General features: G+C 43.1%; 1 protein-coding gene across 4 annotated transcripts; it reads left to right on the top strand.

The window, feature by feature from the left end:
* Positions 1-1,186: 1,186 nt before the first annotated feature.
* On the top strand, positions 1,187-52,151 carry shtn1 (shootin 1). 4 transcript variants are annotated; one of them, XM_042323539.1, is made up of 18 exons: positions 1,188-1,320; positions 1,975-2,012; positions 7,177-7,229; positions 8,033-8,093; positions 12,944-13,038; positions 19,468-19,639; positions 19,942-20,048; positions 20,435-20,516; positions 21,139-21,233; positions 40,240-40,386; positions 41,180-41,333; positions 41,869-41,986; positions 42,167-42,249; positions 45,964-46,070; positions 46,950-47,000; positions 47,224-47,344; positions 48,146-48,304; positions 51,876-52,151. In XM_042323539.1, the coding sequence occupies exons 1-17, from the start codon at positions 1,235-1,237 to the stop codon at positions 48,253-48,255; spliced, it is 1,680 nt and encodes a 559-aa protein (XP_042179473.1). In that variant the 5' UTR covers positions 1,188-1,234; the 3' UTR covers positions 48,256-48,304; positions 51,876-52,151. The 4 variants fall into 4 exon arrangements, with proteins under 4 accessions (XP_024280474.1, XP_024280476.1, XP_042179473.1 ...); XM_024424706.2 differs by lacking the exon at positions 1,975-2,012 and having other exon boundaries at positions 1,187-1,320; XM_042323540.1 differs by lacking the exon at positions 12,944-13,038 and having other exon boundaries at positions 1,268-1,320.
* Positions 52,152-54,347: the final 2,196 nt, after the last annotated feature.

Genomic DNA, 54,347 nt, shown 5'->3' with positions numbered 1-54,347 from the left:
TGAAGGTCCCCAAGAATACAGTGGCCTCCATCATTCTTAAATGGATGAAATTTGGGACCACCAAAACTCTTCCTAGAGCTGGCTGCCCGGCCAAACATTAATCGGGGAGAAGGGCCTTGGTCGGGGAGGTGACCAAGAACCCAATGCTCACTGGCAGAGCTCTGGAGTTCCTCTGTGGAGATGGGAGAATCTTCCAGAAGGACAACCATCTGCAGCACTCCACTAATCAGGCCTTTATGGCTGTGGCCAGATGGAAGCCACTCATCAGTAAAAGGAACATGACAGCCTGCTTGGAGTTTGCCAAAAAGCACCTAAAGGACTCCCAGACCATGATTAACAAGATTCTCTGGTCTGATGAAACCAAGATTGAAGTCTTTGGCATGAATGCCAAGCGTCACGTCTGGAGGAAATCTGGCAACATCCCTAAGGTGAAGCATGGTGGTGGCAGCGTCATGCTGTTGGGATGTTTTTAAGCGGCAGGGACTGGGAGACTAGTCAGGATCGAGGGAAAGCTGTCCGGAGCAAAGTACAAAGAGATCCTTGATAAAAACCTGCACCGGAGCGCCCAGGACCTCAGACTGGGGTGAAAGTTCACCTTTCAATAGGACAAAGCAGGAGTGGCTTCGGGACCAGCCTCAATGTCCTTGAGTGGCCCAGCCAGAGCCCGGACTTGAACATCTCTCTCTCTGTGGCCCAGCAAGATCCTGGACTCTCTCTCGGTCTCTCAGAGCAAGAGAGCGATCAATCGGGTCCGGGCTTTGGCTGGGCCACTCAAGGAGAGAGAGAGACCTAAAAATAGCTGTGCAGCGACGCTCCCCATCCAACCCAAGAGCTTGAGAGGATCTGCACAGAAGATTGGGAGAAACTCCCTTAATACAGGTGTGCCAAGCTTGTATGTAGCATCATACCCAAGAAGACTCCAATTTGTACACATTTCTAAAAACTAGTTTTTGCTTTGTCATTATGGGTATTGTGTGTAGATTGATGAGGGGAAAATACTATTTCATGCATTTTAGAACAAGGCTGTAGCATAACAAAATGTGGAAAAAGCCAAGGGGTCTGAATACTTCCCCAATGCACTGTAGTTCCAAGTCAACACAAACCCTTGATCAAGGGAAAAAACAAGCATTCGAAGCCTAGTTCAGATTTTAACGATGGCCAAAGGTGAGATTTGTGCACAGGTGTGTCGCGGTATCAAGGTATTTCCTGTTGCACGTAATGTGTAACCACCTCGATGTGTACTGTAAATGTACTTTCTCACAATGGCGGCCCAAGAGGAACTATTTCAAATGAAAATCATTACAGAGCTGTCCAATCAAGGTAAGTTATTCTTAGTTGCATGGCTAGGTTAGAGTGAAGGCTGTAGCTTTCTGTTCGAAATATTCATTATGTATTTGCAGTTCGATGACTCCAGCTCTTTCATAGCCTTAACCGTTGACATTAAACATGGATACGTAGCCAATTTTTTCGGTGTGGTTCGAGGCATGTAAATTACACGTCTTCAACTCGAATGTAACCTAACTTGAATTAAACGTATGACTTTTTCTGTATTCATTTGTGTCTGTACAGTTTAGTACTCATTAGTTAGAGCGCTGTTGTTGCGTTCAGTCCAAGGGGAAATTGTGTAAGGAATAATGTAGCCTAGCTTTATCTGAGGGGTCTTATCTATTGTTTTCAATGTTTTTTTGTTTATTTTGCACACATTTTTAATTTGCCCTTGCTGAAGAAAGACCTTGCCATATCTATTGAATAACAATAGTAGACTTCTGAGGAAGTCCTCAGGCGTAATTCTGGGTCTTTCTTTAGACATTATATATATATATATTAGAGAGAGAGAGAGAACTTCCTCAGAAGTTCTAGGCTTATTTCTCTCACCACAAAACACAAGACATGAATTCACAACGGATGGTCATCACACTTGATTTAAACTGTCTTTCTGTTCCTCATATTTCTTTATTCAATAAATGTTTCCAGACACATCGCAAGGGGGAATAACAAAAGGTGCATACGAGGTCAGTGTGGTCTGAATACACATTGAGTGTGCAACTGAAGCAAAAATGAATCACTACATTCAGAGAGAGGAGGCGTTGGGGGTAGGGTGCGGTAAGCCAGCATGATGTGGTGTTAGAGCAGCAGTGTTGAGTATTCACGTGACCTTGAATGTTGTACCCTAAAGGAAATAGTACTTGACCAGGTTTTTCAGTATCTACTAAGAAACCAATGCTGATTATGTTACATAAACACTGAACAGAAATAGAAAACGCAACATGTAAAGTGTTTCATGAGCTGAAAAAAAGATTCCAGAAATTTGTTACATCTATGTTAGTGAGCATTTCTCCTTTGCCATTATATTCCATCCACCTGACAGGTGTGGCATATTAAGAAGCTGATTAAAGAGCATGATCATTAAACTGGTGCACCTTATGCTGGGGACAAAATCAAATCAAATGTATTTATATAGCCCTTCGTACATCAGCTGATATCTCAAAGGGCTGTACAGAGACCCAGCCTAAAACCCCAAACAGCAAGCAATGCAGGTGTTGAAGCACGTTGGCTAGGAAAAACTCCCTAGAAAGGCCAAAACCTAGGAAGAAATCTAGAGAGGAACCAGGCTATGAGGGGTGGCCAGTCCTCTTCTGGCTGTGCCGTGTGGAGATTAGAACAGAACAGGACATGGCCAAGATGTTCAAAAGTTCATAAATGACCTGCATGGTCAAATAATAGGTCTGGGACAGGTAGCACGTCCGGGGAACAGGTCAGGATTCCATAGCCGCAGGCAGAACAGTTAACTGGAGCAGCAGCACTGCCTGGTGGACTGGGGACAGCAAGGAGTCATCATGCCAGGTAGTCCTGAGGCATGGTCCTAGGGCTCAGGTCATCTGAGAGAGCGAAAGAAAGAGAGAATTAGAGAGAGCATACTTAAATTCACACAGGACACCGGATAAGACAGGAGAAGTACTCCAGATATAACAAACTGACCCTAGCCCCCCGACACAAACTACTGCAGCATAAATACTGGAGACTGAGACAGGAGGGGTCAGGAGACACTGTGGCCCCATCCGATGATACCCCCGGACAAGGCCAAACAGGAAGGATATAACCCCACCCACTTTGCCAAAGCACAGCCTCCACACCACTAGAGGGATATTTTCAACCACCAACTTACCATCCTGAGATAAGGCCGAGTATAGCCCACAAAGATTTCCACCACGGCACAACCCAAGGGGGGCGCCAACCCAGACAGGAAGATCACATCAGTGACTCAACCCACTCCACCCCTCCTAGGGACGGCATGAAAGAGCACCAGTAAGCCAGTGACTCAGCCCCTGTAATAGGGTTAGAGGCAGAGAATCCCAGTGGAAAGAGGGGAACCGGCCAGGCAAATACAGCAAGGGATTTTCTTTGCTCCAGAGCCTTTCCGTTCACCTTCACACTCCTGGGCCAGACTACACTCAATCATATGACCCACTGAAGAGATGAGTCTTCAGTAAAGACTTAAAGGTTGAGACCTAGTTTGCGTCTCTCACATGGGTAGGCAGACCATTCCATAAAAGTTGAGCTCTATAGGAGAAAGCCCTGCCTCCAGCTGTTTGCTTAGAAATTCTAGGGACAATTAGAAGGCCTGCGTCTTGTGACCGTAGCATACGTGTAGATATGTACGGCAGGACCAAATCAGAGAGATACTGTAGGTAGGTGCAAGCCCATGTAATGCTTTGTAGGTTAGCAGTAAAACCTTGAAATCAGCCCTTGCCTTGACAGGAAGCCAGTGTAGGGAGGCTAGCACTGGAGTAATATGATCAAATCTTTTGGTTCTAGTCAGGATTCTAGCAGCCGTATTTAACACCAACTGAAGTTTATTTAATGCATTATCTGGGTAGCCGGAAAGTAGAGCATTGCCGTAGTCTAACCTAGAAGTAACAAAAGCATGGATGAATTTTTCTGCATCATTTTTGGACAGAAAGTTTCTGATTTTTGCAATGGATGATGGAAAGAAGCTGTCCTTGAAACAGTCTTGATATGTTCTTCAATAGAGAGATCAGGGTCCAGAGTAACGCCGAGGTCCTTCACAGTTTTATTTTAGACGACTGTACAACCATTAAGATTCATTGTCAGATTCAACAGAAGATCTCTTTTGTTTCTTGGGACCTAGAACAAGCATCTCTGTTTTGTCCGAGTTTAAAAGTAGAACGTTTGCAGCCATCCACTTCCTTATGTCTGAAACACAGGCTTCTAGCGAGGGCAATTTTGAGGCTTCACCATGTTTCATTGAAATGTACAGCTGTGTGTCATCCGCATAGCAGTGAAAGTTAACATTATGTTTTCGAATGACATCCCCAAGAGGTAAAATCTATAGTGAAAACAATAGTGATCCTAACACGGAACCTTGAGGAACACCGAAATTTACAGTTGATTTGTCAGAGGACACACCATTCACAGAGACAAACTAATATCTTTCCAACAGATAAGATCTAAACCAGGCCAGAACTTGTCCGTGTAGACCAATTTGGGTTTCCAATCTCTCCAAAAGAATGTGGTGATCGATGGTATCAAAAGCAGCACTAAGGTCTAAGAACACGAGGACAGATGCAGAGCCTCGGTCTGATGCCATTAAAAGGTCATTTACCACCTTCACAAGTGCAGTCTCAGTGCTATGATGGGGTCTAAAACCAGACTGAAGCATTTATACATTGTTTGTCTTCAGGAAGGCAGTGAGTTGCTGTGTAACAGCCTTTTCTAAAATTTGGAGAGGAATGGAAGATTCGATATTGGCCGATTAGTTTTTCATATTTTCTGGGTCAAGGTTTGGCTTTTTCAAGAGAGGCTTTATTACTGCCACTTTTAGTGAGTTTGGTACACATCCGGTGGATAGAGAGCCGTTTATTATGTTCAACATAGGAGGGCCAAGCACAGGAAGCAGCTCTTTCAGTAGTTTAGTTGTAATACTGAGTCTGAGCTTTGAAGGAATACGCAGATTTAAAGAGGAGTCCATAATTTGCTTTCTAACAATCATGATCTTTTCCTCAAAGAAATTCATGAATTTATTACTGCTGAAGTGAAAGCCATCCTCACTTGGGGAATGCTGCTTTTTAGTTAGCTTTTTCGACAGTATCAAAAAGAAATTTTGACTTGTTCCTATTTTCCTCAATTAAGTTGTAAAAATAGGATGATCGAGCAGCAGTAAGGGCTCTTCGATACAGCACGGTACTGTCTTTCCAAGCTAGTCGGAAGACTTCCAGTTTGGTGTTTCCGTTCCAATTTTCTGGAAGCTTGCTTCAGAGCTCGGGTATTTTCTGTATACCAGGGAGCTAGTTTCTTATGAGAAATGTTTTTAGTTTATAAAAGGCCAATCTAAAATGTGCAGTTTTATCACACAATGCCACAGATGTCTCAAGTTTTAAGGGAGCGTGCAATTGGCATGCTGACTGAATGTTCACCAGAGCTGTTGCCAGGGAATTGAGTGTGAATTTATCAACCTTAAACCGCCTCCAACGTCGTTTTAGAGAATTTGGCAGTACGACCAATCAGCCTCACAACCACACATGTAATCACGCCAGCCCAGGACCTCCACATCTGGCTTCTTCACCTGCAGGATTGTGTGAGATCAGCCACCCGGATAGCTTATGAAACTTTGGGTTTGCACAACCGAAAGATTTCTGCACAGACTGTCAGAAACCGTCTCAGGGAAGCTCATCTGCGTGCTCGTTGTCCTCAACCGAGGTCTTGACCTGACTGCAGTTCGGCGTCGTAACCGACTTCAGTGGGAAAATGCTCACCTTCGATGGCCACTGGCATGCTGGAGAAGTGTGCTCTTCACGGATGAATCACAGTTTCAACTGTACCGGGCAGAAGGCAATATGGCGTTATGTGGGTGAGCAGTTTGCTGATGTCAACGTGCCTTGTGATGTGGCTCGTGATGGTGGGGTTATGGTATGGGTAGGCGTAAGCTACGGACAACAAACACAATTGCATTTTATCGATGGAAATTTGAATGCACAGAGATACCGTGACGAGATCCTGAGGCCCATTGTCATGCCATTCAATCGCTGCCATCACCTCATGTTTCATTATGATAATGCACAGCCACATGTCGCAAGGATCTGTACACTGGAAGCTGAAAATGTCCCAGTTCTTCCGTGGCCTGCATAGTCACCAGACATGTCACCCATTGAGCATGTTTGGGATGCTATGGATCAACGTGTACGACATTGTGTTCCAATTCCTGCCGATATCCAGTAACTTCGCACAGCCATTAAACAGAAGTGGGGCATCATTCCACAGGCCACAATCAACAGCCTGATCATCTCTATACGAAGGAGATGTGCCTTGCTGCATAAGGCAAATTGTGGTCACACCAGATACTGACTGGTTTTCTGATCCACGTCCCTTATTTAAAGATATCTGTGACCAACAGATGCATATCTGTATTCCCAGTCATGTGATATCCATATATTAGGGCCTCATTTATTTGAATTGACTGATTTTCTCATGTGAACTGTAACTCAGGAAAATCTTAGAAATTGTTGCATGTTGCATTTATATTTTTGTTCAGTGTAAGTCAGTTATCCTCAACTGTAGTAGTTAATGTACAGTAGTAGACTTTTATCATACCACTGTGTAGGAATCTATTATTGTTATGCCTTCTGAGAATGAAACATAATGGACCAAGGGAGAGCTTCAACATTAAATGATGATTAAAATAATGCGTGTTTTGTTGATGTTTTCGATCTCCTTTCACAGTGGCTATACATTCCAACATCCAGTTCTTTGTAAAGATCCAGGCATTCATAGATGCAGCTTTATGGAGCGAACTATACATAAGCCTTCCCAGACCTTGTAAAAATGCTCGGTCATTAGGCACTGATGATCTTGGCAAACAGCTGGGTGTGGAACAACCTTTATTCCATGTCTTTCTATATTGATAAACATTATTTTGTGTGGTTTTAATCTAAACTAACTCAAGTATATGTAGCAGAGCATTGAGATAATTGTTAAGGTTTGTGTGAGTAATAGTCATGTTTCACTTAGCATGTGAGGCAGTCATTGGGTTGGAATTAATAGATATGTTTCCACATGGTTGTTCTGTTTTAAGAAACCCAATAAGAGTTCAAGTATGTTTCCTCTTATGGGATGATGAACAGTTGAAGATGACTGACTGGAATCCTTTGATCCCTACAGCTGTCCATGAGTATGAGGGTCTTCAGAGGGAGCATGAGAGAGCCACCATGGAGGTCAGTGTTGTATAAGGCTTGTTATAACTGTTCAGTTAATGTGTATATGTATCCATGCAACAGGTCTTGGGGAGGTGTGCGTAATTTCAACTGTGTTTGCACTTAGTGATTAATGATGAAAGAAAATAAAGGTTTGCTTATTTTTTTTAAATGATTGTACGTGTGAAAGAGAGACTGTGTGTGTGTGTGAGAGAGAGAGAGTGAGAGAGAGATGCTTTATTGTGGTGCTATAGCAGGGCTTAGAATCATGGCAGATATGGCGCTGGAAAACCTGGAGGCAAATTCAATCAGTGCCATTTCCCTACAATTCTCCAGATAGTGGTTATTTTAGCATGACAGACAAAACAAATGAACATTAACTGCCCTGTACATATTATAATACTCAGGACTCTTTAAACTAGCCAGTACTTTCACTGCAATGCTTTCAAGATAGAAAAGAGCTCATTAATTGTATTATATCAGATTTACATGCTGTTGTGATAAACGTTCAATCTCATATCATATGTATTGTATGCATTGTGCCTCGGAGATATCAATATAGTCTGAATTTTTTGCTTTCATCATTTCACTTTCAGCTATGTGGTGGTGGTTTATATAGCACTTGTTAAGGTTCACATAAGGTTCATATTGGGAAGCCTTTTTACAGAGTCCATCATCTTCATGACCTCAACTGTTCTCCCACAGAAATGTCGTTCTCAGATTGAGTTCAAGTGGAGTATGATCTTGCAAAGACTGGCTCAATGAAGGTAGGACACCAATGTAAATAAATAAAATTGATCTCTTTTGTGCTTTGGTCATATCAGTGTCAACGGATGGAGGCAGAGAGAGACGAGGCAATCAAAAGGCTTGAAGAGTTTCAAAAAGGTGAGAACATTCAAAAACAAATGTTTTAGTCAAATCCATCTTTCGTCAAAGATGATTGATCTGATATTGATCTGATATTCTTACATATAATGTTGCTATTGTTTTCCTCCTGGTAACATATGCATTATTGGAAACAAGTCAGGGATTGTACAGGAGGAACTATAAACACCTACAGTTCTGTTATGTAATGTTTACCATAGCATTCTTTTCATGCTATCAACCACACTATCTCTGCTGCAGTGACCTTTGAACCCTGGACTCACTATGAACAATGTGTGTTTGTCATTTACCTTGGGTAAAAAACACACCCTTTAGTCGGTAACACGGCTTTGTTTACTCTTTTGCTTGCCACTTCTGTCAATGCAAATTGATTAACCTTTAGTTATATCAGAGAAACGTACATGATTTTCTTTTGTAAATTCAGTATGCAAAATGACACTTAAAGTGTCTTCTCTGCTTCTTCTTCACTATTACTGTTTCCTTCCACACATAGAAATGCATTGTATTTCAAGCACATTTGTGTGTATTTTCGCGTTTGTGTATTTTTTTCTTAAAACCAAAATGCTTCACACAAACCACTCAAGCCAGTAATTTGATCTCTGGAATTTTAGAAGGTATAAATATGTCAGGGATGGTTGAAATAGTTGTTCTTTGTAATCACGTCAGTCGAGGGATTTTCATCTGAATAAATGTGGCTTCTGCTCATACATCTAGTATTTCTCCAGCCAAAAAACACATATTTTGTTTGACTTCCAATTTAATAGAGGCTGCCTTGCTATGCCAAGCAGCTGCATATTAGGACCTATTACGTGATTTCATAGCTCTGAGAAAATTGCTCCTATTCACAAAGAAACGACGGGACGAAGAGGGAGAGAAAAAAAGCCCCCAACACACAATCACGTCTTTTCAATTGACGATGGCAAGGTTGATGACAACATGACCATTGTGTTATAATGATAAGACCACAAAGGCATCTGCCCCCTCATCAAGGCTTCAGTACGGCTGCAGATACAATTTAATTCACTGCTCTGTCTGCTCGCTGATACCATTATACCGCACGTCAGCACAGGGGTAATCACTGTCTTCCCCGACAGGAGGGAAAAAGAGGAGAGAAAAAGATGGAACGATGATGGTGAGGCCGAAACGTACAATTAAGACTGCCAATTCTGACGTGTCAGAACCCCAGTTGCCCCGCACTTGTACACTTTCCACTTCCAGGCCTGTTTATTTACCATGCCTACCAGTAATTACAATTAACGTGTAATTTATTTCAAGGCGTCCTTTGCTGGTGTTGAGTGTGTTGGGCATTATGGAGTCTGTGAAAGAGCGGAGCCACAGAGATGCTGGGATGAAACTGTCAGCTAAGTGCTATTGAATGACTTCTGTGGAGAGGGTGCAGGAGGAACTTTGATATCGCAGGCACAGACGTTCATCAAGTTTCAATTAGGTGTCATTGGGAAGGGATAGGCCTGTGTTAACGGCATTAATTCCTATTTTTCCCCTTCGACCACAATGTTTAATTAGTTAAGTGGCAGTAAGCCTGTTCTCTTTTATTGGGGTTTGTGATTACGCCTGCAAATGAAGTCAACGTACAGAGCATCAAGTGTGTCTCTGAAAGTTTTTGGGGGGGCTAAAGGGAGCTTTTATACTTCACAGTTTAAAAAGTCTTACATCAGGGGCTAGAAAATGGTCACAACATTTTTATATTTTATCCTACAGTCAATCTCATGCCCTTTTGACTTTCCATCAGCAATTTCCATCAATAAACACTAACTAACCACTCTGGTGAAATGATCCATTATGGTTCTATAATCATTTGCCATGTCTGACCATGAACAACCAATGACATTAATTAAATTGTAATAAAATGCACCCATTGTTGCAGGGAGGTTGTTTTCTTTGACCTTCCTATAGTGGTTTTACATAGTCTCAAATGTGTTTTCATAGTTCCACTGATGTTGTGATTTTTCCGGAAAGCAGAATCAATAAGACCTCAGTGGCATTAGTAATATTACTTCTTTTTAAATTGAAAAGAGAATATATGTGGTTTATGGCAAATGTCTGACACAAAAGAAACCACAAACATACATACTTACACTACCGTTCAAAAGTTTGGGGTCACTTAGAAATGTCCTTGTTTTTGAAAGAAAAGCAATTTTTTTTGTCCATTAAAATAATATCAAATTGATCAGAAATACAGTGTAGACATTGTTCATGTTGTAAATGACTATTGTAGCTGGAAACGGCAGATTTTTTATGGAATATCTACATAGGTGTACCGAGGCCCATTATCAGCAACCATAACTCCTGTGTTCCAATGGCACGTTGTGTTAGCTAATCCAAAAGGGTTTTGTAATTGATCATTAGAAAACCCTTTTGCAATTATGTTAGCACAGCTGAAAACTGTTGTTCTGATTAAAGAAGCAATAAAATGGGTATTCTTTAGACTAGTTGAGTATCTGGAGCATCAGCATTTGTGGGTTCAATTACAGGCTCAAAATGTCCCGAAACAAATAACTTTCTTCTGAAACTCGTCAGTCTATTCTTGATCTGAGACATGAAGGCTATTCCATGCGAGAAATTGCCAAGAAACTGCAGATCCCGTACACCGCTGTGTAGTGCTCCCTTCACAGAACAGTGCAAACTGTCTAACCAGAATAGAAAGAGGAGTGTGAAGGCCTGGTGCACAACTGAGCAAGAGGACAAGTACATTAGAGTGTCTAGTTTGAGAAACAGACACCTCGCAAGTCCTCAAATGGCAGCTTCATTAAATAGTACCCGCAAAACACTAGTCTCAACGTCAACAGTGAAGAGGCGACTCCGGGATGCTGGACTTCTAGGCAGAGTTCCTCTGTCCAGTGTCTGTGTTCTTTTGCCCATCTTAATCTTTTCTTTTCATTGACCAGTCTGAGATATGTATTTTTCTTTGCAACTTCTGTCTAGAAGGCCAGCATCCCGGAGTCGCCTCTTCACTGTTGACGTTGAGACTGGTGTTTTGCGGGTACTATCAGCCATTTCCAGCAACAATAGTAATGTACAACAGTTACAAAATGTTAACAATGTCTACACTGTGTTTCTGATCCATTTTATGTTATTTTAATGGACAAAAAATGCGCTTTTCTTTCAAAAACAAGGACATTTCTAAGTGAACCCAAACTTTTGAACAGTAGTGTATATTTTCAAGTGTTGTGACCTTGTGTTGACATGAGTATATTTCTTAGTAAATGTAGAAAAAGTATCAGATTCCACAGTAAGTGTGTCAACAGAAATGCTCATTTTTATCTTGCTTAGCTTGTTTTGTAAAAAGCGTATAAGAAGTGCACAATCCCCTAGTCGTCTCATCCTTGAGGTGTAACCTTACCTCTAACCTTGGGATGTAAAAGCTAATTGTAAAAGCAACTAAATATTTCCAACCAAAGACATGTAAAAAAAATCTTTATGATATTCAAGACTGAAACATAAAACAACAAAGACATGAGCTCCAATAGAGTTCCACAGTATGAGTCATAATACCCATAAAACCTAGAGGTCAATCTTGGTTCCAATCTTTTTTCCACCATTCATTTTTCCCATAGGGGTTTTTCAAACACTTAAAATAAGGGCTGTGTTTTGTGTGCCCTTACCCTGGTGTGACGTTTTGATAACCGTGTAAATTTCTCTAGGAGAAGGTGACTTTCATAAATATATTCACCTGTATTTACCTCCCAAAACTGAAATGTGAATTAGCTGCCAATGTGGCTATCATAAAGAACTACAAATACCATGATGATCTGGACGAGACTGCCGAATCGAGGCAAAGGTAAGAATCTCTGAATTCTAATGTTAGCTAAATGTAGAAATGAATAAATTGGAAACATTTATTTAAATGGACAATTCTGTAAACTGTCATGTGTAAGTTTTAAATTGACACAATACCTGCTAGCAAAGGTGTCAGCAAGAGATGACATGCAGGAGCTTGCAGGGATTTTTAGCTTTGCATGATATCTACTTTAATGCTAATTAGCTTTTTCGAATCTTGGTGTAAATAGAACCAAATATATTGGTAATCTTGTCCGAGAGAGATTTACACGGTTATCATAATGTCACGCCAGGGTAAGCTTGCACGAAATACAGAACTTATTTGGAGTGTTTTTAAAATCCCCTATGGGAAAAATGATTGGAACCATTTCCCTGTTTGACCGCTAGGTTTTATGGGTATTATGACACCTCCACAGTGAGGTTCTATAAGGTGAACCTTAGAATCAGACCACATGGCAAACATGTTGGGGCGGCAGGGTAGCCTAGTGGTTAGAGCGTTGGACTAGTAACCAAAAAGTTGCAAGTTCAAATCCCCCAGCTAACAAGGTACAAATCTGTCATTCTGCCCCTGAACAGACAGTTAACCCACTGTTCCTAGGCCGTCATTGAAAATAAGAATTTGTTCTTAACTGACTTGCCTAGTAAAATAAAATAAAAATTGCCCACAAGAAATCTAGTGTAGGCTTGAAGTTTTGGGCTCCTGAGTGGCACAGCTGTCTAAGGCACTGCATCACAGTGCTAGAGGTGTCACTACAGACCCTGGTTTGAATCCAGGCTATATCACAATCCCATAGAGTCCCATAGGGTGGTGCACAATTAGCCCGGGTGTGGTCGGGGTAGGCCGTCATTGTAAATAAGAATTGTTCTTAACTGACTTGCCTAGTTAAATAAAGATTAAATAAAATAAAAAAATTAACTCTGCTATTGATAAAAATAGATAAATGACTTAGACCCCAATTCAATCAATCGCAAATAAAGAAAAAAAAGTACTACACAATGTTTACACTGGATTGGAGGTGTTCAACAGTGTTGTTTCTATCACTCTCCTATAGTATCCCACATGGTCATTGAAGAGGTCAACAGCATTCAGGATAACCTGGACATAGAGAGGACATGCAGACAGAGTGTGGAAGCCCTGGCCTCCAAGGTGGGTCAGCCTAACGAGCAATGAAGGACTTTGCCCATTGTATGCTCCCAATTCTTCCCTTGAAACAAATATTGCACCTACTTTCTCTGTAGACACCATCATTCTTGGTGCAAAAAACTTTACTAACATTTTCTGTACAAAATTTGTCCTGTAATCCAGTGTACAGTTATTTTGTGAAATGCTTGCCAAATGTCTCGGTCTGATTCAGAGTGGGCAGAGTGATTTCTCAGCCCGCTGAAGCTGGACTCATCACTCTAATCATTACCCACACAATTCTTTGGACAGAAGCCCTCTGCTTCCACCTGGCAGTTCTGCCAGGGGTAGGGGAGAGCTTCTGTACAATACCTCCTCCTCCCATCAATCCAGTCCCAGCCAGTCATGGTTGGCCACATGCAGCTGTGCTTTCTACACATATGGATGTTTTTGCTATAACGTTTATCTCTTCTTTAAAAAACAATTATGTGCTGGGGAGAACTCTGATGGTGCTCTTTCAATAAGGATTATTTGATGTTATTACAGTTGCTATTGGGCATCTATATGGCCATCTATGTATTTGCATATTTTGTCATGTTTGAAATGCTATTCGATTACAGTTTTATTTTATTGCTTTGGTGCAATTTTCACAAGTACAGTATGTGGTACATTTTCACAACTCTTACTACAAACTCTACGCACATTTTCAATTGACTAAGTACAACACACAAACTCATACAGTCACTTTTTCACCAAACTTAATCAGTGTTTCATCTAGAAATAATAATATTTCACATTGCAATGCATGTTCATATAAAGTAATTGCCTTTCACAATGCAATGCCCACATTACTTTTGATATAATGATCTTGTCTTTTGTTAAAATACATTTGACTATTACTTAATCTGACTGCTCTTAATGGATGATCACTTAAACGTTTGGTAAACCTGTAGATTTGCCATGTAAACTGGTTTGTCTACTACAGATTTTGAGAACTACATAATAAAAATGTATATCTATAAATTAGAAACATAAAAAGTATGATACACTACATTACCAAAAGTATGTGGACACCTGCTTCTGTCACTCTCCTATAGTGTCCCACATGGTCATTGAAGAGGTCAACTTCAGCGGGTAGCGTTGTAATATCATGAAATTGGGGAGAAAAAGGGGGTAAAATTACACAAAAACAAATAAAAAAATTGTCACTGAGCTCTTCAGTAAGGTCATTCTACTGCCAATTTGTGTCTATGGAGATTACATGGCTGTGTGCTCAATTTATACACCTGTTAGCAACAAAACTTTATTTTTTAAATGTTTTATTTCACCTTTATTTAACTATTTAACTAGGTAGACTAGTTGAGAACAAGTTCTCATTTGCAACTGCGACCTGGCCAAGATAAAACAAAGCAGTGCGACACAAACAACAACACAGAGTTACACATGGAATAACCAACCATACAGTCAATAACACAATAGAAAGAAAATTACGTCTATATACAGTATGTGCAAATGGCGTGAGGAGGTAAGGCAATAAATAGGCCATAGTAGCAAGTAATTACAATTTTACAATAATGATGTGCAAGTAGAGTACTGGTGTGCAAAAGAGCAGAAAAGTAAATAAAAGCAATGTGGGGAGGAGGTAGGTAGATTGGATGGGCTATTTACAGATGGGCTATGTACAGCTGCAGCGATCGGTTAGCTGCTCAGATAGCTGATGTTTAAAGTTATAAGTCTCCAGCTTCAGCGATTTTTGCAATTCCAGTCATTGGCAGCAGAGAACGGGTAGGAAAGGCGGCCAAAGAAGGATGGGAATGACCAGTGAGATATACCTGCTGGAGCGCATGCTACGGGTGGGTGTCGTTATCTTGACCAGTGAGCTGAGATAAGGCGGAGCTTTACCTAGCAAAGACTTATAGATGACCTGGAGCCAGTGGGTCTGGCGACGACTATGTAGCAAGGGCCAGCCAATTAGAGCATACAGGTTGCAGTGGTAGGTGGTATATGGGGCTTTGGTGACAAAACGGATGGCACTGTGATAGATTGCATCCAGTTTGCTGAGTAGAGTGTTGGAGGCTATTTTGTAAATGACATCGCCAAAGTCGAGGATCAGTAGAATAGTCAGTTTTACGAGGGTATGTTTGGCGGCGTGAGTGAAGGAGGCTTTGTTGCGGAATAGAAAGCTGATTCTAGATTTAATTTTGGATTGGAGATGTTTAATCTGAGTCTGGAAGGAGAGTTTACAGTCTAGCCAGACACCTAGGTATTTGTAGTTGTCCACATATACTAAGTCAGAACCGTCCAGAGTAGTGATGCTAGTCGGGCGGGCGGGTGCGGGCAGGGAACGGTTGAAAAGCATGCATTTAGTTATACTAGCGTTTAAGAGCAGTTGGAGGCCACGGAAGGAGTGTTGTATGCCATTGAAACTCGTTTGGAGGTTTGTTAACACAGTGTCCAAAGAAGGGCCAGATGTATGCAGAATGGTGTCGTCTGCATAGAGGTGGATCAGGGAATCACCCGCAGCAAGAGCAACATCGTTGATATATACAGAGAAAATAGTCAACCCGAGATTTGAACCCTGTCGTACCCCCATAGTGATTGCCAGAGGTCCGGACAACAGGTCCTCTGATTTGACACACTGAACTCTGTCTGAGAAGTAGTTGGTGAACCAGGCGAGACAGTCATTTGAGAAACCAAGGCTGTTGAGTCTGCCGATAAGAATACGGTGATTGACAGAGTCGAAAACCTTGGCTGCACAGTACAATCTTTTATCGATGGCGGTTATGATATCGTTTAGTACCTTGATCGTGGCTGAGGTGCACCCGTGACCAGCATGGTGACCAGATTGCACAGCGGAGACGGTACGGTGGAAATTCCAAGTAGTCAGTGATCTGTTTAACTTGGGTTTCGAAGACTTTAGAAGGGCAGGGCAGGATGAATATAGGTCTATAACAGAGTGTTACCCCCTTTGAAGAGGGGGATGACCGCGGCAGCTTATCAATCTTTAGAGATCTCAGAGGATAGGAAAGAGGGTTGAACAGAGGGGTAATTTTAGAAAGAGAGGGTCCAGATTGTCTAGCCCAGCTGATTTGTACTGGTCCATGTTTTGCAGCTCTTTCAGAACATCTGCTATCTGGATTTGGCTTGGGCAAGTAGCTGCGGGGGTGTGGCGCTGTTGGCCGGGGTAGCCAGGAGGAAAGCATGGCCAGCCGTAGAGAAATGCTTATTGAAATGCTCGATTATCGTGGATTTATCGGTGGTGACAGTGTTACCTAGCCTACGTGGAAACAACATTGATTCAACCAGTGTGTTCCCAGTGGGTTAACTGTGATTAATATGCTTGATCCTTGTGTCGAACTGCTTTGCTTTATCTTGGCCAGGTCGCAATTGTAAATGAGAACTTGTTCTCAACTTGCCTACCTGGTTAAATAAAGGTGAAATAAAAATAAATAAAATAAAAATCCCAATCCCATTTTGCAGGCACCTGATCATGAACTTGTTTTCCTACTGACTCATCACTTAGACACTAATATGATGCATCACCGGTGTTTCCCAATAAGTAAACAATGGAATCAGGCCATTGCCTTAATATCAGTCAAGGTGGCTGTGTCATTGGAAGAGGAAGTGTACACTCTAACTTAAGCCTATTAACTAGAAAGGTAACTTCAAGCACATTTCTGCTACTACAAGATTCCATATGTGTTATTTCATAGTTTTGATGTCTTCATTATTTTCTCTTCACTATTATTCTACAATGTAGAAAATAGGTTTAAAAAAAAAAAGAAAAACGTTGAATGAGTAGGTGTTCTAAACATTTTGGCCGGTAGTGTATTTTGGTAGGTTTCAAGTAAAAAAACAGCTTTATTGACCCTCTTGAAAATTTGTTTAATTTTCTTGAGCCCAATGCTGCTTATTTTGCCTGCCAACAGCACACAAGGAAAGCCAGAGAGAGAAAAAAGTTCAAGAAAAACCGTAAGCGCTCCAACATTTTGAATTAAAAAGCAATAATAGCGTGAGCCTGCTATTTGTCGCCAGTCAAATCAGATGTTTTGTGTTGATGTTTGCTCAAGGAAGATGAGGGGGCTGTGACTTTGTAATCGTGACCTCTGAAGCGCCGCTGATAGCCTTCCTGCGAGCCTGCCTGAGTATGTAATTTCATACATTCGCTCTCATCAATAGTAGATTATTATCAAAGACTATGATTCTGTGTTATGTATTGTTGATTGCATTTTTAAAATATGCACTTTAAAGGGCATCATCAGAAGATGGAATTGCTGCATTGACTAGGATGTCATTAATGCATGCCTCTTTTATAGCTCTGCTTCCTTTTTCTCCTCACACTTTCCGTCCGAAATCACATCAACAAATGTGCGTCATTTTCATCCATCGTCTAGCCTTAGGCTTCATTATTCTTTACTTAGTGTAGTATGCCTAAATTGGCACAAGGGACGTGTTGATGATAGAACCAAAAAATGTGAAAGTTTCATACTGCCAGTTCAATATGGATGGCTTAGGCTGAACTGATCAAATTTGGAGTTTGTAAAGAAAAGGGATACAAAGTCCAGCATGCCATATGAATGAGGGATGTACTGTAAATAGATGTGTTTCATAAAATACTGTGATTGTGTCTAAAAGCAGACATACATTGTCATCAGGCCTTTCCCCTGGCTCTTTGTATTGAGATGGCTGATTATTGCTTGTGCATCCTTCCCCGATGCCACTTACAGGCACAGTGTGATTGACGGGGAATGAGGAAATCAGACCAACATTTTATCTGACATATCTTGCGCCACATTTCCTATTATCTGTGCATGACACTTTACTATAATACATCTATAATAGTTTGACTGTAATTGCAGCAGGTTGATGTTTATTGGGATAAGTCTTGTCCTGGAGGCAGAAGCTATATTGTAGAAATGAATGGAAACAAATGGCTTTTTTGTTCTTAAAGGGGTTATCTGCAGCTTGAACAATAACGAACTCCACCAGTAATTTGGTAAACAGATGAGGGATGTGGCTGGAGAAATGTAACTAAACTCATGGACAGAGCTATGGATACAGGGATTGACCATCCATGGTATCAAAATTATAGTTTGAACCATGTTTTGAGGCTGTACATTGTTTTTTTTACATTTACATTGTTTACCAACAAATGAGTAAAATTAGCTTATATTTCGGTTTCTAATGGGGTACATCTAAGCTCAATGTGTGTGTGTGTGCATATATATATATAATTGTTTGGCCATAATGACCATTGTTATGTTTGGAGAAAAAATGGGGAGGCTTGCAAGCCGAAGAACACCATCCCAACCGTGAAGTTTGGGGGTGGCAGCATCATGTTGTGGGGGTGCTTTGCTGCAGGAGGGACTTGTGCACTTTACAAAATAGATGGCTTCATGAGGATGGAAAATTATGTGGATATATTGAAGCAACATCTCAAGACATCAGTCAGGAAGTTATAGCTTGGTCGCAAATTTGTCTTCCAAATGGACAATGACCCCAAGCATACTTCCAAAGTTGTGGCAAAATGGCTTAGGACAACAAAGGCAAGGTATTGGAGTGGCCATCACAAAGCCCTGACCTCATCCTATAGAAAATTTGTGGACAGAACTGAAAAAGCATGTGCGAGCAAGGAAGCCTAGAAACCAGAATCCGTTACACCAGCTCTGTCAGGAAGAATGGGCCAATATTCACCCAAATTATTGTGGGAAGCTTGTGGAATGCTACCTGTAACATTTGACCCAAGTTAAACAATTTAAAGGCAATGCTACCAAATACTAATTGTGTGTATGTAAACTTCTGACCCACTGGGAATGCGATGAAAGAAATAAAAGCTGAAATTAATCATTCTCTCTACTATTATTCTGACATTTCACATTCTTAAAATAAAGTTGTGATCCTAACTGACCTAAGACAGGGAATTTCTACTAGGATTAAATGTCAGGAATTGTGAAAAAACTGAGTTTAAATGTATTTGGCTAAGGTGTATGTAAACTTCCGACTTCAACTGTATGTGTGTGTGTGTGTGTATATATATATATATATATATATCATTTAAAATACTAAAATTGGAAGAAGGAACTGCAGATTGCCCCTTTAATTTAAGGTTAGGGTTAGGTATTAGGGTTAGCAGTGTGGTTGAGGTTAGGGTTGAGGTTAGGGTTAAGGTTAAGGTTAGGTTTAAAATCAGATGTCATGACTTTGCGGTTGCACCAGCTAGTAACCACTCTGCAGATCTGTCTCCAGAACAAGATTCATGATGAAAGCGCTAACCCGCTAACCTGCATAATTGCATGCTTGATGACAAAAGAGGAAAAAGGCCAATTATAGTAAATCCAATGCACCAGGTTCTCTCTATGTGAGCTCTGAAAGAGATCAGTCAGCCTCTTCTGCATCTGTTTTTCACAAGGTCATAAGGTGATCCGTTTCTCTCCCTCTCTCTCTTTCTTTCTCCAGTTGAACCGGCAGAACTGCTCCTTGAAGAGGAAGAGTATGTTGTACCTGGCCCACCTGGGGCCGGAGACCATTGCTGAGATCGGCCTGGAGGATGAAGAAGAGGAGGAGGAGAGCGTGGACACCCAGGTAGAAAAAGAGTGCTTCTCAGCCCACTGCCGGAGCACCATCACAGGTACTGAATGTCACCCTGCTGTCCCCTTTCCCACATATCCCACATATCCACAGCAGCTGTTACAATTAGTGTCCATACCGCTTTGGCTCATACACTGATACACTGATATTACACACAGATTTCAGATTTATCACAGGTTGTCTTAGATGGCATTCCTGATAAATGGAAGAGATCTCTTTTGTTGTTACTTATTTGACCGATAGACCTGGCCCTATTGGAATAATTTACACTCTAGTACATACAACATGATTGATCATTGATTGCAAGATTGAGTGTACTTATTTAAAATTTTCATGGGCCAGAACTGAAGAAAAAATTGGAGTTGACACTAGAGGAGAAAAAGCAAGCCACCATTGATCATGAGGCTACAAGAGAGGAGCTAAGTGACATCAGAGAAGAAGTAGAAGAAGTAAGTCTGAATATAGATTTGGGAGTTGTTTAAAAATTGCTATTAGTTTCAAAGAAAAGCTGCACACTACTCTTGCTTGTATCACTTATTTTATTTAAGCTTACGTGTCAGCCTCTTGGCCTTTGTCAGAGCTTTTTTCAAAATCCGAAAATCTGTGTTGATCCTCTTAGTGAAACAGATGAATCATGTTTAATGTCCTTATTATGTTATCATAGTGTAGGCCTATGCACATTCATACAATTAGGACAAAGAATACATTGAAACCTAGAATGATTTCCATCTACAGTATTCTAACAGTAGTGTCGCAATTCAGTTATTTGAGAAATCAATTAACAGCACAATCAAATCAACTCTCTTCTGTCTTGTTCTCTTCCTCTCCACTGTAGTTGCTGAAGGAAAAACATGATAATATGGTTTTGATTGCTGAGACAGTCCGACAAAAGAAGCTCTTGGCGAAATATAACAGAGGTCAGAGAGTCTTCTCCACTGCAATATTTTGACGAGTGTAACATCCGTGTCGACCTTTCTGCAAGGAAATTAAGGTGTCCTACTCTCTGTGGCTTTTTGTGCAGCGTAACCTTGAGTGGGGTTACATTTGACAGAAAGAAGAGTCAAGTGAAGCCTGTACCCCCTCACTATGCCGTGAATGCTGGGTGATCCTTAGTGACTGGAGGCATATTTCTTACAGAAAATGATCAAAAAGCAAAATCACTATTCATTTCGTCCTGGTTTGCTGGCTTGCTTTTCAGGGAGCATGTTGGTTGTGAAAGTGAATTCCCCCTCACCCTTGAGTTTCAAGGTTTTCCATAACGCTTTTTACTGCCTGCTAATTACAGAATGTAAGAGTTTTAATTTATATTTTAGGTTACCAGTTTGCAGATTAAGGTTAGGGATTAAGACTAAAGTTAGGGTTGGGAGTAAGGTTAAGGTCAGTGTTAAGATTAGGGCCAACTGACCAGATAAAAGGGATATATGGAAATATGCAAGAAAGCTTGAACTACACATGAAATATGCAGGTGAAACAGGTGCTCTGTCAGCAGATTGTTTTGCACCGTTTTACTTGTTCTGATTAGATATTTAATGCTTCCAGTGTCGCTGTTTGCCGTGGAGGAGTATGAGGCCCTGCAGGAAAACCTGGATCTGGAGAAGGAGCTGAGGGCAGAGGCAGAGATATTTGCACGAGAGGTGAGCTCTCTCGAGGCACCCATAATAGGCTTAGCAGCTTTGGATGGGTATTTCTGTCAGCTCGACATGTCTCCTTCCCACTGGGCACAGATGTCAATTCAACTTCTATTCCACGTGTAGTTTAATTGAAATTATGTGGAAACAATGTTGATTCAACCAGTGTGGTCCCAGTGTGTTAACAGTGATTAATATGCTAGTTCCCAATCCCATTTTGCAGGCACCTGATCATTAACTTGTTTTTCTACTGACTCATCACTTAGACACTAATATGATGCATCATGGCTGTTTCCCAACAAGTAAACAATGGAATCAGGCCATTGTCTTAATATCAGACAAGGTGGCTGTGTTAATCTGCTAAGGGGTTGTTTCCGACTTAGGAAATGTACACCTTTCCTATTCACTTCTCTGTTGTTGGTATTTGGACTTACCTTACACAGGTGCATAATAGGCTTTGCAGGCATGGTTCCCTTGCGTGCGCTGAATACATTTAATTAAACCGCTGAAAACTCTCCCAGTTGCTGCCCAACAGATTTTCTTGTGGAGTTTTCATTCAATAGGATTTTCTGTACATTTATCTGAAGACATCCATTTAAATACGTTGTATCTTTAATTGGAATTTTGTAGACAGAATACATAGAGAGAACGGGTTCAGAATATAGGGATCAATGAAAGAAAGCCATCTAAATATATGCTTATTCATCTCCAATTCTGTACCAACTGGTAGATTATTTCATTATTTAGGGAAATTTGGGGGTTAGGAAAGTATGTATGAATCATTCTGTTTTTAAAGTTTGGAGAGCCTTTATGCACAGAATATATTGATGATTTAAAAATACAGTGGTTTGATTCATCCAGAAAGTTGTCATATTAGAGTTCAGTACAAGGTTGAACAATAGTCCTATAAATCACCCCTAATCCTCACTAATCATGGAACAGTGATGACAACGGCCCAGTCGTGGTGAACCGTGCTCCAGGTTTAAACTGCTACGTATGGTCTGAGTCCCATAATGATTCAAATAGGCTACATGTCCCAAATGATTGCACAACATTACCCTAATATGACCCTCAAGGACAACTATACAGACGTGACAGAGGAAAGCAGGGACAACTACACAGACGTGACAAAAGAAAGCAGGGACAACTATACAGACGTGACAGAAGAAAGCAGGGACAACTATACAGACGTGACAGAGGAAAGCAGGGACAACTACACAGACGTGACAGAGGAAAGCAGGGACAACTACACAGACGTGACAGAGGAAAGCAGGGACAACTACACAGACGTGACAGAGGAAAGTAGGGACAACTACACAGACATGACAGAGGAAAGCAGGGACAACTACACAGACGTGACAGAGGAAAGCAGGGACAACTACACAGACATGACAGAGGAAAGCAGGGACAACTACACAGACGTGACAGAGGAAAGCAGGGACAACTGCACAGACGTGACAGAGGAAAGCAGGGACAACTACACAGACGTGACAGAGGAAAGTAGGGACAACTACACAGACGTGACAGAGGAAAGGGAGGACAACTACATAGATGTGACAGAGGAAAGCAGGGACAACTACACAGACGTCACAGGAAAGCAGAGACAACTACACAGACGTCAGAGGAAAGCAGGGACAACTACACAGACGTCAGAGGAAAGCAGGGACAACTACACAGACGTGACAGAGGAAAGAAGGGACAACTAACAGATGTCAGAGGAAAGCAGGGACAACTACACAGACGGGACAGAGGAAAGCAGGGACAACTACACAGACATGACAGAGGAAAGCAGGGACAACTACACAGACGTGACAGAGGAAAGCAGGGACAACTACACAGACGGGACAGAGGAAAGCAGGGACAACTGCACAGACGGGACAGAGGAAAGCAGGGACAACTGCACAGACGTCAGAGGAAATCAGGGACAACTTCACAGACGTGACAGAGGAAAGCAGGGACAACTACACAGACGTGACAGAGGAAAGCAGGGACAACTACACAGACGTCAGAGGAAAGCAGGGACAACTACAGAGACATGACAGAGGAAAGCAGGGACAACTACATAGACGTCAGAGGAAAGCAGGGACAACTACAGAGACGTGACAGAGGAAAGCAGGGACAACTACACAGACGTCAGAGGAAAGCAGGGACAACTACACAGACGTGACAGAGGAAAGCAGGGACAACTACACAGACGTCAGAGGAAAGCAGGGACAACTACACAGACGTCACAGGAAAGCAGAGACAACTACACAGACGTCAGAGGAAAGCAGGGACAACTACACAGACGTCAGAGGAAAGCAGGGACAACTACACAGACGTCAGAGGAAAGCAGGGACAACTACACAGATGTCAGAGGAAAGCAGGGACAACTACACAGACGTGACAGAGGAAAGCAGGGACAACTGCACAGACGTGACAGAGGAAGGCAGGGACAACTACACAGACGTGACAGAGGAAAGTAAGGACAACTACACAGACGTGACAGAGGAAAGGGAGGACAACTACACAGAAGTGACAGAGGAAAGCAGGGACAACTACACAGACATGACAGAGGAAAGCAGGGACAACTACAAAGACTTAAGTGGATAGCAGGGACAACTACACAGACGTGACAGGAAAGCAGGGATAACTACACAGACGTGACAGAGGAAAGCAGGGACACCTACACAGATGTGACAGAGGAAAGCAGGGACAACTACAAAGACTTAAGAGGAAAGCAGGGACAACTACACAGACGTGACAGGAAAGCAGGGATAACTACACAGACGTGACAGAGGAAAGCAGGGACACCTATACAGACGTGACAGAGGAAAGCAGGGACAACTACACAGACGTGACAGAGGAAAGCAGGGACAACTACACAGACGTGACAGAGGAAAGCAGGGACAACTACACAGACGTGACAGAGGAAAGCAGGGACAACTACACAGACGGGACAGAGGAAAGCAGGGACAACTACACAGACGGGACAGAGGAAAGCAGGGACAACTACACAGACGTCAGAGGAAAGCAGGGACAACTACACAGACGTGACAGAGGAAAGCAGGGACAACTACACAGACGTGACAGAGGAAAGCAGGGACAACTACACAGACGTGACAGAGGAAAGCAGGGACACCTATACAGACGTGACAGAGGAAAGCAGGGACAACTACACAGACGTGACAGAGGAAAGTAGGGACAACTACACAGACATGACAGAGGAAAGGGAGGACAACTACATAGACGTGACAGAGGAAAGAAGGGACAACTAACAGACGTGACAGAGGAAAGCATGGACAACTACACAGACGGGACAGAGGAAAGCAGGGACAACTACACAGACATGACAGAGGAAAGCAGGGACAACTACACAGACGTGACAGAGGAAAGCAGGGACAACTGCACAGACGTCAGAGGAAATCAGGGACAACTTCACAGACGTGACAGAGGAAAGCAGGGACAACTACACAGACGTGACAGAGGAAAGCAGGGACAACTACACAGACGTCAGAGGAAAGCAGGGACAACTACAGAGACATGACAGAGGAAAGCAGGGACAACTACACAGACGTCAGAGGAAAGCAGGGACAACTACAGAGACGTGACAGAGGAAAGCAGGGACAACTACACAGACGTCAGAGGAAAGCAGGGACAACTACACAGACGTGACAGAGGAAAGCAGGGACAACTACACAGACGTCAGGAAAGCAGGGACAACTACACAGACGTCACAGGAAAGCAGAGACAACTACACAGACGTCAGAGGAAAGCAGGGACAACTACACAGACGTCAGAGGAAAGCAGGGACAACTACACAGACGTCAGAGGAAAGCAGGGACAACTACACAGATGTCAGAGGAAAGCAGGGACAACTACACAGACGTGACAGAGGAAAGCAGGGACAACTGCACAGACGTGACAGAGGAAGGCAGGGACAACTACACAGACGTGACAGAGGAAAGCAGGGACAACTACAAAGACTTAAGTGGATAGCAGGGACAACTACACAGACGTGACAGGAAAGCAGGGATAACTACACAGACGTGACAGAGGAAAGCAGGGACACCTACACAGATGTGACAGAGGAAAGCAGGGACAACTACAAAGACTTAAGAGGAAAGCAGGGACAACTACACAGACGTGACAGGAAAGCAGGGATAACTACACAGACGTGACAGAGGAAAGCAGGGACACCTATACAGACGTGACAGAGGAAAGCAGGGACAACTACACAGACGTGACAGAGGAAAGCAGGGACAACTACACAGACGTGACAGAGGAAAGCAGGGACAACTACACAGACGTGACAGAGGAAAGCAGGGACAACTACACAGACGGGACAGAGGAAAGCAGGGACAACTACACAGACGGGACAGAGGAAAGCAGGGACAACTACACAGACGTCAGAGGAAAGCAGGGACAACTACACAGACGTGACAGAGGAAATCAGGGACAACTACACAGACGTGACAGAGGAAAGCAGGGACAACTACACAGACGTGACAGAGGAAAGCAGGGACACCTATACAGACGTGACAGAGGAAAGCAGGGACAACTACACAGACGTGACAGAGGAAAGTAGGGACAACTACACAGACATGACAGAGGAAAGGGAGGACAACTACATAGACGTGACAGAGGAAAGAAGGGACAACTAACAGACGTGACAGAGGAAAGCATGGACAACTACACAGACGGGACAGAGGAAAGCAGGGACAACTACACAGACATGACAGAGGAAAGCAGGGACAACTACACAGACGTGACAGAGGAAAGCAGGGACAACTACACAGACGGGACAGAGGAAAGCAGGGACACCTATACAGACGTGACAGAGGAAAGCTGGGACAACTACACAGACGTGACAGAGGAAAGCAGGGACAACTACACAGACGTGACAGAGGAAAGCAGGGACAACTACACAGACGGGACAGAGGAAAGCAGGGACAACTGCACAGACGTCAGAGGAAATCAGGGACAACTTCACAGACATGACAGAGGAAAGCAGGGACAACTACACAGACGTCAGAGGAAAGCAGGGACAACTATACAGACGTCAGAGGAAAGCAGGGACAACTAAAGAGACGTGACAGAGGAAAGCAGGGACAACTACACAGACGTCAGAGGAAAGCAGGGACAACTATACAGACGTCAGAGGAAAGCAGGGACAACTAAAGAGACGTGACAGAGGAAAGCAGGGACAACTACACAGACGTCAGAGGAAAGCAGGGACAACTACAGAGACGTGACAGAGGAAAGCAGGGACAACTACACAGACGTGACAGAGGAAAGCAGGGACAACTACACAGACGTGACAGAGGAAAGCAGGGACAATTGCACAGACGTGACAGAGGAAAGCAGGGACAACTACACAGACGTGACAGAGGAAAGGGAGGACAACTACATAGATGTGACAGAGGAAAGCAGGGACAACTACACAGACGTGACAGGAAAGCAGAGACAACTACACAGACGTCAGAGGAAAGCAGGGACAACTACACAGACGTCAGAGGAAAGCAGGGACAACTACACAGACGTGACAGAGGAAAGCAGGGACAACTACACAGACGTGACAGAGGAAAGCAGGGACAACTACACAGACGTGACAGAGGAAAGCAGGGACAACTACACAGACGTGACAGAGGAAAGCAGGGACAACTACACAGACGTGACAGAGGAAAGCAGGGACAACTACACAGACGTGACAGAGGAAAGCAGGGACAACTACACAGACGTGACAGAGGAAAGCAGGGACAACTACACAGACGGGACAGAGGAAAGCAGGGACAACTACACAGACGGGACAGAGGAAAGCAGGGACAACTACACAGACGTCAGAGGAAAGCAGGGACAACTACACAGACGTGACAGAGGAAAGCAGGGACAACTACACAGACGTGACAGAGGAAAGCAGGGACAACTACACAGACGTGACAGAGGAAAGCAGGGACAACTACACAGACGTGACAGAGGAAAGTAGGGACAACTACACAGACATGACAGAGGAAAGGGAGGACAACTACATAGACGTGACAGAGGAAAGAAGGGACAACTAACAGACGTGACAGAGGAAAGCATGGACAACTACACAGACGGGACAGAGGAAAGCAGGGACAACTACACAGACATGACAGAGGAAAGCAGGGACAACTACACAGACGTGACAGAGGAAAGCAGGGACAACTACACAGACGGGACAGAGGAAAGCAGGGACAACTACACAGACGTGACAGAGGAAAGTAGGGACAACTACACAGACGTGACAGAGGAAAGCAGGGACACCTATACAGACGTGACAGAGGAAAGCTGGGACAACTACACAGACGTGACAGAGGAAAGCAGGGACAACTACACAGACGTGACAGAGGAAAGCAGGGACAACTACACAGACGGGACAGAGGAAAGCAGGGACAAATGCACAGACGTCAGAGGAAATCAGGGACAACTTCACAGACGTGACAGAGGAAAGCAGGGACAACTACACAGACGTGACAGAGGAAAGCAGGGACAACTACACAGACGTCAGAGGAAAGCAGGGACAACTATACAGACGTCAGAGGAAAGCAGGGACAACTAAAGAGACGTGACAGAGGAAAGCAGGGACAACTACACAGACGTCAGAGGAAAGCAGGGACAACTACAGAGACGTGACAGAGGAAAGCAGGGACAACTACACAGACGTGACAGAGGAAAGCAGGGACAACTACACAGACGTGACAGAGGAAAGCAGGGACAATTGCACAGACGTGACAGAGGAAAGCAGGGACAACTACACAGACGTGACAGAGGAAAGGGAGGACAACTACATAGATGTGACAGAGGAAAGCAGGGACAACTACACAGACGTGACAGGAAAGCAGAGACAACTACACAGACGTCAGAGGAAAGCAGGGACAACTACACAGACGTCAGAGGAAAGCAGGGACAACTACACAGACGTGACAGAGGAAAGCAGGGACAACTACACAGACGTGACAGAGGAAAGCAGGGACAACTACACAGACGTGACAGAGGAAAGCAGGGACAACTACACAGATGTGACAGAGGAAAGGGACAACTACACAGACGGACAACTACAAAGACTTAAGAGGAAAGCAGGGACAACTACACAGACGTGACAGGAAAGCAGGGATAACTACACAGACGTGACAGAGGAAAGCAGGGACAACTACACAGACGTGACAGAGGAAAGCAGGGACAACTACACAGACGGGACAGAGGAAAGCAGGGACAACTACACAGACGTGACAGAGGAAAGTAGGGACAACTACACAGACATGACAGAGGAAAGCAGGGACACCTATACAGACGTGACAGAGGAAAGCTGGGACAACTACACAGACGTGACAGAGGAAAGCAGGGACAACTACACAGACGTGACAGAGGAAAGCAGGGACAACTACACAGACGGGACAGAGGAAAGCAGGGACAACTGCACAGACGTCAGAGGAAATCAGGGACAACTTCACAGACGTGACAGAGGAAAGCAGGGACAACTACACAGACGTGACAGAGGAAAGCAGGGACAACTACACAGACGTCAGAGGAAAGCAGGGACAACTACAGAGACATGACAGAGGAAAGCAGGGACAACTACACAGACGTCAGAGGAAAGCAGGGACAACTATACAGACGTCAGAGGAAAGCAGGGACAACTAAAGAGACGTGACAGAGGAAAGCAGGGACAACTACACAGACGTCAGAGGAAAGCAGGGACAACTACAGAGACGTGACAGAGGAAAGCAGGGACAACTACACAGACGTGACAGAGGAAAGCAGGGACAACTACACAGACGTGACAGAGGAAAGCAGGGACAATTGCACAGACGTGACAGAGGAAAGCAGGGACAACTACACAGACGTGACAGAGGAAAGCAGGGACAACTACACAGACGGGACAGAGGAAAGCAGGGACAACTGCACAGATGTCAGAGGAAATCAGGGACAACTACACAGACGTGACAGAGGAAAGCAGGGACAACTACACAGACGTGACAGAGGAAAGCAGGGACAACTACACAGACGTGACAGAGGAAAGGGAGGACAACTACATAGATGTGACAGGAAAGCAGGGACAACTACACAGACGTGACAGGAAAGCAGAGACAACTACACAGACGTCAGAGGAAAGCAGGGACAACTACACAGACGTCAGAGGAAAGCAGGGACAACTAAAGAGACGTGACAGAGGAAAGCAGGGACAACTACACAGACGTCAGAGGAAAGCAGGGACAACTACACAGACGTGACAGAGGAAAGCAGGGACAACTACACAGACGTGACAGAGGAAAGCAGGGACAACTACACAGACGTGACAGAGGAAAGCAGGGACAACTACACAGACGTGACAGAGGAAAGCAGGGACAACTACACAGACGTGACAGAGGAAAGGGAGGACAACTACATAGATGTGACAGAGGAAAGCAGGGACAACTACACAGACGTGACAGGAAAGCAGAGACAACTACACAGACGTCAGAGGAAAGCAGGGACAACTACACAGACGTCAGAGGAAAGCAGGGACAACTACACAGACGTGACAGAGGAAAGCAGGGACAACTACACAGACGTGACAGAGGAAAGCAGGGACAACTACACAGACGTGACAGAGGAAAGCAGGGACAACTACACAGATGTGACAGAGGAAAGCACGGACAACTACAAAGACTTAAGAGGAAAGCAGGGACAACTACACAGACGTGACAGGAAAGCAGGGATAACTACACAGACGTGACAGAGGAAAGCAGGGACAACTACACAGACGTGACAGAGGAAAGCAGGGACAACTACACAGACGGGACAGAGGAAAGCAGGGACAACTACACAGACGTGACAGAGGAAAGTAGGGACAACTACACAGACATGACAGAGGAAAGCAGGGACACCTATACAGACGTGACAGAGGAAAGCTGGGACAACTACACAGACGTGACAGAGGAAAGCAGGGACAACTACACAGACGTGACAGAGGAAAGCAGGGACAACTACACAGACGGGACAGAGGAAAGCAGGGACAACTGCACAGACGTCAGAGGAAATCAGGGACAACTTCACAGACGTGACAGAGGAAAGCAGGGACAACTACACAGACGTGACAGAGGAAAGCAGGGACAACTACACAGACGTCAGAGGAAAGCAGGGACAACTACAGAGACATGACAGAGGAAAGCAGGGACAACTACACAGACGTCAGAGGAAAGCAGGGACAACTATACAGACGTCAGAGGAAAGCAGGGACAACTAAAGAGACGTGACAGAGGAAAGCAGGGACAACTACACAGACGTCAGAGGAAAGCAGGGACAACTACAGAGACGTGACAGAGGAAAGCAGGGACAACTACACAGACGTGACAGAGGAAAGCAGGGACAACTACACAGACGTGACAGAGGAAAGCAGGGACAATTGCACAGACGTGACAGAGGAAAGCAGGGACAACTACACAGACGTGACAGAGGAAAGCAGGGACAACTACACAGACGGGACAGAGGAAAGCAGGGACAACTGCACAGATGTCAGAGGAAATCAGGGACAACTACACAGACGTGACAGAGGAAAGCAGGGACAACTACACAGACGTGACAGAGGAAAGCAGGGACAACTACACAGACGTGACAGAGGAAAGGGAGGACAACTACATAGATGTGACAGGAAAGCAGGGACAACTACACAGACGTGACAGGAAAGCAGAGACAACTACACAGACGTCAGAGGAAAGCAGGGACAACTACACAGACGTCAGAGGAAAGCAGGGACAACTACACAGACGTGACAGAGGAAAGCAGGGACAACTACACAGACAGGAGAGAGGAAAGCAGGGACAACTACACAGACGTGACAGAGGAAAGCAGGGACAACTACACAGACGTGACAGAGGAAAGCAGGGACAACTACACAGACGTGTCAGAGGAAAGCAGGGACAACTACACAGACGTGACAGAGGAAAGCAGGGACAACTACACAGACGTGACAGAGGAAAGCAGGGACAACTACACAGACGGGACAGAGGAAAGCAGGGACAACTACACAGACGGGACAGAGGAAAGCAGGGACAACTACACAGACGTCAGAGGAAAGCAGGGACAACTACACAGACGTGACAGAGGAAAGCAGGGACAACTACACAGACGTGACAGAGGAAAGCAGGGACAACTACACAGACGTGACAGAGGAAAGCAGGGACACCTATACAGACGTGACAGAGGAAAGCAGGGACAACTACACAGACGTGACAGAGGAAAGTAGGGACAACTACACAGACATGACAGAGGAAAGGGAGGACAACTACATAGACGTGACAGAGGAAAGAAGGGACAACTAACAGACGTGACAGAGGAAAGCATGGACAACTACACAGATGGGACAGAGGAAAGCAGGGACAACTACACAGACATGACAGAGGAAAGCAGGGACAACTACACAGACGTGACAGAGGAAAGCAGGGACAACTACACAGATGGGACAGAGGAAAGCAGGGACAACTACACAGACGTGACAGAGGAAAGTAGGGACAACTACACAGACATGACAGAGGAAAGCAGGGATACATATACAGAGGTGACAGAGGAAAGCTGGGACAACTACACAGACGTGACAGAGGAAAGCAGGGACAACTACACAGACGTGACAGAGGAAAGAAGGGACAACTACACAGACATAACAGAGGAAAGCAGGGACAACTACACAGACGTCAGAGGAAATCAGGGACAACTTCACAGACGTGACAGAGGAAAGCAGGGACAACTACACAGACGTGACAGAGGAAAGCAGGGACAACTACACAGACGTCAGAGGAAAGCAGGGACAACTATACAGACGTCAGAGGAAAGCAGGGACAACTAAAGAGACGTGACAGAGGAAAGCAGGGACAACTACACAGACGTCAGAGGAAAGCAGGGACAACTACAGAGACGTGACAGAGGAAAGCAGGGACAACTACACAGACGTGACAGAGGAAAGCAGGGACAACTACACAGACGTGACAGAGGAAAGCAGGGACAATTGCACAGACGTGACAGAGGAAAGCAGGGACAACTACACAGGTGACAGAGGAAAGGGAGGACAACTACATAGATGTGACAGAGGAAAGCAGGGACAACTACACAGACGTGACAGGAAAGCAGAGACAACTACACAGACGTCAGAGGAAAGCAGGGACAACTACACAGACGTCAGAGGAAAGCAGGGACAACTACACAGACGTGACAGAGGAAAGCAGGGACAACTACACAGACGTGACAGAGGAAAGCAGGGACAACTACACAGACGTGACAGAGGAAAGCAGGGACAACTACACAGACGTGACAGAGGAAAGCAGGGACAACTACACAGATGTGACAGAAGAAAGCACGGACAACTACAAAGACTTAAGAGGAAAGCAGGGACAACTACACAGACGTGACAGGAAAGCAGGGATAACTACACAGACGTGACAGAGGAAAGCAGGGACACCTATACAGACGTGACAGAGGAAAGCGGGGACAACTACACAGACGTGTCAGAGGAAAGCAGGGACAACTATACAGACGTGACAGAGGAAAGCAGGGACAACTACACAGACGTCAGAGGAAAGCAGGGACAACTACAGAGACGTGACAGAGGAAAGCAGGGACAACTACACAGACGTCAGAGGAAAGCAGGGACAACTACACAGATGTGACAGAGGAAAGCAGGGGACAACTACACAGACGTGACAGAGGAAAGCAGGGACAACTACACAGACGTCACAGGAAAGCAGAGACAACTACACAGACGTCAGAGGAAAGCAGGGACAACTACACAGACGTGACAGAGGAAAGCAGGGACAACTACACAGACGTGACAGAGGAAAGCAGGGACAACTACACAGACGTGACAGAGGAAAGCAGGGACAACTGCACAGACGTGACAGAGGAAAGTAGGGACAACTACACAGACGTGACAGAGGAAAGTAGGGACAACTACACACACGTGACAGAGGAAAGGGAGGACAACTACACAGACGTGACAGAGGAAAGCAGGGACAACTACACAGACGTGACAGAGGAAAGCAGGGACAACTACACAGACGTGACAGAGGAAAGCAGGGACAACTACACAGACGTGACAGAGGAAAGCAGGGACAACTACACAGACGGGACAGAGGAAAGCAGGGACAACTACACAGACGGGACAGAGGAAAGCAGGGACAACTACACAGACGTCAGAGGAAAGCAGGGACAACTACACAGACGTGACAGAGGAAAGCAGGGACAACTACACAGACGTGACAGAGGAAAGCAGGGACAACTACACAGACGTGACAGAGGAAAGCAGGGACACCTATACAGACGTGACAGAGGAAAGCAGGGACAACTACACAGACGTGACAGAGGAAAGTAGGGACAACTACACAGACATGACAGAGGAAAGGGAGGACAACTACATAGACGTGACAGAGGAAAGAAGGGACAACTAACAGACGTGACAGAGGAAAGCATGGACAACTACACAGATGGGACAGAGGAAAGCAGGGACAACTACACAGACATGACAGAGGAAAGCAGGGACAACTACACAGACGTGACAGAGGAAAGCAGGGACAACTACACAGACGGGACAGAGGAAAGCAGGGACAACTACACAGACGTGACAGAGGAAAGTAGGGACAACTACACAGACATGACAGAGGAAAGCAGGGACACCTATACAGACGTGACAGAGGAAAGCTGGGACAACTACACAGACGTGACAGAGGAAAGCAGGGACAACTACACAGACGTGACAGAGGAAAGCAGGGACAACTACACAGACGGGACAGAGGAAAGCAGGGACAACTGCACAGACGTCAGAGGAAATCAGGGACAACTTCACAGACGTGACAGAGGAAAGCAGGGACAACTACACAGACGTGACAGAGGAAAGCAGGGACAACTACACAGACGTCAGAGGAAAGCAGGGACAACTATACAGACGTCAGAGGAAAGCAGGGACAACTAAAGAGACGTGACAGAGGAAAGCAGGGACAACTACACAGACGTCAGAGGAAAGCAGGGACAACTACAGAGACGTGACAGAGGAAAGCAGGGACAACTACACAGACGTGACAGAGGAAAGCAGGGACAACTACACAGACGTGACAGAGGAAAGCAGGGACAATTGCACAGACGTGACAGAGGAAAGCAGGGACAACTACACAGACGTGACAGAGGAAAGCAGGGACAACTACACAGACGTGACAGAGGAAAGCAGGGACAACTACACAGACGTGACAGAGGAAAGCAGGGACAACTACACAGACGTGACAGGAAAGCAGAGACAACTACACAGACGTCAGAGGAAAGCAGGGACAACTACACAGACGTCAGAGGAAAGCAGGGACAACTACACAGACGTGACAGAGGAAAGCAGGGACAACTACACAGACGTGACAGAGGAAAGCAGGGACAACTACACAGACATGACAGAGTAAAGCAGGGACAACTACACAGACGTGACAGAGGAAAGCAGGGACAACTACACAGATGTGACAGAAGAAAGCACGGACAACTACAAAGACTTAAGAGGAAAGCAGGGACAACTACACAGACGTGACAGGAAAGCAGGGATAACTACACATACGTGACAGAGGAAAGCAGGGACACCTATACAGACGTGACAGAGGAAAGCGGGGACAACTACACAGACGTGTCAGAGGAAAGCAGGGACAACTATACAGACGTGACAGAGGAAAGCAGGGACAACTACACAGACGTCAGAGGAAAGCAGGGACAACTACAGAGACGTGACAGAGGAAAGCAGGGACAACTACACAGACGTCAGAGGAAAGCAGGGACAACTACACAGATGTGACAGAGGAAAGCAGGGACAACTACACAGACGTGACAGAGGAAAGCAGGGACAACTACACAGACGTCACAGGAAAGCAGAGACAACTATACAGACGTCAGAGGAAAGCAGGGACAACTACACAGACGTGACAGAGGAAAGCAGGGACAACTACACAGACGTGACAGAGGAAAGCAGGGACAACTACACAGACGTGACAGAGGAAAGCAGGAACAACTGCACAGACGTGACAGAGGAAAGTAGGGACAACTACACAGACGTGACAGAGGAAAGTAGGGACAACTACACAGACGTGACAGAGGAAAGGGAGGACAACTACACAGACGTGACAGAGGAAAGCAGGGACAACTACACAGACGTGACAGAGGAAAGCAGGGACAACTACACAGACGGGAGAGAGGAAAGCAGGGACAACTACACAGACGTGACAGAGGAAAGCAGGGACAACTACACAGACGTGACAGAGGAAAGCCGGGACAACTACACAGACGTGACAGAGGAAAGGGAGGACAACTACACAGACGTGATAGAGGAAAGCAGGGACAACTACACAGACGTGACAGAGGAAAGCAGGGACAACTACACAGACTTGATGGAGGAAAGAAAGGTATACGAAATGGAATGGAATGATGCAAAATGTAAGCTACAAATTGAAGAATACTAACACTAAAGTGACAGTTATAGTTATGTCGGTATAACTTACGGTGGCTCCCGATAGTGGCTAATATTTAATATGATAGAAATTGTAAAATATAACTGAGAAAGGGCTGGGCATATAATTAAAACATTCTAAAGCGCATACAGTGGGGCAAAAAAAGTATTTAGTGAGCCACCAATTATGCAAGTTCTCCCACTTAAAAAGATGAGAGAGGCCTGTAATTTTCATCATAGGTACACTTCAACTATGACAGACACAATTTGAGGAAAAAATCCAGAAAATCCAATTGTAGGACTTTTAATTACTTTATTTGCAAATTATGTTGGAAAATAAGTATTTGGTCACCTACAAACCAGCAAGATTTCTGGCTCTCACAGACCTGTAACTTCTTCTTTAAGAGGCTCCTGTGTCCTCCACTTGTTACCTGTATTAATGGCACCTGTTTGAACTTGTTATCAGTATAAAAGACACCTGTCCACAACCTCAAACAGTCACACTCCAAACTCCACTATCGCCAAGACCAAAGAGCTGTCAAAGGACACCAGAAACAAAATTGTAGACCTGCACCAGGCTGGGAAGACTGAATCTGCAATAGGTAAGCAGCTTGGTTTGAAGAAATCAACTGTGGGAGCAATTTTTAGGATATGGAAGACATACAAGACCACTGATAATCTCCCTCGATCTGGGGCTCCACGCAAGATCTCACCCCGTGGGGTCAAAATGATCACAAGAACGGTGAGCAAAAATCCCAGAACCACATGGGGGGACCTAGTGAATGACCTGCAGAGAGCTGGGACCAAAGTAACAAAGCCTACCATCAGTAACACACTACGCCGCCAGGGACTCAAATCCTGCTGTGCCAGACGTGTTCCCCTGCTTAAGCCAGTACATGTCCAGGCCCATCTGAAGTTTGCTAGAGAGCATTTGGATGATCCATAAGAAGATTGGGAGAATGTCATATGGTCAGATGAAACCTAAATATAACTTTTTGGTAAAAACTCAACTTGTCGTGTTTGGAGGACAAAGAATGCTGAGTTGCACACAAATAACATCATACCTACTGTGAAGCATGGGGGTGTAAACATCATGCTTTGAGGCTGTTTTTCTGCAAAGGGACCAGGACGACTGATCCGTGTAAAGGAAAGAATGAATGGGGCCATGTATCGTGAAATTTTGAGTGAAAACCTCCTTTCATCAGCAAGGGCATTGAAGGTGAAACCTGGTTGGGTCTTTCAGCATGACAATGATCCCAAACACACCGCCCGGGCAATGAAGGAGTGGCTTCGTAAGAAGCATTTCAAGGTCCTGGAGTAGCCTAGCCAGTCTCCAGATCTCAACCCCATAGAAAATCTTTGGAGGGAGTTGAAAGTGTGTGTTGCCCAGCAACATCCCCAAAACATCACTGCTCTAGAGGAGATCTGCATGGAGGAATGGGCCAAAATATCAGCAACAGTGTGTGAAAACCTTGTGAAGACCTACAGAAAACATTTGTCCTCTGTCATTGCCAACAAAGGGTATATAACAAAGTATTGAGATAAACTTTTGTTATTGACCAAATACTTATTTTCCACCATAATTTGCAAATAAATTCATAAAAAATCCTACAATGTGATTTTCTGGATTTTATTTTCTCATTTTATATGTCATAGTTGAAGTGTACCTATGATGAAAATTACAGGCCTCTCTCATCTTTTTAAGTGGGAGAACTTGCACAATTGGTGGCTGACTAAATACTTTTTTGCCCCACTGTACAGTACATCAACTCCGCAGGTATAGCCCTATAGTAGCCTCAAAAGTTTACCCACAAATTATGGGTGCACACAATTATTTCAGCAAATTAGGAGGGCACACAATTACAATTCTGAATAGCCTACTTCACTGTGGAAAATGGGGTGCGATGCATGTCATGTGATATGATTTTCAGTTTGCTTCCATATGACTGGTTTCAGATCATCTCCAGGGATTATAAGGAAAGGTCATCTAAAACAATTGCTGTGTGTATTTACAATCCCTTCTCCAAACGGATTACTCATTTACCTAGCTCTTATTAATAGCTTATCAATTTATAAATTACAGTGCATGGAGAATGCTGTTATTTCCATCATGAAAAGAAAGTAGAGGTTTATCGAGACCTTATTCATGGTTTCCTCGCACGTAAAGTTGATGGAATTATGATGGAAATCAGCCAAACTCAGAATAAGACGCATCAGTAGACACACCTCAGCCTCACCTTCATTTATTCCATCTCCACCCCAAATGAATAGCGGATGAATAGCACGCTATTCTCATGCTTAAATTCCAGGTCAGAATACGCATAGAGAGAAAAGTGCATAAAAAGGGAATTACGTTCCATTTACGCACGCTTAACTCGGGTCAGAATCGTTCCCCATATGAATTATGAATTTGAGCTGTAACATTGGACCCCAGTATCCAATGGTATACTGTTTTTAGAATATGTGATGGTGCTGTGTTTAAGAAGTGGCATGAATATCTTAGAAGTGCCACATGATTGTATGATACAGTGCCTTGCGAAAGTATTCGGCCCCCTTGAACTTTGCGACCTTTTGCCACATTTCAGGCTTCAAACATAAAGATATAAAACTGTATTTTTTTGTGAAGAATCAACAACAAGTGGGACACAGTCATGAAGTGGAACGACATTTATTGGATATTTCAAACTTTTTTAACAAATCAAAAACTGAAAAATTGGGCGTGCAAAATTATTCAGCCCCCTTAAGTTAATACTTTGTAGCGCCACCTTTTGCTGCGATTACAGCTGTAAGTCGCTTGGGGTATGTCTCTATCAGTTTTGCACATCGAGAGACTGAAATTTTTCCCATTCCTCCTTGCAAAACAGCTCGAGCTCAGTGAGGTTGGATGGAGAGCATTTGTGAACAGCAGTTTTCAGTTCTTTCCACAGATTCTCGATTGGATTCAGGTCTGGACTTTGACTTGGCCATTCTAACACCTGGATATGTTTATTTTTGAACCATTCCATTGTAGATTTTACTTTATGTTTTGGATCATTGTCTTGTTGGAAGACAAATCTCCGTCCCAGTCTCAGGTCTTTTGCAGACTCCATCAGGTTTTCTTCCAGAATGGTCCTGTATTTGGCTCCATCCATCTTCCCATCAATTTTAACCATCTTCTCTGTCCCTGCTGAAGAAAAGCAGGCCCAAACCATGATGCTGCCACCACCATGTTTGACAGTGGGTATGGTGTGTTCAGGGTGATGAGCTGTGTTGCTTTTACGCCAAACATAACGTTTTGCATTGTTGCCAAAAAGTTCAATTTTGGTTTCATCTGACCAGAGCACCTTCTTCCACATGTTTGGTGTGTCTCCCAGGTGGCTTGTGGCAAACTTTAAACGACACTTTATGGATATCTTTAAGAAATGGCTTTCTTCTTGCCACTCTTCCATAAAGGCCAGATTTGTGCAATATACGACTGATTGTTGTCCTATGGACAGAGTCTCCCACCTCAGCTGTAGATCTCTGCAGTTCATCCAGAGTGATCATGGGCCTCTTGGCTGCATCTCTGATCAGTCTTCTCCTTGTATGAGCTGAAAGTTTAGAGGGACGGCCAGGTCTTGGTAGATTTGCAGTGGTCTGATACTTCTTCCATTTCAATATTATCGCTTGCACAGTGCTTCTTGGGATGTTTAAAGCTTGGGAAATCTTTTTGTATCCAAATCCGGCTTTAACCTTCTTCACAACAGTATCTCGGACCTGCCTGGTGTGTTCCTTGTTCTTCATGATGCTCTCTGCGCTTTTAACGGACCTCTGAGACTATCACAGTGCAGGTGCATTTATACGGAGACTTGATTACACACAGGTGGATTGTATTTATCATCATTAGTCATTTAGGTCAACATTGGATCATTTAGAGATCCTCACTGGACTTCTGGAGAGAGTTTGCTGCACTGAAAGTAAAGGGGCTGAATAATTTTGCACGCCCAATTTTTCAGTTTTTGATTTGTTAAAAAAGTTTGAAATATCCAATAAATGTCATTCCACTTCATGATTGTGTCCCACTTGTTGTTGATTCTTCACAAAAAAATACAGTTTTATCTCTTTATGTTTGAAGCCTGAAATGTGGCAAAAGGTCGCAAAGTTCAAGGGGGCCGAATACTTTCGCAAGGCACTGTATGTATGTTCTATATGGTGTCCAGATTAGTACTCTTCCCCCTTGCAATCTAATCAGTATTCAGGAACACTCTATTCATTATGTGTTATCACCAGAGATCATTTTTGAGAACACATGTAACTAAATGAATGACCACCCTATGCATGCTGCATAATGAGACCTCAATATACCCCCTCTCTGCAAACACACGTTTTGAATAGCCTCACTGGTTTCTATACATGCTTAGGTGCTTTTATCGGTATACTCAAATATTTGTTTATTACTCTAAAACTACAGGTATGGTTAATTTACTGCTAAAACAGGCTAGATTATACTTATTTTCCCTTGAGGTGTTACAAATTTCACATGCTGTAATGTATCAACACTGTTAACACTTAATGACAGCTTCTGTCCCTTGTGTAAATCCTCCTCCCATGCAGATGCTGGTTGAGCAGAAGAAGCTGAACAGACAGAGTCAGATTCTCCTAAAGAACTCATCACCCAGTGAGGCCCTGCAGGCAGCCCTCACTGATGTCACCAGGCTCACCCAGGCCCTGGAGAGCCAGAGGCTGGTGCACCAACAACAGGTCACACATCAACATTAACACCACATCACCAACAACACAATGCGTCACAACACAACACAGTGTGATGAAAATTGTGTCTAGAATCTAATGTCAGCCAAGATGTTTTTTCCCCTCATAGTCAAATATTGCATTTGTTTTCATTACAAAATATGACCTCATCTGAAAAAAATCGACTCCAGTTTTGCAATGTGGAAAAAATATGAATGTGTATCTGAAAAAGACAAAGTCAATTAGCTCATCAATTAAACTGTGAGATGTCCTTTTGAATGACAATGGTCACATGGAGCACTTTGGGCAGTGACTTTCTGTGTCCATACTGATAAGGAGTATCAGAGACACCATTCACTTTCAGCAGGATTTGGATGGGTGAAAACAATTAGGAAAGAGTGGGATCACTGATCTCTCCTGGTCTAGGGCAGAGGTGAGCCATACCCTCCATTTAAAGAACAATTAACACATTATTTGAGGAGCGAGAATTTTGGGGGGGACTGGCACCTATCCAAAGCTACTTATCAGCAATTATCACCACAGGAGCTTTTTGTGGTGCAGGCTCTGAGCAGATTAGAATTTGTTCCGTTGTTTTGTGTCAGTGTGCGTGTGTGTGTTTTAAAGCAGCACCACATCACTTTTTTTGCCTCAACATTTTTCTGTCTGTAGTGAAGAACCATTGTTTGTCTTGTAAAACAATACTCTTTATTTCCTAACGTTCACTTCAAATTTAGAGCTGAATGTCCCCGGTACAGAGCATATCTTGTAGGATTTTGAGTGAATGGGTCATGTTTGGCGGTAACAGATAAAGGGGATTGAGGAGCAGCTCAGGGGTTCAGAGCTACATAAGGAGGTGCTGACGTTACAACGTAAGCTAGAGCTCCTGGCAGAGGAGAAGAGGGAGCACGAAGAGAGATGTTCCACGGCCAAGGTGGAGGCCAAGGATCTCAAGTTTACTGGTGAGTGGCACAGCAGAATTGGAGGACTGCACACAGTAGCTGTACATGATCCTAGCAGGGAATGAGTGGGCTTTGTCAAAAGGTTAATGTTATTCTCATGGTTTGACAATGGGATTTCTACATGTATTCAACTGAAGCCAACCTTGGGTTTTAACTGTAGAGAAATGCACAGAACCCCCTTCATTTGTTAGCAAAAGCAATGGACTGCAAAGAAACATTTTCATTACAGCACTTTATAATGCATTTGTAGGTTAATCATCTCAACCTGCAGTTCTCTAACCATTTTCTGAGCCATTTCCATTCATTTCAAGTGTTTGTAATGTTGAGCCTTTCCTAAATGGATGATGATGTACATCAGAACATTCTTCAGTTGTTAACAAAAGCAATGGACTAAAAACAGTGTTTCATGGAGCAGTTCAGAATACATTTTTGGGTTAATATCCTCTATTCCAATTCAGTTCGTAATATAATATATTTAACACCTCCCTTAATGAATGGATGCTGATGCTACTTGTCCATTTGTCCCAATGAGCAGTAGAGGAGCTGCAGAAGAAGCTCCAGGCCCTTTCTAACCCTCCGCCTGCTCAAGCCCCTCCACCTCCGCCCCCGCCACCCCCTCCTCCACCACCAGCCCCACTCACCAACCCTCTCGGGTGAGATATGAACAAATGGGAATCATTTACAATGTACATTTTACATGAACTACATCTGCTTGAAGTAGTCATACTGGGGACCAGGCTTACTTCCTGGTCAGGACACATGGTTAGGAAAAACTCCCTATAGGGCCCTATATATGGTCCAAGGTCAACTCACTCTTTTCTGTTTCTTTACAGTTCACTGCTATTGATGATTCGCAAAAAGAAAAATATCAGTAGGGATATTCCATTAGTGGTTCAAGACTCAGCAAAGGAGCCAGGTACAGTAAACAGAAACATTCCTAAAATCTATATTTTAAGAGCTTTAACAAAATGTTCTTATAACCTCTCTTTGGTATGTAGCCGGGTTGTAGCGTTTAACTGCAAGCACTGTATGACCTTATACTATTTATTTTATTGTGCTGACACTGAACATTTGGACAGTAGTTCAAGGGTGTCGTCGTACAGCTCCCCCCTTTCATGTAAACTACAGTGCATTCGGAAAGTATTCAGACCCCTTGATTTATTCCACATTTTGTTACGTTACAGACTTATTCTAAAATGGATTAAATCGTTTTTTCCCCTCATCTATTTACACACTATAACCCATAATGACAATGCATAAACAGTTATTTGTAATTTTTTATTTAGCAAATTTGGAGGGGGAAAAAACAACTGAACTATTACATTTGCATAAGTATTCAGACCCTTTACTTAGTACTTTGTTGAAGCACCTTTGGCAGCGATTACAGCCCGAGTCTTCTTCGGTATGACGCTACAAGCTTGGCACACCTTATTTGGGGAGTTTCTCCCATTCTTCTCTGCAGATCCTCTCAAGCTCTGTCAGGTTGGATGGGGAACGTTGCTGCACAGCTATTTTCAGGTCTCTCCAGAGATGTTTGATCGGGTTCAAGTCCTCTGGCTGGGCCACTCAAGGACATTCAGAGACTTGTCCCGAAGCCACTCCTCCGTTGTCTTGGCTGTGTGCTTAGAGTCGTTGTCCTTGTTGGAGGGTGAACCTTCGCCCCAGTCTGAGGTCCTGAGCGCTCTGGAGCAGTTTTTCATCAAGGATCTCACCGTTCATCTTTCCCTCGATCCTGACTAGTCTCCCAGTCCCTGCCACTGAAAAACATCCCCACAGCATGATGCTGCCACCAACATGCTTCACCGTAGGGATGGTGCCAGGTTTCCTCCCGGCGTGATGCTTGGCATTTGGGCCAAAGAGTTCAATATTTGTTTAATCAGACCAGAGAATCTTGTTTCTCATGGTCTGAGAGTCCTTTAGGTGCCGTTTGGCAAGCTCCACGTGGGCTGTCATGTGCCTTTTATTGAAGAGTGTCTTCCGTCTGCCCCCTCTACCATAAAGTACTGATTGGTGGAGTGCTGCAGAGATGATTGCCCTTCTGGAAGGTTCTCCCATCTCCACAGAGGAACTCTGGAGCTCTGTCAGAGTGACCATCGGGTTCTTGGTCACCTCCCTTGTCCCCCGATTGCTCAGTTTGGCCAGGCAGCTAGCTCTAGGAAGAGTCTTGATGGTTCCAAACTTCTTCCATTTAAGAATGATGGAAGCCACTGTGTTCTTGGATACCTTCAATGCTGTAGACATTTTTTGATACCCTTCTCCAGATCTGTGCCTCGACACAATCCTGTCTCGGAGTTCTGTGGACAATTCCTTCGACCTCATGACTTTGTTTTTACTCTGACATGCACTGTCAACTTTGTGCCTTTCCAAATCATGTCCAATCAATTGAATTTACCACAGGTGGACTCCAATCAAGTTGTAGAAACATCTCAAGGATGATCAATGGAAACAGGATGCACCTGAGCTCAATTTTGAGTCTCATAGCAAAGGGTCTTAAAACTTATGTAAATAAGGTATTGCTGTTTTTTCTTTCTTTTTTTGCAAAAAAAATCTAAAAACCTGTTTTCGCTTTGTCATCATGGGGTATTGTGTGGAGATTGATGAGGGGGGGAAATTATTTAATGAATTTTTTAAGAGGGCTGTAACGTAACAAAATGTGGAAAAGTGGAAGGGGTCTGAATATTTTCCGAATGCACTATATGTAGCAAAGATATACCGTCTGGAAGACTTGAATCTGTGACACAATTGCTTCAGAGCCTATCACTATAGCAGAAGCTCTGATCTTTGGGTTGCACTTTATTTGGATAGTGCCTATTATGTTTTAAACTAACATGGCTCTTATTGATACAGTACCTAGACATCCACATTCAGACTTTGTACAACCTGTCCCATCCCATCCACAATCTCATCTGTTTCTCAGTCCATCCACATAGTTTGACTGTTTATAGTTTCCACTCTCTCTTATTTCAGGTTTCACTCAGGTAGAATCACCTTGTCGCGGTCTAATCTTGAATTCTGTTGACTACCATGTGCTCTGACCTTGGTTTTCTTGCAGTATCCATAATTGAAATTAAAATGTTTTATTGTTTTCTCATTTAAAACTGCATACAAGACATTTTTCTTTCACAAATGTTCCCCTCCTCAATGCAATGTGTAGAAATTCCTCAGTGGAATTCAATGGCAGCTCGACTTAATTGAGGGCCATTATTTAACCCAAAATTAAGGTTGCTCTCAAAGTAATTTCTATTTTCCAGAATCACTATGGGTCAGTTGGGTCACTTTTGTATGCGGAATGTAGACATTAATAATTGAGTAGTCGAAGGACATCAGTCTGTGCTTTATGAGCATTTATTGGGGATGCATTGGGCATTGACGGGCCATGTTAAAGGCCCAGTACAGTCAAAAAGTAGATTTTCATGTGTATTATATATATTTCCACACTATGAGGTTGGAATAATATTGTGAATTTGTGGAAATTATGATGATGTCCTTTCAGTGTAAAAACTGTTTGAAAAGACAGCCTGAAATTTCAGCCTGTTTTAATGGGATGGAGTTTTTGTGCCTGCCTGGCGACATTACCAGGCAGTATAAGTTAATAGACCAATAACAAAGACAGTTTTAAACCTCTCTGCCGATAACAGCTAGTTTTCAGGTTACATATCCCTCCCATTAGGCTCGTCCAATTAGGCCCCTTACTCAGACCGCTCCCAGACAGTCCTAGCAAAATTCTTGCTTGAGAAATTGCTCTTTGAAAGAAGCAATTTTTGTTTCTTTTTGACCATTTTAATTGAAAACAGTCACGGTAAAGTACTTAATTGTTACCCAGAAATGATTTGATATTGAGATAAAAATGGCTGCATTGGACCTTTAATAAAGTTGCGTTCATCCGTTTGCATGGACAAAAAACAAACCTTGAATAGTTAGAGTGGGTGATACATTTGTATGTATTTTCTGAACATAAAAATATCCTTGTTTTGTTATCAGTCCTTCATTTTCGGTGATTTTCTGTTATTGGGCACTCACTACTGTACCTGGTTGCCCCTAGAGGTAGAAGAGAATGGCTTGAATACCGTCATCAATGATATTTTTCATTTTAATTACAATGTTTGAATAAAAAAAAATATTTCTTTAATACTTTGAATATTTATTGGAATACTTTGGAGGTCAACATTTTCATAACAATGTGAGTTATGTGCCAGCTAACAATAGCTTTATTGTATAATCTTAATTGAAGGTTACAAGGTGATTAGGTTTACCCATTGAATTGTTGGGAGCATAGAGTGTGCAATGTTCTTACATTTCTTTCTACAAGCTGTTAAATGAAACATCTCCCAACTTTTGTCAGCAGCATATAACTTGTATTTTCTTGCAGAATTTGCTAAACTTTTCTTTTTGAACTGAATAAAAACATAATGGTTGTTGGAGTACCGAAGCCATTTGTAAAGACAACTGTATGAACTGTTGTCCATAATGTTTGCCCGCAATACTCGCCTTTAATTGAAAGTATAGACAGCAATAGAGGAGGATGGAGGTAATGTTTTTTATTAAATCTCCAAGTAAAGTTGTACTCTATTCTTAGTATGGATCAAAATCCAATAAATAGCCTATGTGCTCTTTTTGTGTTGACTCCTAGAGATGGACATCAGGCAACAAGCTGTGGATGAGATGATGCAGAGAATCAAAAGGGGGGTTCACCTCCGACCCGTGGGCCAGGCCCCCAACAAAACCAAGCCCGTCCAGGTACATGCAGGATATACCTCACAAAGGGTCACCAACATTGTACCACTTCAGCTCAGAGAAAAGCTGAGTTTCTACATAAATGCACTCTTTTTCCTTGTTACAGGTGAAATGGCTATATGACCTGTACAATCATGTTCATGGACCTGTGTCCTAAGAATAGTGTATGTGGTACTGAAGTGAGCTTGTTTTTGTACGTTGTAAGACTTCTAAGCCATGTCGACATGGAGCTCTGTACATTATGTTTACCTTAGAGAAAAGCTGTGTTTCAACGGGAACACAGTGAAAGGCTTAATGATCTGTCAAAATCATGTTCACGGGCCTGTATGTTTCTAAATAGCATAGCGTCGCTGACGGAAGAAAACCTTGTATCTCCATAATTGAAACTTCAGGAAATTGAAAAACTGCTCTATTTTACAAATAAGGTCCATACGACTATGTAAACTTCAGAAGCTATTTTGAACACATTGTCACATTCCAACAGGGATGACAGTGTGCTGTATGTGATTACCGCATGAGCTTGTTTTTGTAAGTTCTTATGAGATCTCTAAGACATGTCAACATGTAGCACTTAGCACTCTGCCCACAGTTCTCTCAAAATTGGAGACCATTAGGACCTATACTTTACCCAAATTATTTTATAATGCGTAAATTGTCTGTTTGCGTGCAAAATTAAATAATTATACACTATGTGGACATCTTTTTATTTTTTGACCCTGTTTTAACCTGTATTCTGGTCTCTGTGGTACGAAGAGTGGTCTAGAAATACACTACAATGCTAACAGGTTCTGTAGGCTGAAACAGTGATTGGGATAAATGTGTCAAATATGTGCTGCTTATTTACCAAACCCATCTTTCCATCTGTCCTCATCCTCTTACCAGCGAGAAAGGGTACCCTCTAATTCTGCCATTCAGGAACTTAAAGGAATTCTGGTAATGGAACCTTTTAATAATAGCAGTAGTCCTTTTTGATTTATTTTTCTTTTCCAAAATGTTGTTATTTGTTGTTGGTGATAAAACCATGATTTGTTAGACGCTACAGTATACAAGCTACCAGAACAAACAATATTTTATAATACATAGCTACTTTAAGTTGTTAGAGGTTATTCTCAAAACCATACCAGAATCTGTATCCCTTTTTGTTCCAACTGTACAGGATACTTTCAAAAGGCCCTCCCCCCACCTTAAAGTTGGATCTCCATCAACAAACACTGAGTCTGAGCTGGAGAGAGTTCTACAGAGACGACGGGGCGCATACAAGACCTCACAGGAAAGTTGTGAGTTTTGTCTCCTTTAAAATATACACAACTGAAGAATGACAAGCCCGTACTTACTCGGGAGGGGGTTTCAGTGGCCGTAAAGATGACGAACAATATTGTAACATTTTTGTCTATTTAGACAAAGGCAGTCTTATGTCCTGCTAATAGTTTCAGTACGAATAGCTAAAGGATGGGATCATGGAGAGAGTCTTGTGTAACAAGAAATAGGTAAGATGACATCCGAAGGAGAGTATCATAACGTAACGTTTCTCTATTTGTTTTGTTTTATTGTTATTATTAAATTAAACAAGTGATATTACATTTAGGAGACTATATATATATATGAGGCATGTTCAAATTAATTTCCAGTATTTAATGCAAGAATAAGGTTATTGCCTTTCTCCATTCACCTGTTGTAAATGTTATATAAATATTAATCATTTGCATACACATGTTCTAATTATTTCATAATTATTTAGTGAAACAACATATTGCAAATCTCAAAATATGACATCTCTTCTTCCACACAGCCCACCCATGTTTTGTAGTATGGACACCACTTTCTGGAGGTGGTTCCTGGTAGTTGATTTAGTTAAATGTTCAATTATTTTACACTCCTTTGCAATGATTTAAACATATAAGAAGTTGTGCCGTGTTGCAAACACACCTACAGAATAATATCAGTTCTCTGTCACTGCAGATCCTACCATCAGACAAATTGGTAAACATACTGTAGGCCTAAGGTAGCAATTTCCAACTGTTGAATGTAGAAATACTGTGGATCTATATGTGATTGTGTTTATGTCTGTCTCTGTGAAGGTTCGCCGTCCTCACCTAGTCCCTTCCCCAGCAGTGTTCTGGATGTCACCAGAGTGAGAGGGGACCAGCCCCAGACCAAGCAGACCTCCCAGGACTCTGTCCCGCTCTAGGCCCACTCAGCTGACCTGAGTCCTGGCCACTAGCACCCCAGGGCCCTGGGTAAGTATGCCTCACAGGATGTCTCAACACCTGGAATCACTGCATTATTTACAATGGCGTTTAAGTCCCAAGACCCAACTGATTGAAAATGAGAAACCTACTTCTTTCTGTAAGATAAATCTCCTTTAGAGTAAGAACCAGTCTGGCCCTAGTTGTTTCTGATGATTACAGGAATAATTAGAGCCGCTCTTGAGATCCAGTGCACCGTGGCTTCATGTTGTATTAAGCTGTGATGTTTTCACACTGCTGCTTGTTTTGTTTTGGGGAGGGAGTGCACTACTGTATGAGGGATTACCATGGGGCGATTGATTTAGGTGAAATGAAATACTTTGTTCCCACAACCGTAGGCTTTGTTAAAATTTCTTTAATGGTGAAGGTGAAGCCCACATTTTTGACACAGTCTTTGTTTGCACTGAGAGGATCCGTCAGCCGGCTTTTGTAGCCTTGAACATTTGCCAAAGCAAGTATGTCTTTAAATTGGTCTGTCTAGACCAGTATTAACCTTGTAGCCTCCCAGTGAGCAATTACAGGGCACTGTGGCAGATTTTGTTTCCACTACTCCCCTCGCTCGATACTCCCCCAGTCTTTCATGGACCAAGATTATTTTTTTGTGCAGGTGTTATTTGAAGGCATTATTGTAAAGATTTTTTATAGCAGAATCTATTTCAAAACTAAAGAATTTCAAGCATGTAAATGCACATATAGCACCGTAACTGGTGGTACTGGAGCTTTAGATTTTAGTCAAATGCTTGGCAACTACAGGTTAAGCTGTTCTGCTAGGTGTTTGTTACAGAACAATTGGATTGGGATCAACTTGCTCTCAGAACGCCACAATGACCATCACGCTTAGTTGACCATGAGGATGGGCTTTTTTCACTCACCTGCACAAATTTGTTGGACTATTTCTGAAGTGAGGGGGAAATGTGAGAGCCAGAAACAGGAGTGTGACGTCCCGTAACCATTGTGTGGAGCACTAATTGAGGATTTGGGTCTCATTTGTCACTAAGGCACAATTTCCACTTGGAGCACAGTTGAAAGAAAGAGTCAAATCCCCCAAGATTGTGGAGGAAATTCAATTTGAGTGACTTTTCTTTCTGCCATGTTGTTTACATGTATACTACTTACCCCCAAAAGCCTGTTTGAGGATAAAGTGTCTTGTGTTAGATTTATCTTCCAGGCGCCTCAAGGGGCTCAGACTTCATCTTAAGACCTATTGGCTCTGCACATTCATTCATCAGTGGACTGCCGCAAAAATACAGACAGGGCTACAACATTGTTGGAAGAGGAAGTCACTTTGTCATTTTATTTAACAGCAGAATTCCCCTTGACAATGGCCTTGCAGACAGAGGGATCAGTGGACAAGGGGACGTTGCTTGCACCAAGGACTCGGAAATGACTAATTGTGCAGACTGACATGTTTTTCTTATGGCCCTCCATTTTCTCATGTTGAAGGAAGAGGAGGTTAACTAAGACTAAACTTAGATAACGTCCAATGAGATGAGAGTGACATTGAGCATCAGACATTGCTTGAGTAAGCCACTCTATGTGATGGACAGACAGAAAGCGAGACAAAGAGAGGGAGAATACCATAGTAATAATGGATGTTATAGCAGGAAATGGTCCCACAGGCTGGGATTCAAACACAGATAAACAACCTTCGCGCTGCGAGCCTGATTCATAAATGTAAAATATTGCCTTGATTCCAACTGTGTTAACTGTCAAAATGCCAAATAGAACGGTTACATCATTTAATTCAAACAGAAAATTAAGCATGCTTCAAGGGAATCATTGATTTGATGGCAGTTACTGTGGTTCCACCAAGTGCAGTGCGATGTCAGTAATCTGCGTTTCTTTGAATCCTGGCCTCAGTCTCTCCTCAACCTCTTTGAAATGATTGCACTTAAAAAAAGTATGTCATTGTAGGTCTTCAGTATTTCGTACGGAATCTGATTCTAGAAGTCACAAACAGTATCACCGACTACGGCCAGCTGATGCTTGCTCTCCTTGGAGCTGTTGTTTTCAGTCCATGGACAGCTCAACGTCGAAAACAGAGTCCATGACCTGGCCTTTCCCTGCTTCCTCTTTGGCGATCTGCCGTCTGACATTGATTGACAAGCAGTAAAGATTCTGTCGATCAAGGCGACAATGTAATTACCCGGAGGCATGCTGTGTCCCTTTTTATTTTGGTGAGAGCCATCTTTACCGCTCTCTATTTCTGTCGCCATCAGCCAATACAATGCAACGTTTTGTTGGTTTTTTTCCCCCCAGAGGGATTGGCAATTAGGAAGCCTCTTTTTAGTGTGTCTAGGAAACACTTAATTTAGCCTATTTTGTTAGTCATTCCGTTTATTTTCCAAACAGAGTAATTGCCTGGTGGGGAACCATGGCTGCTCAGGGCCAATTCATAGGGCTGCTTTCTCTCTGCCCGCTACGTCTGGCTATCCACACTCATTGATTAGAGGATTCTGTAGATCCAGTGAACTCCCTAGCTCTCTCTTTCTCTTCTTCCTTGGCATGTTTGGATGTTAAGTAGATGGCTATATGAACACAGAATATTCTCTCATCTTTATCAACAATTTTGTATTATATACCATAGTAGTTGAGGCAATGCCGAGCTAAGCACTTCAAAAAACAAGTGAAATCCAGTCTATTATGATGCTCACAATCTTTAGTAAGTTGATATTCCAATTAAAATGCAAGTTTACTCATCCTAAAATGTTGTAACTACGCAGGCATTCTTGATAACAGGAGTAATTGTGCTTTGTGCCATGTTCAGCTTTTACTCAGAATGATATGTCTACTTAAGTTACGATAAAGATAAGCCAAGTTAAATAAGTATGGAAAAACTATCCTTAAATCATAAATCAAGTAAATTGATAGGTTAAATACAGTAATTAATGGATAAATCAATGTTGCATTTTCAGTTGAAAAGAGCACGAATGAAGAACTCCTTTGACAGGGCCATTGAGGCAGGCCGTAAGTGCTCCAACACAGCTGTGTGGTGGCTCTCCCTGTCTGTTGGTGCACAAAGCACCTCTGAACCGTCTACTTCCCACTGGAACAACTGCCCCCTCTGTTACACTGACGCAGGGCATGCCACAACTGTTTAGACTACATAATCATTTCCTCTAGGAACTCTGTTGGAGTCGGATGAGGATATGACAAATTATGAAGGGGCCCTTTCTCAGTGTGTTGGCTTTACTTGGTGGTCAGCATTGAGTTGCTGTATGCTTTAGCCTTCTTTTGTGTCGGCTCTTTCAGATCCATCTGTCATCCTGTCAACATTGCTTAAAAAATAGGATGTTTCCTAAACAATAACTTGTATCAGCAGTAACATGTTACACGAAGATATTGATTAGTGAGTTCCACTAATTGAGTAATAGTGAGTGCTACTAATATCAAATATTTTTCTGTCAGTATCAAACTATTCCAGTACTTTGGTGGATTTCTAATCAAGGTCGATTTTAAAATTGCTTTACACTCAAACGCTTGTTAAGATGGATGAGTGTATAAATCGTTGGTCTTGCTCAGTGTTTCTCATCTGTGTTCCTTTTCATCTATTTCTCTTTAGACAAGAGACCTGCACCTGTCAATGCTGCAGTCAGCTCTCTGGTGAAGGAAAGAAGACCTCAGAGTACAAAGCATGTCTGGTGTCCCCACTGCACTACACAGGGTTGGGGAGTAATGAACGACATTTGGTCCAACTAGTAATTGAATTACATTTTGCAGTAGATTGGTGGTAGTTGAACTAAATTCAAATTTAATATTTTTTTGCCATGTAGCTAACTCCTGGAACTACACACTACTTTTTGGAAAACAAAATAAAAGATAATATGGGTGAAGTTTTTTTCGGCATCAGACCATCTCACTTGAAACAGTTGTGTTTAATAGGCTAAATTACACATTCAGATACATATGATAATTTTTCACAAAGTAGTTTGGATGTAGTGAACTACTTTTTCAAAGTAACTTCAGTTAATTAAACTATATTTTTCTTAAGGCTAGCTTTAGTTTAGCTTAAATTCTTTCAGTGTGAAGTAATTGGTAAACTATCTTTTCAGAGTAGCTACCCCAACACTGGCATTATACCAAAAATGGAAATGTCATAAACCACATAAAAATAATGGACAGGTTTATTCAAAATAATATTGACCACTGTGTCTTACATAATCTTTTTGTATGTGTGTGTATTTTTTATTCTTTGGAATTTGCAAATATATGTGTAAATATAATTTGTTTATTCCAGAGTATGTGATGCCAAATTGGGATTCCTTTATGTGGTCATTTTGATCAATTCAGTTTTGTTTCCAAGGAAAAATACAGATCAACGCTGCATTTAGTTAGCGTGAAACCTTTTTGCACTAAGTGACGACTGAAAATTCATTCATTTTAATATGGGAAGAAATGTAATGGTGTATCATTTAAATAGATTGTATGAGCTATTCATTTTAAGACTAGTAATTACATTAGATTGACGTAAACATAAATAGAAAATGTCATTTTGGAATAAAAACACTATGGTATTCATTTAATCCTTATATTAATTATTTAATCCTTATATTAATTATATTATGTAAATGACTGCTCCTCCGTTTCTCCAACAAAGAGCGAGGATGTGTCTTTTCTTAAATCTGCAGACAGAAAACAAGTGAAATAAGTTGAATGCACAACAAAGGCTTTAAAAAGGCCAAAGCGAAACTAGCCCCTGCATGACAGTCTATTGAACATGTTCTGTAGAGGTCTATGCACATTGAACATGTCCCTCCTCGCTCCAGGCCCCTCTATTCTAGGTCTGATGATTTCTACTGCTGTGACAGCACTAAAAATATATATATTCCCCATAGCCAGAGCCAAACGATATACAAGAGTCCTGTATATGCAATTGGTGCAGAAGTTAATTCTTTATTTTATACAAAGATGAACTCGCTTTTCAGTAATTGCCCAATATCCCTGTCCCTTTTTTGGGAGGCGTAATTAGGTGGCCAATTAACAGAACCAAGGTAGGGTTTTCGCCAGCTCCTTTTCCCCCCTCTTCATGATTCCTGACACACAGTTTCCTTTCACGTCCAGGGAGAAATGTATTCTCACCATCCCAGCCATTACTGCCTCTCCTACCCATAGCTTTGTCTAGCCCCCTCTTTCTACTGGCTGAAAAGGCGAGAGGAAAAAGCCATACCCAGTATTCCCTGCTGGGCCAATTCTTCCTCTATAGAAATCAGACGGTTGTATTTAGTCAGCCGCTCTCCACGACTCAGACCTCCCAGTTTGACATACACAACTCCCAGGCCTACGACCTGAGGGAGAGAGAGAAACGCACAATGACAAGAGTTTACGGGCGGCGAGTGCCAACGTGCGATGACTGCTCATCGCCAAGGCACGGAGAAGACGCCGTCACTTGGCTTTGTTTTGGTGTGAGTACACAATGACAGGCAAACTGTTTATTATATCACTTCAATAGGTTCTTGGGCCTTGTAAATACAGACATTTGTATTATAAAACTTGTACAGAGCAGAACACATATATAAGTGATGCAATGGATTGTCAGACTGAAATGTGCAGATTCAGTCCAACACATTACTAGATAAAGACAGACAGAGATAGACATGTAAACATATAGATCTAAAGAGAGTGACTAAGCCTCACCACATCTGAGAGCGAGTTGTCACTGCAGGGCTCACCACACGTCGTTCCAATTATTACCTCACCTGACATACAAAAAGACACACACAAAAGTAATGTATTACCAGGTCAATGAATCAACTCTTTACACCAGGGATGGGCAACTTTTGAAGGGTCTCGGATCAACCCTCCCCCTCTTATCGCTTTATGTCAGTCACTGATAGTCAGTCAATTAGCCCATGTCAGCTAACATTTTTTCGATTGTAAAGTTAGTTTTGCAGCCAGCTATCTAAACTTGTCGAATTACTGGCCGGGGGGCCCCCCCATTGATTTTATTAGTCAGTTTCACTCAGATATCATATTGAAAACTGCAAACATTTCCCCCACCCTTTGGCAAAATGAGTAGAATTGCAGCAAACGTGCT

The sequence above is a fragment of the Oncorhynchus tshawytscha genome, linkage group LG06, assembly GCF_018296145.1.
Source record: "Oncorhynchus tshawytscha isolate Ot180627B linkage group LG06, Otsh_v2.0, whole genome shotgun sequence".
Lineage (NCBI taxonomy): Eukaryota > Metazoa > Chordata > Actinopteri > Salmoniformes > Salmonidae > Oncorhynchus > Oncorhynchus tshawytscha.
The sequence above is the reverse complement of the archived record's forward strand: the minus strand, read 5'-3'. Positions and strand labels throughout refer to the sequence as shown.

Excerpts from the sequence above, each read along its gene's own strand:
- shtn1 (XM_042323539.1), top strand. The coding sequence starts at position 1,235 with ATGTGTACTGTAAATGTACTTTCTCACAATGGCGGCCCAAGAGGAACT. Across the intron at positions 1,321-1,974 it reads TACAGAGCTGTCCAATCAAG|ACACATCGCAAGGGGGAATA; the intron begins GTAAGTTATTCT and ends AAATGTTTCCAG. Across the intron at positions 7,230-8,032 it reads ATGAGAGAGCCACCATGGAG|TGTCAACGGATGGAGGCAGA; the intron begins GTCAGTGTTGTA and ends TGGTCATATCAG.